This window comes from Haemorhous mexicanus, chromosome 2 (assembly GCF_027477595.1).
Source record: "Haemorhous mexicanus isolate bHaeMex1 chromosome 2, bHaeMex1.pri, whole genome shotgun sequence".
Classification (NCBI taxonomy): domain Eukaryota; kingdom Metazoa; phylum Chordata; class Aves; order Passeriformes; family Fringillidae; genus Haemorhous; species Haemorhous mexicanus.
The window spans coordinates 42,984,532-43,056,620 of NC_082342.1; the positions used below are offsets into that span (position 1 = coordinate 42,984,532).

At 38.9% G+C, this 72,089-nt stretch overlaps 1 long non-coding RNA gene across 1 annotated transcript; it reads left to right on the forward strand.

Moving 5' to 3' along the window:
* Positions 1 to 1,189: 1,189 nt before the first annotated feature.
* Positions 1,190 to 10,215, forward strand: LOC132324268 (uncharacterized). The gene is made up of 2 exons (XR_009485555.1): positions 1,190 to 1,311; positions 10,041 to 10,215. It is a non-coding gene; the product is annotated as an uncharacterized LOC132324268 (long non-coding RNA).
* The last annotated feature ends 61,874 nt before the right edge of the window (positions 10,216 to 72,089 follow it).

A 72,089-nucleotide genomic window follows, 5' to 3' on the forward strand; every position in this document is an offset into this window, starting at 1 on the left:
TTAAAATGGAGACATTAATTAAAATTAACCAATTCACCTTTGGTAATAATGAAAGTTTCCCAGATATGACTAATTATTATGAATGATTTTGGTTTACGATAAAAGCTTATTTTCTGTACAAGCTATTTCCTTCTCTTTCCTCTTCCTTGTAATAATGTTAGAAAATTATAATGTGATATCACTGCTATTTTCATAACAAAATATTATGGTAACATATATGGATTAATGGGAGTTTTGGCTGAATACAAAGTGTAAGAATTGGCCCTTGAGATTTCATTAAATGGAGACAGCAAAGGTAGAACTAATTAAGAAGGGGGAAGATTTCTATACTTTTAAACACATATGTTGGGAACTGTGTCTCTGTTTTAATGAAAAAATCAATAGCATAGCAACAAAATTATTAAAGAAAGCAAAATATAATCAGAGTACCTGTGCAAAAAGCTATTTCAAAAATAGTTTTCCTGCATTCAGTATGATGCAAAGTGTTTGGAATGCATTGTAAAATGTATTTAGAAATTCAAGGCCAAATTGCTTCCCCTCCAGAGGAAAAAAATGGATATGAATGTTATTTCTTGGGAAAACATCTCTGTTTTATTTAGAGGAATATAGGAACACTATGGTGATTTTCACTTAGTTGTCTCACTTGTTGACTAAGTGATGACTTCTGACAGAATCTGTTTCTCTATAGACTGAGAACTTTTCTGAAAAGCAGATCCCTTGGGGGAATATCCAATTTGGCACCTAAAAAATGGCTTTTGCTACTGGATCTCTTTTGTCATTGTAGATAACACCCATGTTTCGTTTCTAGACAGGAAAAATAGTTATTTCTTGCCACCTTAAGAATATTGTCAGGGTTTTATGGTGATTATTTTAATGGAATGACAGTGGGTCCATACATGTAATCCAAAGGTGGAAAGGTCATACAATTAATCTCAGATTGGGATTAGTGAAAATTGAAGTGTCCTTCTTTTGCATGCACAGAAACTAACCTAATCATTTCACCTTGAGTTACTGATGAGGGTATGTCATTTTAAAAGGACAAAACCCCAGGAAAAGAAAAAAATTTATTTTATTCCCCACTCTGACAAAGTACCATAAGGAGTTCACTAATGTCTGGGCATTTCTGGCATTGATTTTGTGTTCACTGTCGTGTTCTGTCAATTTGAAGTGATGTTTCTGTGCTACCTGCAGGGAGCAGTGATAAATACAAGATGTGCCCCAAGTGCCTTGACACTGCTGAACGGCCAAACTGCGGGACCTCACCAATTACACAGCTGCTTTTCCATGGCAGACCTGTGTGTTAATTCACAGGTAAGAAAACTGTCAGCACAGTTTGGCCAGCAGCACTGACAGCAGGTCTGCTAGTCAGAGAGAGAGCTACCCCCAAAGAGCAAACATCACACTTGTAAGTTTTTCTGAGCGTCACCTCATGACATGTCCAGTGAGCTCATGGGATAAAACCAGAGGATGGGACAGAGATATTGAAAAGGCAGAGCACTAACAGATGCCATTGTGGACGGAGTGAGGAAATGAGGAATAATGTTGAGCTGTGGATGTCTGACCTCCTTGGATGTCTGACTTCCTTGACATACCTCTTACTTTTGAGATGGACCTTGGCAGCAGAGCAAATTCCATAGTAATTGTAGTGCAGTAGAAACAAGTGGGAAATAGAGGAAAGGAAAAAAACTGGAGGAGCTTTAGGAAAGTGGAAGACAGAAGGGAATGAGCCAAATGCCTTGGCTAGAAGATGTTTAGTCTGGAAACTGTTGAGATGAAAGGATTAGGGGCAATTTCTGTTGTGTGCTTTATGGATGAACAGATCCTCAGTTTGAGAAGTGGAATCAAGGGAAATGGGAACATGCCGGCACTCTAAATAGAAAAAATTGCCATTGAAGCTGGAAAACTGAGAAAAACTTGGGAAAAAAAAAAAAAAGAAAAATATGTAGGTGAAAGATGGGAGGAAAGAAAACAAGTGAAGTTAGTTCTAGAAGTGATGGAGTGTTTTGAAAGTTGACTGCAACAGAAGACTGAAATGTAGGACTTTTCTGAAGTCCCTTTAGAGGGAGGCTATAATGATCCAAACTCTTAGGTTCTGGGAGGTATCGCAGACAAATCCATTATGAAAAACTCTTTCATAAAGGTTTCTAGGTTTCTGAAAAAAAAATCTGATACTTTCCAAGGTAGGAGAGCCACCATAAACCCCGATCCTGTTCTGTGACTTATCAAGGCATCACCATATCAGTCATTAAATATTTTTCTCTGCCTAATTTTTTTAAAGCCTTCTAACAATAGTGAATATATCAAGTATGCATTTACTTGCTGATTTATTTTTCATTATGATTTTAAAAGTTCTAGAATTGCTTCAGAAAGACGGACAAAGCTCCCACATGGATCCAGCCCACCAGTTGTCCTTGAAAGAGCCATGTGGAGGAACTCTGACATTTCCAGTGTCAGCTTGTGTGAACACTGATCCAGACTGGGCTCATTCAGACTTCTGGTGATCCATAGCAGTGCCATTTCCTAAATCAGCTAATTTTGTTGGATGTGCATGGATCACAATATCAGGAATTTTGCTCCCATTCCTCTTTTGCCTTCCACAGTGATTTGCACCTACACATGACTCCCCAAACAGCACATTGTTGCCCATGGTGGCTCTTTTGGAGCTGGAGACTTTGGTGAAAAAGTTCAGGCTGTTAATCCTTTTGTTTTTCATTGAGTCATTCTCTGATACACAGAATTCCTGCAATGCAGTGTTAGCACAGTGGGGAGGAGGTAGCAGTGTGGGTTGCACAGCCCTGCAGGTACATGCTGGAGCCAAGGCAGTAAAAACCTCACATGTATTGGAGACACAAAGCAGTTTGCTCATGAGTTCTTATATTTTTGAACTTCTTTCATCTGTTGCTTTTTACTCCTTGGATGGTCCACCAGGCTAGAGTTTTCTGGGTAGGGGTCATCTCAGGCTTTTAAAATTCTTGTCCTCTCCTCTTCATAATGACTTGTTCCCCAGCTTTTTTCATTAGAAGAAAAGAGAAAGCTTATTGGAGTGAAAGGTTGATAGGCAAAGAAGGAGCTAGGAAAAACTTAAAATGACACCCTGACTGTTCTCAAAAGCTGGGCTTTTTGCCCTTGCTCTCTTCCAGAGTTTCTGAAGGCAATTTCTGAAGGCAATAGTGATTTCCTCAAGAAAATCCAAGTCTAGCTGACTCCCAGAAAGATAATCTTGCCCTCCGCACATGACAGTGTGATACTCCGTACCTACTTCTTTGTGTCAGCCCCAGCTCTGATTTCACAGGGTTACTCTGTATAGGTATCTGACCCAAATGAAAATTAGCTGAGTCTCTCCTCTCCTCTCCTCTCCTCTCCTCTCCTCTCCTCTCCTCTCCTCTCCTCTCCTCTCCTCTCCTCTCCTCTCCTCTCCTCTCCTCTCCTCTCCTCTCCTCTCCTCTCCTCTCCTCTCCTCTCCTCTCCTCTCCTCTCCTCTCCTCTCCTCTCCTCTCCTCTCCTCTCCTCTCCTCTCCTCTCCTCTCCTCTCCTCTCCTCTCCTCTCCTCTCCTCTCCTCTCCTCTCCTCTCCTCTCCTCTCCTCTCCTCTCCTCTCCTCTCCTCTCCTCTCCTCTCCTCTCCTCTCCTCTCTCTAGGAATTACTCTTCACACAGACTATCAGCTCCTGAGCCATCAGTTGCAAGGTCTTACGGTCACCTGGCAGCTGATGTTGAATTTCAGGAATGCTGAATTTCAGGAATAAGAGGGAGCATGGTATGTTCATTGAGTATCATGAAAGCATGGTATGTTCATTGAGTATCATGAAAGTATGGACAGGTCTGACCCACACTTGTGGACAATGGCTTTGTCTCTGAGGGATGCCAGGTGTTTGGAACAAACCCTTCCAGGGCAGTTGCTCACAGGAATGCTCCAATCCATTGTCATCACATCTAACTTTAGGCCTTAATGAATCACTTCACTAGAAGTGTTCTCTGCAGAAAATAGAAAAATAGTCTTCTCCAGTGAGAGTTTTGTATTTGGTTTCCTCTTTCTCTCTCTTCATATTAACTGCCTGAGAAGCCAATCATTACTAATTCTCAGATACCTGATATAAGGTTATATAACAAATTAAAATTTTCCTCTCCTTTATGACTGTTGTAAACATTTTGAAAGCGACTTTCTGGAGAGGAAAATAAACTGGGTCTTGATCCAGAGGTGTTGAGAACAAACAGCTTCTTTAGGTTCATAATGGTGTTTTAGGATAGTTTATTCTGCAATAGACATTCTGGATAACTTCTTTGTGTTGAGAAGCCCTTTATTATACCTTTTTGACAAAGGTAAAAAAGTATTTGGAAATATGCTTTGAAAATGGAGAGTAGAAGTAGCTGTAAACTCCCATTTAGCAGTGTGAAAACATATCTATGCTTCTTGGAAAACTCTCTTTAGAGCGTTTGAACTCTGCTGCAGTATGCTCCTACCCTACAAAGGTGTGTGCAGTTCTATCCCCACTGATACACCTGCCCTTGCTCTTTATAATAAAGCATTCACCACTAGGCTCCAGCAGTGCTACCAAGATAAACTCCACCTTGTGCCTGGAAGTCAAGCTGGATTCTCCTTGGGTCTTGTTTCACGGTTGTCAGTAAAGATTCCAGAGGCCACACTCTGGGCTCAGCTGTACTCAACTTTCTTCCTTCATGGGAGTTACAAGGAATAACTGGAGGCAGAATCTGACTTCAAAATTGCAGCATAAATTCTGTTTATGTTGCACAAAATGGAGCAGGATTCCGAGTAATCTTTCTCAACTGGATTGGATCAGCAGGATAACAGGAAGAAAAAGCAGTAAAAAATTTTACTTACTGTAACAAGCAGATCATGCCAACTACACTCAGTAAGTAGAATTGTTCAGTAAAAAAATCGCCGCATTTGCCTGCCTGCTTTTTGAGGCAGAAACACCTAATTTTTTTCCAGGTTGAGTTTTTTCAATAGTGTTTAAACTGTGTGGCAGGTTCCACATTGTTGAGTTGCAAAAGAGAACACTGTGTTTGCTATCAGCAGTCCCTGATGGGAAAAGCAGTGAAACCATCAAATTGCTTCTTCAGAAGACTGAAAGATTGGGAAGTTTTTTTTAGTGTAGGTAACACTCACCTATGCTGCAGCTAATCTTTGGCTTTCCAGGGAGAAAAACGAAGCATATTTATTCTATGTTGTAAGTCAAACACAGCAGAGAACACACGTATTTGAGCAGCTACCCCTGGCAGTGAACTCTTTTACCCCCATGATTATGCTATTGCCTGAGCTGACATGAAATCTCCTGGCACATCAGCTGTCTCCAAAGGCACACAGCATTGCAAGGGTTGTTTAACTGCAGGCTAAATCATGAAAAGAACACGAGCTCTACAAGCTCCCAGTTATCCATATATTTGTATTGTGCTGTTGATGACTGTTCAGGCTGGCAAATGGTGACAGTGTGTCTCTGCTTGCTCTCATTCCCATCCTGGTTCTGCATCAGAATGTCTGGGGCCTTCAGCAGAGTTGCTGCTCATGTGCACTTGCTGGAGATCTCAGTAATTCCAAAGGACCTTAAAAGAGTGATTGCTTAAGTCTAAATGTCTGGCAATAGAGAGACCATCTCAACATTAATTCCTTTGCTCCAATTAAAGTTGGTAATAGCAGAAAATCCCTGCTCTTTGATGGATCTTCATAAGTTGCCTTTAAATGAGGTGACAGTTTCAGCTGTTTTCTGCCCTATTTGGGCTGAGGAGCAGAGCCTCCTTGGGGAATGGAGGTGTGTTGGGGGTTGTGTGTTGTGAAGGCAGTAAAGTTATTGGAGCAATACTAAGGTGAACTTGACCTAATTAGTACTGCAGCATCACTTGTGGGATTCCCTGGGTGCTAATCCTCCTAGCCTGGCATGCCATCAGACAGCAAACAATCCCAGACCATCCAGCAGTTTGTGGGGATGGTATGGTAATTTTGCCGTGACTCTTGACTCACAAAGTTTTGCTCCAAGCAAGAGTAGCTGGACTTTTGTGTAGGCAGGTGCTGGGCTGCCAGCAGGACAGGGAAGCAGCATGGACCAGTTGACTTCCAGAGGTGTCATCCAACCTCAACCATTCTGTGAATGAAAAGGATAATGAAGAAAATGTCCAGGCTATATTCCTATGCCCCAAATGCAACAACAATTGCCTTCAGGTCTGCCACATCTGCAAAGGCTGCAGTTCCAGGATCTCAGCAGAGAGCTGAGCACCTTCCATTCATTATTCAACAGGTAAAATCTGAAATCCTCACCTAAGCACTCAGATAAACGTGCTGATGCTAAATGTACCAATCTTTCAACTCCATAATGTATAATGCACTTACAGAAATAAGAATATATTCATCTTTCTCAGGAATAAGCAAGGGTTATAAATGGGTTTTTGATGGACTCTCTGGCTAAATGGCAAACAGTCAGGAATTTGAATACATATGTTTTTAAAAAACATTGTATTGTTTTTTTTTACATTACCAATGGTCTTCAACAGTATTACAGCTGATCTTGTGGTGAAGAGCAATCTCTGCAAACATTACAAATTAAAGTCCAGAAACAAATGCTAGGAAAAATGTTTCCAAGGTGTAAATGATGCAAGGATGTAGGCAAAATTCCAATTTTTTTGTTTTTGAATGCTTGCATATATGCATTTATACATGAATGGACATGAATAAAGGTAACATTTTGAATATATCTGAATCTGTGCATTTTCAGAAGTCTGTTAAAGGAAAATATGTTAGATTGTATGAAGGAAGATTACACAGACTTTCGGATGGTTAAGACTCCAAACAAGAACTATTAAGCAGGATTTTGCTGGGTTTGGGGTAACATATTTTTCTTCATTTCTGAGCTCAGTTATGTGAAATCAACCATCCTGCTGGCTTCAATATTTTATACCACTTCAGGGTATGTTTTTTAAGCATTTTTACAAACTTGTACAGGTTGGTAATAGAGTTTTGCCTTCTTCTGAATGTTAAACAAGAGGTTTTTACTGTCATGCTATGCATTCTTCCAACAGTAGACAAAACCCAAGAGCCTTTCTTTGTCTAGCTGAAAAAGCAAATGAAAGATTATTTTTAATGCAAAAAATTGTATTATTGAATTCTTTATCAAGAACAACCAAAAATTTTTTTTCAACTATGAGATATGGAGTATTTCTTATTCCTCTCCAAAATGGTTGATCTACTCAGTGTTTTATTCATTTGCCCTCAAAGGTTTATTTAGAGACCTCTATTTCAAGAATTCACCAGTAGAGCTTTTGATTTGCTTAGAAAACTGACTGAAAAAAGGAAAATATATTAATGAAAGAATACATGCCCTAAACTTAGAAAAACTATTTTAAATTATTATTTGATGAGCTAGAAGCAGATTTTCATTTAACTTCAAAGAAACAACATTTGGGTGTTTGTAAATTAGGAAAAGAATACTTTTTTCCCAAAGGTGTCTGTTGGAAAGTGCTATTAACATGAGAGCAGGACATTTCACAGATATTTATTTATTTACTTCAACTGTATGTTATGAATTATTTTTGAAAGAAACTTAAAAACCTATCTGAACCATTTTCTTGGTTCATTCTTCAAAATATTTTTGGTTGGCCCTCAAGAATTATCTGTTAAACTAGTAAATGCTCGTGAAGATGAGTCTTTATTCTTCTTCAGAGTCAAAGATCAAAATTTGATCAAAATTCCTTTTTTTTCAAGTTATATTTTGGTTATGTGATGGTTATAGAAATTAATAAGCTTGTGGGGAACTTTCCTCCATTTTATTTACTTGATTTGGAGAACAAGAAATGCTTTCCTAAGGCTGAAACCATCCTTAAAGTAGAAAAAGAAGTGGTAAGACATAATTTTTAATAAATTGTATAAAATCTTAGTAAAAATGGATTTATTTATGCCTGGAAAATGGGTATGTTGTCAAAATTTATACAAAAGATAAAGTCTAATAAAATATTCTGCTGTCATTTTCCTATAACATGATGGACATGAAGTATTCAACATACTGTTATATGTCAACAAAAATATTAAAATAACTTACAAATTCAGTATGGGGTCGGCTGTCTGTCTCTGCCCCCAGACACGCTCAGGATGGTTCTTGCACGCTGGGCTTCAAAGGATGAGACTGGACGCTAGGTTTTTTCGGTCTTCAGAATTGTTTATTATTTCTTATCTAAAAAGTCCTTTCTCTGCCCGAAGGATCTGACCAGCACGGCAGCCAAAGGCACTCTGCCCACCCACAAGGCGGCCGCATCTTTTATGACAAAAACTTCGTATATCATATTTACCTTTTGTCTCCAATACCTATCATCTTTGTCACTAAGTACACCCTCATCCCAGACCAATCCCCAAATGCCAACACCACTCCAGAAGATGGAAGACAGGAAGAAGAAGGAAGAGCCTGGTGGCACACCCTGATTCCTCCATCTTGTCTCTATAACCCCCCTGTACCGAAACCCCAAAATCTGTGATTTACCCTATAACGATATCTTCCCTTCACCATTTACACCCGAGTGATTCTCGCAGGTTCCATTTCCTCATACATCAGTGGCACATCTCTAGATGGATCAAAATCAAGCCACCAAGTGCTTTTGGCAACATTCCAGGACTCCCGAGCCCCCCAAGGGTTCTCTCGGTAGCTCTGGACATCAGGAGTGATGTGCTGAGCTCCCACAATTCAGTATTGCTTTTATGAGAGACAGAGAGAAAGGAAAAATCCACATCTTTAGCTTCTGGTGCTGTTGCAAAATCTTAGGAAGAAAGGTTCAGGCACACAACAGGAATAATCAGTCATGGCTGCTGCAAAAAATCCAGGCAGCTAATGAATTTTAAAATAAAGGTAATAGCTATGGAATTTCTTCAACTTCGGTAAATTTTTAGGTTGTTATTTTCAAAAAAAAGTAAAAATTTTCTGAGTAGATATTACTAAAGAAAAAAAAAGCTTTGAAGCAATTAGCATGTAGCAAAATATTATGTTAGGGAAAGTTTTTGTGGGATTCAGAATTTAACATCTACACTTTGTTCACCATGTCAGTGTTGAATATTTTTATCATTAAATGTAAAAATAAAAAAATCCATTTAAGCATAACCCCCATAAATTTTACAGGAACTACACAACCAATCCTATTCATGAATCTGCAGCAAAAGTTTTGCACATGCAAATGACAGATGCAGCTTTTTGGAAGGCTTTTTATAAAGTCTTATGGTTTATTTTTGAAATTGTTCTTGGCACTGTGAAATATTTCTGAAGATCATGAAAGGGTTTAAAATAGGAGAATCAGACAGATTTGCTGATATTTTTCCAGTCTAAATTGTGCATTAATCTTGTGATTGGAACCCTATCATCTTATGTACAAACAACAGGTGGTGAGACATAGCAAGTTCTTCAATTAGAAATAACATCTCTCTTCCCTGCCCTACTATTTCATAAATGTTCTCGAGCAGTCAGAAAAGCCTGTAAGCTACAGAAGCATAAGAATTATGCACCAGAACAGATAAATGGTCCAGCTACTCTGACATCTTGTCTCTCACAGTGGCTCACGCCAGATGTTTCACAGGAAAGTAAAATACCCACACAATGCACCTGATTGTGCACTATTTCACCATGAGATGCAATTTCTGTCTGTCCCCAGCTGGTGATCATCTCATGTCTGAAATAAAGACTGTTGGCCCTATAATTTTTAGCCTAGTTAGCATAATTATAAGGCGTGTTCTTATTAATATAAATGCCTTATCGTTTTTTAATCAGGCTAAACTGATTTTGCCTCTTAGATCCTTATGCCTTCTTTTAAGCTGTTCTGCCTTTTCAAGCATGTGGATTTGCTGGTGTATTCCCAGGGCCTGCAGCAGCCACTGACTTGGGCAGCTCATTTCCCAGAGAGCTGCTGTGCCATGTCATGAGCTGTCACCCTCCCCAGAGCCATTGCTGATACTGGTGCTGACACTGACACTCCTCGTGAGCATTATCCCATGCCTAGATACCTGCTGCATTACCAGTTCAGTGCATCCTTGTCCCACATTCTGCCCTCTCCCTTCCAGGTGTCCAAGACCTAACATGCATGAAGGCAATATAGCTGCAGTTGCTTCTGACCACTGGAGTGAAAGAGAAGAAGCAATTAACAGGTTTTCTCCACTCTCCTGGCTGTTGGCAGTCAAGCAGAACCTGGAATTTAGGCTAAAATAACCAAAGTAAAAAATTCTTAAAAACTGACAATCATTTTAGAAGATGTTATTCGATTTCAAAGTTCTATATTTTCCTGTGCTGGGCTCATCATAGAACATCTGTAAGCTTCCGATGTTAAGGATGCTTCTTAAAGATGGACTGAGCAAGAAAGTGAGTTTAATACAGTTGCTGTGGTTTATGTCTGTTTTGTTAACAAGCCTGAAGTCCCCAAAAGGTCACCACACCCTCCTCAGGTGCTCAGCAGGCACTGGTATGAAATTTTTTGAGACTTCTGAACTGCAATTAAAGGCGAAACTCCGAGTTGGCTGAACTTCATGTTCACTCTGAAGTCCCAGAAGTGCCATCAGGGGAGTCAGCTCAGTACAAAGACAACAATGGATAAATACTATAGAACCAAGGGATAATTCCTGTTAGAAGGGGCCTCAGGGAGTCCCTAGATAGACCGCCTTCCACAGCAGGGCCAGCTATTAGGTCAAGTAAGGTTACTCTGGGGGTTATAGAGTGAGGCCTTAGAAACATCTAGGGTTGGAGACTACATAACATCTCTTGGCAGCCTCTTCCACTTTTTCACTGTACTCATAGGCAAAAGGTCTTTCCTTCTGAATCCTTTTCAGCTTATGCTCCCAATACTCATCTCCACCGTACTGTAACCAGCACATCAAACAGGAAAGACTGTGCCCACTGCCCCCCAAAAAAATCATGCTGGACATTTAGGAAAGGTCCATAACATTGGAGAAATGTTGAAGCTCTAAGATGGCAGTTTAGATTCTTCTAAGGTGTGTCAAATGTAGCAGGAACAAGACATTCTCTGGAGAATTCTGTCATTCTCCATTGTTATCAGAGCCAAGGTTTCATTAACTTGGATAGAGATGATTTTTTTGGCTAGGTGGTGGTGAATCCCACCCTCACAGAGGGTAGTGGCTCAGAGCACTCAGAAACAAACCCCTTTAGCTGAACTGGTGCCGATGACTGCCCCATTCAGCCAATCTTGAGAAGAGGAAAGGTCTTTCTGTCGTTGAAGATTTACAGGATGAGAAGCTGTATTGATTCCTATCTCTAACAATGCTGATTTTTAATCCTGGTATGAAGGTATGTTGATTGGTTTTTAAATAGAATGTTCCAGTGCTAATGAACACATCAATATAAAAATATATTGACTCCTGTGGTAATCAGTTTGTTTTATTAAACAGACATTTGTCTTCCCTTAAATCCATTATATTTTCTGCATCTATCAGCGTGAATGAATACAGTAAATAGCAACCTGTACAATTTCATTGGAAGTCATATATTTTCATTGGAGTATCTATACATAATTTAATTATGTGCAAGTTAGCAGAGTAAACAAACAACTGTGAAATGCTGTTCTGATTTTTCAATTCTTTAAAACTTTCTTCAGGAAATCTGGTAAGTCATTGTCTGTTCTGAATCTGGTCTGCTTAGCAAGCATTGCAAACAGTCATGAAATTTAGTAGATTTAGTCTGATTTCAGTAGATTTGTATTACTTCATTTCTCTGATGTTGGTTACATATAAAAGCAAAAAACTCACTTGTAGTAAGTTTGAAACTTGCATGGCATCAAAGTCGATTTGAGTTAAGCATATGCAGGAATTGTAGATGAATAATTCAGAAGTGCCCCTAATTTGTCATTAGTAGATGAAAAATGTCTATCAAATCAAGCTTCCTCTACATGCTGCTATAAGGTATTACATTGTAGGTCGTGATGTGTCATGTCATGATGGTGATACCTCTGATTGCAACGAATACTCATGATTACCTGTGGTGAACTAGGACATGAAATGCCAGTCTCAGATATATCTTTTCCTAGATCTGATTTTCCCCATGGACAACTGCGCTGAAAACAGAGACTACTTGTCAGCAGAAAAGGAAGACTTTGCTTCTTGAAATGTCAGAACCAACTTTTTGCTTTTAAAACTGCTATAACTCAAAAATATATTTTTGTGTGAAATCCAATTCTTAAACTGGTGTTTTCAATCTCAAAGAGAAGCATATTATCTGAAGAAACAATTATATTATTGCATATACATTCATAATCTATTATACTAATTTATAACATTATGCAAATTATAAAAACCAAGTTTTTTAATACATAATTTTTCATTATAATATTCTTCCTTAGAAAAAATGTAATCAACCTATACACACCACCTATACATGAAACCTATACACCTCCTTTTACTAAAGATGTGATTTCATTTTCATAGTGCTCCATAATTTTACTTTCTGTAGTCAAGTGGTCCCCTCAAGCAGAGACATACCATCCATCTGAAATTTACTATTTGTCTTACATATTCTTATAAGATGTTATAAAGAGTTTTTACTTCTTATCTACAGTTTTTAGTTTTTTCAGTTTTTAGAATTAATTTTTAGTTAATTCTTACATAGCAAATTTTCCTCTTCCAATTTTAAGTATATTAGCAGAAGTAGTTACAGTGAAGTATTTATAAATCATATTAAATGAGTCTGAGGGATTTATGCTCGTGTGTGTGGGGGGCGCACGTCTGTGCATGAATATGTGCTCACGTGTGAATGAAAAGCCAACTGGCATACTTTGAAAGTCAGACACCAAATAAGTGTAAGCAAATTTTGAAAATATACATTTTTATCAATATGTAATTTTTATGTGTGCATTTCTTCCTTTTTATGTTTCCAAGCAGTTCTTTAAAATTTGAATTTTATGCACAGATTTCTGATGTGTGATGAAAAAGGAAGTCAAGTTTTGAACCAATTTGTTTGTGCTGTATCAGACAGGGATTGGTAAGGCTCTGATATTCATGGAAAATGAGGGAAACCACTTGAGGTTCAGCACCTTCTGCTACAGAGTATTTGCTGCACTGAGCACTGCTAAAAAAGGCTATTACAGCCCTTATATCCTCCCATGACAAATCTTCCAAATCAAAATAGCTGTGGAAAATCTCTTTAAATGAGTGCTTGATTCATTGCCAATTTAGTCTGTGGCAGAAATGGCAATCCTTGCTCCACCCATCAGTGGAGGCAGGGAACCTTTACTCTCGCTAGACAAAGGAATGTTTGCTTCTGGTTTTGGTGGAATAAGAGGTCCTTCACTTTCATTTGGTTTCATTCCTATTAATTTTTCTTTTTCATAATGGTAAGTCCTTGATCAGTGTGGACTTTACAGGAGGTCAGAGAAGGCATAACTCCACTGACATCAAAAGGTTAGGTTGATTTGCACCAGCTCAGAATATAGCCGAAAAGGGGAAAATCAATAGTGAATCAGACCCTTTATTATTTTTTAATCTGTGGTATCAATCATGTGTTACAAGACAATGTCCAGTTATTTCTTTTCTAAGATCAAACTTCAATATGGACATTCAGTTCAGCATCAAAAGTTGATATCAGAGGCCTTGAGGTCCTTCACCGCAACCTTTCAGAAGCACAAGTTTAATTGAAAGGTAGCAGTGCTGACCTTCTTTCATGTGCTTCATTTTACATTGCAGTGCCTTGTTCTCTCTTATTGAGATGTCAAATCAAGTATATCTGGGGATTTCCCCATGTGATACTTTCAAAGCCTATGATTCAAAATTCCTCATTTTTCACCTGAGATGAGACGGTTTCAATTCTTCTGTCTACTGTAACTAGAATTTCCTAAAACCTGTCAAACTTCATGTGATGGTCCAAGCTTCTAGAAACCATAAGCTTAAGTTCAAAAAGATGAATGCTGTGGTACCACTAACATTGAAGGATATCTTCATCAAGAAGATGGAGCCATTCTGGGCTTAAGGAAAACTTGGCTTGAAGACAAATCATTCTTAAAAAAAAATAAAAACAGAGAAGTAAATATACTTTGTACTGTTTTCCTTTCAGTCATTCTACTTATTTGTAATGTCTTTTTTCTCAATTGGATGCAGCTACAAGGGAAGGGAGCTCTTCTTTCAGAATTTAAGGGGTGCAGTAGAAGCAATGGTGCATATAAATCTAGAGGAAATATGTTTTGTGGAAAATTGCATTGAAATTAAGATTAAAACATCTTACTGAAAAGGGTGAATCACTGCAATGTCCCCTTCTGGTAGCGGCAGCAAAACTGATGATAATAATAAAATTCTTAGGAAGGTAACCTTAGATTTTTAGATAATTTAATGTAACTGAAAATAAAGCGAGAGTCATAGTGAAAATAAGGACTGACATCTCCCTCCAGATTTGGTCATGTCCCCCAGAAGTGCTGGAGTGGAGAGCACACGCTGTGATGTTTGACCTCCTTATATTATCCTTTGGAAAATTCTGCCTCAAAAACCTTCAACGGTAGATGCATCATTTCCACTGAAGAGTAATACTAGAGCCAGTGAGGACTTTAGGGCCATTCCTTTCCTTTGAATATCAGATGAGGCAGTTTCAATAGCAATATCAGTAGGGATCAAACAAGCAGGGGAGATAGGTCATGTAGATGGGTGTGGTTTCATTTAATTCATCCTAAAGGAAATTACAGTAAAATTATTGAAATATCAAAGGCTAATAGAAGCCTATTTCATCAATTCTGTGAAGTATTGATTTTGAAGAACAAGGAGCCTGTGCCTGAGAATATACAATGAAGGTATGTGTTTGCTAAAATGTAAATTAATATCTATGGTATCATATTTACATCAGCAACAAATACTCAGGCTTGATTACTAGAGGAAGGCAGAAAAAGGAAATTATCCTCTCATTTTTGTTTATTCAATTAGACATGAAACTGGATACTTCATTACCTGTTTACATGTAGCAAAATGGAAATAAGCAGAAAAGGGATGCATCACATAGGCTGCATCACCCGGATTTTGCAGGTTAAGTTTGTGTATGCTGGAAAGGAAGTTCCTAAAGAAGAAGATAGAGAAGACTGGAGGGTTGACTGCTCCTAATATTTATTGAAGGCAAGTGAGAAGATGCAAACATGGACTTGAAACAAGTGAAAAATTTATAATTTAGAAGCCATAATTTCTGTGCTAGAGATGAGAAGTTCTTGTGAGGATTAACAACTCATAGAGTCAAGAGTAGAGCAACATTTATCAGGTTCAGTAAAATCTGGGTACTTGGCAACATCAATGTAAAAATACAGATGGCAATATGCAACATGGTGAAATTTGAACTGTACCCTATTCTGAGGAAATAAATTGTGAATTGAAAAACTTCACCACTGATTGAAAGATCACAAAAGTGCTTTTAGAAAGCATCTTTTGCAAATCTGAAAATAAACAAAAGGAGTTGGAATTACTTTTCATGGAACTATTATGAACAAAATGGAAAGTCATGTGGGAAGCCCAGGGATTTAAAGATTTCAGAAGATCTCCCAGAGAGACCCAAAAGAATGTGTAGACTGTTTAGTATGAGAGCATCCTTCAAACTGTCTGGAGGAGTGTGGCAGTGTGACATTTTTACATAAGGGATCACTGCTGGCCAGGCAAGGATCACCCTCATGCTGGAATCCCTCTTGCCAAGATGTGACATGGAAAGGCACAAGAAAGATCCATTGTCAGGACCCAGGACATCCCTCTGGCTGTCCTCAGCAGCCAAGACCCCTGCCAGGGATCTCAGGGACCCTGGCACAGAGCCTAAAATGCCTGTGGTTTTATGACCTGTGGAGCAAGTTACCAACCTTAGATGATCTGCAAGCCCTGCCAAATTAAGTAGAATGACAGTGAATTTAGCATGGGGTGAAAAAGTAGATTTTGGGGTTTCTAGAATGGAGGTTCAGGGGGCAAGGTGGAGGGATCTGGGCGTGTCCTGCCTTTCTCCTTCTTCTTCTTGGCCTCCATCTTCTGCTGTGATGTTGGCACTTTTAGATTGGTTTAGAGTAGAAGGTGATAGGTATTGGAAAGTAATTGTAAACATTGCATACACAGTTTTTAGTATAAAGACATAACACCGCCCCGGGGACAGGCAGAGTGCCTCTGACTGTCTTGCTGAGCGGACCTTGGCCGGACAGGAGAAAGAATTTTATAGATAAGATGCAATAAACAACCTTGAGACCGAGAAATTAAGAGCTCTGACTCCTTCTTCAAGTGCCAGGCTGGGAAAAGAGACTTTCCAACTTTTTTCGGGGTCACTCTGACAAGCTAGAGACCCCAACACTCTGTTTGAAATTGGTGGCTTGGTGAACAGATAGAAAAATAGCTTGGAATGATATGAGCAGCCTTCAGTGAGAAACTGGCGGGACCTGATGGAGTTGGCTCAAGCTGACAGCTGCTTTCGCCATTCTGTCTTGGCAGAGAAGTTCTGTGTCTGGGCAATGAGTCCCAAGTGTCCTGGGATGACACTACTACAGCCCGGCAGTACGGCACCTGTACCCAGCAGGTCCATGGGCTTTTATTTTATACAGTGAGAAACACCATCTGGTTGTAGCACGTGGCCACTGAAGTGGCTAGCCCTGAGAGGTCAGCTCCCTTCACATCTCCACCTCATTTAACTCATTTGGAGGTCACAAGCAGCAGTGCAGCTAGTTCTAATTTTTTAACATTTACAAGTAAGTAAAATGTTGGTGTCTCTGACACTCTATTCCTTTTTACTGTAGTTTTTGCAATCACAACAGTTCTTTCACTGTATTTCTGGGCAATTTATTAATAGCCTCTCAGAAAATGATAAAAAAATCCTCCCTTATAACTTAATATATCACAGCAATTTTATTAGTTGTTTTTTGATAGAGTACTTTTCATATGGTTGATTTTAAAGTTCCCTGAAACTAATATTTTTGAATTCATTATTTTGTCCTTTATATTTTGAAAGATGAACAATTTGGTGGGGTTTTTTTCTTAATTTATTTCATTATATTTTTATGCTATTTATTTTAGCTATACCAATGTCTGTGAAACATCTAGAAAGAAGCTTTGGACCGAATTGAAATCTCAATTAAAAAATCAGACTAAATGTTTTTCTAGAAACTATCTGTCCTTCCACTGCTGATTTGCTTGAATTTTGATAAGATTCTGCAAATGCTTAGTACATTACTGAAATGTACCAGGAGAAAAAGATTCAAGTAATGTCACCCAGTCTACTGCAATTAGATTAGATGCTCTTATACTCTTGTTCTTTCATAAAAATCAGATCTACTTATAGCTAAAAGGCTCTAAAATACTCCTGCTTAGCTGGAAGATGGTGCTTAGTAGAGGCTAAGCTTCTATTTTTAGCTCTAGGCTGAAACTTCATGCTAATAAGTCATACACAGAGGAAATGCCATACTGAATGAAAGCACAGTATTCCTTTGTGATTGCTGCAGAATGGTGAGCCCAGCTGGATGAGACACTTGCCCCAAGAAAAAGGATCCAATGACAAAAACTGTGTTTGTGGGTAGCTTCTCCTCATACTGATTTATCCCAGTATAAAGAAAGAAGCTCCTTGGTTTTGTTTTTCTTCACTTGAGTAGGATTTATTACATCATCTCATGTTAGGAATGAGAACTGTACGAGGAATCCTAGAGGATTCTGCTCTTCATTGACTGGAAAGAGGTTTTCATTCTGTCATTGACGCTGACTTCCTCCCAGACCTTACACAATCTAAGTACAGAAATCCTTTGTGTCTTGTCTTTTAAATGACTTTTATCTGATTCCCATTGGACAGTGAATTATAATAATTGTTTTAAGGATTCGTGGGTTATACTGGTGGATTTTTGGTCTGGCTTCATAGCTGCTGTGCTAATTGCATGAGGGGTCTTAGAATATCTTATGGTCAAATGCAGCTTTGTCAAAATCACTGTAGGTTTGAGGCAACAAAGGAATAGATGGTGATGTAACAGGGAAAACCACAAATAAATCAAAAGGTGAGTAACACCTGATAGGAAAGAATGACTCTGCTAACTTTATGTTTGCACACATTTCTGGAGTCAATTGTATTCTCAACATTTTGGAAATCAAGTTTTTGCACACCTTTCCTAACTGAAAAGTTTGAAATCTGCTTTCCTGATTCTGTCTGTTTGTGAACGTCTCTGCCGAGGCTTTGGTATGAAACTAGCTAGCATGGAGCTTGGCCACTAGCATTTGGAAGAAACATCAACCCTGGATTACAATATTTTACTGGAGGATAGCAGCAAATAACAGCATAATACCCTCCTTCTTGGCAACAAATCAACATTGCTGTGCAAGTGAATTGCTGTGGTCACTGTCTGTCAAAATTTGCATCCACTATTTTTGCCTAAAGCTGCCCAAAGATGTGATAGATTGCTATACACTGTGTCCCCTACCCACTCAGCTGATGGTGTAAGGAATTGTCTTAATATCACAAATTTGCAAAGACATTAAGTTCACCTTTGCCTTACAGAGGAAAGGAAGGAGAAAGAAGTTGTGTCTCTGCTGTTTCTGTTTAACAAAGCCTCTGGATATAAATTTGAGATGGTAGGTGTGAACTGTGTTTGCTTCATCCATATACTGCTCACTATTAGTTTTTACCTATTTGCCATCATCTCTCAGAGGTAGTACCTTTTTTTTTAATTAGAATTTTATTTTCTTTCTTCTTTTGCTTTGCAATTGCAATTGCGATTAATAAATTCATAGTGTGACTTCCCAAAGATACATTTATTGTTACCATTTGCCATGCTGCTCTAAAAAGACATTTTTAGGGCTCCTTGGAGTCCCTTGTGCCATTCTGCTGGAGAATTTTGTATGCTGGAAAAGGTCAAGGTTCAGTTAAAAAAAAAATGTTTCTCTAGTCCCATTTTAAATTGGAAACATTACCCTAAATCAATTAACAATATACAGGAAAGATTAAGGAGTTGGATAAGGAATGAAAGCAGGAAATGAGTACTCTCTAGTCAGAAAATACATGACTATGACTTAGAAGCAAGTAATATTTGTTTCCTTCTCTGTGCCAAGGAACGGGAGTCCCAGGAGATGCTGCAGGGAATTGAGAGAGACAAGCTACGTATGTCACTGACTGCTAGATTGTATCAGGCATTTCTCATGGCAGACAGGTGACTTTAGTTGGTCTGTCCAGTCAGAATGAAAACACTCAGTGAGTTGTGGTGGGATTTGAAAGCTGCACTAAGAAGCTCAGAGTCCAATTATTTTGGCTTTTCAAAAAATTTCTTAAAAGCTTGCTTGTTTACAGTGGAAATTCCTGTTGGGTCCATTCTCACATCTGACGAGCACTGTTGGTCTGCCTTACCTCCCGTGTCTGCTCCATTTTGTCCATGTTCACGCTGGTAATGTGAGCTGTTTGTTCACAGAGTATTATTCTGTTCAGAAACGGGCAAAGATGAAGACTTCAAATCTTTTTCAATGAAATAACTCTTCACAGAAGTAGTCCTATTTTTTTCATGCTCCTGCCCTGTTTTACTGGTAAATTAACCAGGTTTTCTCAGAGTAATTTGGCTATCTTTGTAACAGTTGGCTTCAGAAGTGATCTAATTAAAAATGCACAAAGGCCCTTGTAAAACTTATATTTTCATGTCCTGTTATATTTAATTTTTATTATTTTTTATTTTTCTCAACTTATCAGTGGGACCTATTTCTTAAGCTGAGGCAAATCAGAAGTGTGAAGGAAGAACATTCCATCACTCTTGCCTCCAGTAAAAGCTGTTTGCTTTTTTTTGGAAAAATTAGAGGCTTTCCATTTGCAGTGCTGTCAATCTTGTATCTTTTATGGTCTTATATATAAATTAAAAGTTAAAGAAATCTTTGAGCAGATGTAATTATTGCACATCTAGTAGCCTGGTAAATAAGACAGCTGATTGGAGAAGTGATTATCTTTGTCTGTCAGATTCTCTCCCTGTTGCTGAAACTGCAGACTTCAGAAAATTATTGAAAATAATAAATCTAAGCATGGCTTTTCAGGTTAGTTTTCTTTTCCTTGGTATATTGTTGTCACATGTACAAGTTTCAGAAATCTCATCTACCACAGGTATAAAAGAGGTTATGAGAGAAAAAAGAATCCTATATTAGGTGTACTGCAAATGACACCAGTACTTCTGCATGGTGGTGGGTTGGCACTATGGATTAGCGTTAGTTGTGGAGGACAATGGGATAACCCTCCTCTGACATAATGGGATCCACTCTGTGGATAACTCAGCATCACCACTCAACACCTGCGGGGCCAAGGGTGGCTTCTTGCTTCTAGAGAATTCAGTTTTCACAAAAGGTTCAGCTGAGGTACAGTCTTACAGGATACTACAGGGAGGGTCCTTTTTTTGAGAACTCTCTGGCTTGAACTTATTATGCCAAGTTTCTGCCCAAGCATTCAATCCATGTGTTTTTCCGTGGTGCATGAACAGATCACGCACTGATCTAGGTGTGTGTGTTGACTGAGGATTCTGTGTGTGTGCCGTCTCTCTGTATATTCAAATGGGGGAACTGAACTGTGGAAAACACTGCAACTTGCTGCATCCATGCTATGGAAAAAGGAGAAATGAGGCAATTTACTGTGAATTCATTTAAGCAGGGCTTCAGGGTCATGGTCACCCCTTTTGCTTTTGTCTCCCTGGAGTCTCATACTTGTCTGTTTACAGCTAATATATTGCTTTGTTAAGAGCTTGCTTTTCTTCAGCAGTGCCTGCATGAAATAATCCTGACAATACAGGTCTGATACACACAGACTCTTGTAATAAGAGCAGGAGTGTAAGAGTTTGATGAGTTTGCTCCAAGCTGTACTGTGCCGAATACAGATGAAATGATCTCCACTAATATGTTGAAGAAGGATATTTTTTCCTAGATTTTGCCCATTCAGGTATTTGATTTGACTATGCAGAGTTAGTTTATATTATTAACTAATTCACTTATGTATTGTCTTGGTTTGGATAAGACAGGTGCCTGCTAAAGAAGGCAGGAGCTTCCCCTGAAATGGAGAATGCAAACCCTCCCCACCCCTCCAAATTGCTATGAATTTTAAATTAAGGGGCTCTCAGGCAACAAAAAAATACGGGAGCAGGAAATAACAGTTCTTTAATAGGGAAGGGGGGAAAAAACATAAAATGATAAAATAAAAACAATGCAGTACACTAAAATGACAGAGTCAGAACTCAACCTGACACCCTGTTGGTCAGGGTGCTGGCAGCAGTCCAGTTGGAAAAGTGGCTGCAGTCCTCCTGAGGTGTCAAGTGTGGTTCTGTTGGAGCAGGGGGTCCTGTAGAAAAAGGGTGATTCTTCCTCCGCAGATCCGTGGAAGTAGAAGCAGCTGCTGTTCCTCTGGTGAATCCAGTGGAGAAGCTGTGCTGGTGTGTCAGAATCTCCTGATTATATCTGGATAGCAATGCTCGGCTCCTCCCTCTGGGCGGAGCATCTCACAATGGGATGTTGCAGTTCTTATCAGCCATGCAGTGACATTCAATAGCCTCTTATCACGGGATGCCCCCTGCTGAGGGAGGAGTGATTGTGATCTCTCAGGGAGAGAGATAAGGGGAAATTGCCCACTTAACACCTAGACAACTGCCATGCAGATGGTAATAGAATACATCCTGCCTTGCAATCCAGAACATGTATCTTGTATAAAACAGTTGACATCCTTGGATCTAAGTGGAAAATAATATTTCAAGATTATTGCTTCTCATTGCTGAAAGACAAACAAGTAGTTTCTATCCTCTGAACCAACATTGTGAGCTTGCTCACTCCTTCACTTACCTTTTTCCGCTTTTTTTAAATTGACTTTCAGAAAATGTTTTCAAGATGAGTGAGAGAACCTTGCTTGGTAATCATGGTAGTCTCTTGTTTGAATAGAGAACACCTGTGTTTTTTACCTTACAGCATCTGTATCATGTAGTACAATATATTTTCAGATTAATGAACTGTAACATTGCACATGTGCTTTATTTAACATTATATATATAACACTAATTGTGACATAATATATGTCTATATTACACAATTAAGTTGTCTGTAGTATGAAATAGGACAGAGATCCAAGGACAATATTTTTGCAACCTTTCTATATTAAAGATTTTTTCAAAAAAAAAAAAAAAAAGAGAAAGAAAAAGAAAAAGAAGGGGAGAATTAATTTGGGTATGTATGCTTATGTTTGGCATCTTTTGACTTGATCTATACACCACCTGGGCCTAGATTTGAGGATTTACATGCATCTTCTGAAAACTCTGCGTATACAATACAGCAGAAGAAAGTAAAACAAAGATGATACAAGGAATGAAAGAATAAAGATCTACCAGGGTAAAATAAATAGCCGATGTATTAGAAATATGTAGGAAAAAATATCCCAAGACTGTACCCAGTGACACACACCTTTTCATAAGCTGTCATTCGAAAGATATAAAAAGCCATGTGAATGCTGATCAACAGCAGTAATGAAAAAAGCCAAGGACTATATCTTACAAAGAATAAGTTTTGAAGACTAGCAGGCTAAATTCTTCTTCAATCGATAGAATAAAAATATCCTACTCAATATACCTACTCAATAAAGTAGCACAGGGTTTTAGGTGCTGTCACAGGCAGGATGAAAGAATTTCCTTTTTCCCCATCTTTTCATGACAGCATTGATGTTGCTCTGCCCTGCCATGGCTGCAAAGCAAGAACATGTCTTAGAGTCCTGGTGTCTCCTTGTCTGGGTACATCTGGGAGCAGAGACTGTGCTGTGGAAGTGCTCCAGTCCACACAGCATTTTTGGGATGAAGTCGCTGCATAGAATTGTAACAAAATGTTGCCCCTTTCTTTTTCAGATGTGTTCACAGATGAAAAAAACAGATTTGAGAAGACCTCAGGGATGTCAGTAGACTATTTTCCAAGCTATTTGCAACTTTGATAAGACAGAGGAACCTCTTCTCTCACACTCTCTCTCCAAAGCTCTTTCTCCTTGAGGTAGCTGTTGTCCCTCTCATAGAGTGACACAAGAGGGCTGCAGGGATCTTCCATTCACACCCCAGGGACACAGTAAGTTTATACAAAGTATGAGCAAGGGGATTGAAAGTCATAGGAGGCACAGATCTGCTTAGAGCCTGTGGAGAAAGGTGACCCCCACCAAGCTGTTCTTTGTCCACTCATAGTCCATGTAGCCAAGAATGAACATTAGAGGGCAAGGACTGACTCTCTGCAGGTATTGTGGTGGCCCTGGGGACCAGTCATGACCAAGTCATGGTCTTCACGGGGAAAGCAACAAGGCTGCCTTGGTGGTTGGAGCTGCCATGGACGATGATGTTCCACTTCTCTTGGCAGTCGATGAATGGTATCAGCAGGCTTCTCTCATGCAAGTGGTTTCTTTCCCCATTTAAAAACAACTCAATTACACTCTTCCTGGGCATGGCATGAGGTAATTTTTCCTTCTCTCATATTAATGTCTGTCATCTGCCCTTTTGTCTCGCTAATGATTCTCAATCAGTCTGCCGTAGCTGCTCTGGATATGCTACCTGCTCCTGTCTTGGTAGGCAGTGCTGGAAGGTAACACATCAATAACAACCTTCATTAGGAAAACATCATGTAAGAATAGCTTTAATATGGTATTTAAAAACTAGACACGTTGGCCAGCCTTGTCACAAATAAAATACTGTTCTTATTTCTTTAAGGCTAGATTGCAGTTTGGATTAGGCGTTCTGCAATAGTGTAAATGGAAAAAAATTTGATTTTACTTTCTAAAATTGTAGGCATGAATAGGGAAAATGGGAAAGGAGGAGAAATTGCAGTTTTCTCCCTCCACAGAAAAATTACTGTTTTAAAAATAACCAAAGTTTAATGTGAGCATACAGGGTTGTTTTGCAAGAACTCTCTATGCCCAAAGCAGATCACTTGTTCAGAAGGAGGCATCTTATAGACATATAAATATATTTATTCCAATATATATAGTATATTTTAAAAGTTGCTGCTGTGGGGGAGACTCACCAGCAAGGGGGAAACATAACCCAAAGAGCACTGCTGACCAATCCCTCTTGCCAGGCTGGGAAGCTAAGGGAGATGGAGGGAAAGGTCAGTTAAGCGTGGCTGAGCTGAGTCAGAAGAAAACATCAGAAGATCCTACAAAGCAGAGGGAAGTGAGCTTTAATGCACCCAGTTCTCTCCATGGATTGATCTGAGACTAGTGTGACCATGAGTAAATTTGTCCCTCTGGAGCCTCATCTAACCTTTCTGACTGATGAACCACAAATGATGATAAATAAGACTTCTTACTGTCTTATATTTAAAACCAGTCCTTTCTTGCTTTAAATTTTGAAAACCAAAACTCACGCATAGCTTAATTTCCCTTACTTTTAAATTCATTTGCATATGACACTTTATGAAAAACCAAGATTATTCATCTTTTGGTTTTCAGCCTGCTTTTGCAGGCTTTTTTTTTTTTTTTTGGTGATCAGCTTGGCTTATTTGAATTAACTTGGAAATCCATGTGGCTTGTCAGCCTCTAGATCACACATTCTCTCTCTCTCTCTCCTCAGCAGGCAAGGACTGGTTGCCACAGCTGTCTGTATTAAAGCCATGGTTGTGGACAATGTAGCCTCTAAAGCATGAGTTTTTATTTTTTAGTGCCATAGAAGATTTTTAAATAGTATTCTGCCTGTGACTCAGTTCAAAGGGCATCTTTTTGATCAATATCTTCAGGGTGTACAGCTGTTGAGACTTCAGGTGTGACAGTGCATTCAGCTTCTATCAATCACCGATGGATCTGATCTTTTTTCAGTTGACCGAAGGAAGAATCCTTTTGTAAGCACTTTTGCACTTCTCACAGGGACAAGGCTTCTTCCTTCTGCAAGGTTCTTTGGCTTTTGGCTGGAACCAGAGGCCCTTGAAACCTTCCTTCAGCTAAGCTAATTCACCACAAACACCTAGGGAGGCAAAGGTGTTCAATTTGTTTTTCTTGTCTTAAAAAAAACCCACTTTAAATTATTTATTTATTTATTTATTGGAAGTCAGGTCTCTCATTGTTAAGGGATTTGCTCTTTTCCTTATAACTTGTTTTTCTTTTTCCCCATCCCAAATGCCAGCCAGAGGAGAAGTTGCTTCATTTGTGTTTTCTGACTTTTTCTGAAAGGAATCTTCCTCTTCTGTAGAATGGAGTAGCATCCATTGACTATCTTTTTAATTTATTAAAAGATAACTTATCATGTGGAACAAGAATCATGGAAAAATCTTTAATGTATTTTTTCAGCTGTGCAAAATGGTGAACAAAATATAATCAGCATTTAGATGTCAGGTGGAATGTGTAGAAAGTCTTTTAGAAGACACATTACCTGAAACTGCTGTTGCTAACCAAGGTAATAGAACTATATAAATACTCAGACTCCATAGAAAACCACATCCACAGGAAAGGATTCCAAAGCAGTTTTCAGGAGGCATCTTGCATGGAGCTATACACTGGTCTTTAAATCCTCCACAATGCTTCGAAAAATTCAGTGGTGTAAAACTACAAATGAAGCATTTACGTGACAAGAGAGAATCTAACTTGAAGGTTTTTTGCCAATCTGAAGGTCTTACATCCCTATTAATAACATCTCAGTCTTACAGACTCTGCTGTCAATGTCCTTTACACCCTGATATGAGGTAGGAGGAAATATAGAGTGTTGGCTTTTCAGTTCTCTACTCTTTCAGTTTTTTCTCTGGAACTTGCAAGTATGAAAGTCCTGTAAAATAATCATAAAAGAAAAAGAATCTGTCACGTCGTGCCCCATGCTCTTCCTCCATTCGTAGGGGGCTGTATTGGGTGCTTTGCCTTCTGATTTAAATATACATACATACATATTGATTTATTTATTTATTATATAATATAATAATATTATAAATTATATGTTATATTATACATTACATATTATTGTATAGGTATATTTACATTATTTTCTAAACACAGAAGTGTCCAAAGTAATATCTGATGTTATAATAGAAAGCTCAGGTCTTAATAGGATGGCAGAGTACATTTTGGCCCTTGGTTTCTTGAGTAAATAAATGTTTAAAAAATATATCTGACTATTATGTCAGGTTTTGTCAAACTGTTCTTTCTGATCACATCGTTCATCCCAAGAGATATTCTGAAATCTGAATTCAGTAAAAAGTTTGAAATTCAATAACTAGATTATTTAAAATAGCCTTTTGCTTTTTTAAAAAAATATTTTTCATCTTAAAAATGACAACAGAAATGCATCTTGAATTGAACAAAATGCTTCATCTGACTCAAAGACATTGATTTTAGAATTTGTCTTGGGGTGTCAGTGAACTGACAATATCAAGTATCCATGAAGCTTTCTCTGCGCTTATCCTCAGTGTCTTTGGACACTCCGTATTGCCATTGTTTTTATTTGTTTCAAATAGAAATGAGGAGGGGGGAAGTGGAGGTGGAAAGTTCAGACTGTTCTATTGGTTCCTCATTTCTTTTACTCTTATCACTTTCTTGTTGTGCAATCCCTTTGAAAATAATGAAAATGTGTTTCCTCACTTTGAAAATAATGAAAATGTGTTTCCTCACTTCCAACCAGGGCATTTTATCTAATTGAAAGCAACCAGCAGGTGGTTCTTGTAAAATCTCATTAGCCCATGATTGTTTTTGACACCTCTTTGAAGGAATGCTACATTATCTTACAACTGGAAATACACCCTGTGTATAGGTTAATTGTCATGGATTTGAATATAGGGAACACTAAGATTTTCAAGTTTTATTTTTTAAAAGAGAGGATATTTTAGCAACCAAAAATAATTTTACTGTCTTACTTGCAGAGTGTGTTGCAACCTTGGTACAAAAAACAGTTTCCATTGGTGACACAACCACTAAGCAAATTTCTAACTACTGTGTCTCTGTGAGAACATGAAGATGAAGACCATTCTGGTCTGTCTGATCACAAGCCAAAGGGCAAATTTGTAATTCCATGGAGAGTAGCCAAGAAGAAGAGAGAAAGAAAACGAGACATCTACTTGGGCAGTGATGTGGAGAGAATAAATGTACCAATATTCAGGTGCTCTTCAGTGTCTGCTCCTGGTTGTTTCTTGCTCTTTTTAAAGCTGTGGAAATCCTGACGTGCTGGCATCATTCCTTACTAGGGATCCACTGCTGAGAGATCAAAAAAATCTGTGTGGGTGTGGTATGACCCTGAAAATCCTCTGAGCACTTCCAGAAGATTGCTCAGTTCAAAACTGTGGCATTTAATTATTACATTGGTACTTGTAACACATACTCTGAAGGAAATACTCAAAGTGTCTTGTTTCAATTTAAATGTAGGGGGCTGCTTTTAGCCTGAAAGTATTGAGAAGGGTTATTTTTATGATTTTCTCAGAGCGATTACTATGAATGCATGATCTACAGGAGTAGTTATTTTCTAGGGTTCTTTTTCATATGTATTTATATTCTAACTTGTAGTTGTTGTATATCTCCTAAAGCTTTTGAGAGATACTATGTGCATTTACATAAACAAATGCATATTCATGGTATCAGAGAAAAATATATAAAAATTTTGACACAACTTACAACTGTCAGTGCAATGTTTATGTTCTGGCTTTTCCTCATGCATAAAAAATGAAACATGTGCAAGTAAGCCAGGGAAGACTTCTCACAGAACAAAGAACCAGAATAAGCAAGGCTGCACTTCTCAGCTCATGTCCAAATTGGCAGAAGGAAGAATATTCCAATAGGTAAGGCCTTCTGGGTTGGGAGGAAAACACTGTTTGCAGACAAAGTTATCAAAACTCAACATACAACACAAATAATTCTTTAATGTCAATGGGTTTCCTATTTGCTGATGGCGTTTTAGTTTTCCAAAACATTTAATTGTATCACCTGAGGTATTAGCTTGTTGTTATATTGTTAAGTTTTGCTTCTGCTTTTCTCTACCTTTGGTAAAACAGATTCTCAATTAAAGATAACAACTGGGTATATAATGTGATTTTCATAGTCTGTTATCAGTTAAGAATGACAAGGATTTCACTTCTCAGCATTCCCTCTAGGTCCATAAAATAGTATGACCCTAAAATAATTCTCATAAGGTTTCCCCCCTGAAAAATAACCACACTTCAATATACTCTCTTGTGTTAAGGAAATAGTGACTCCACTCTGCTTCAGTTTCTCCTTCCTTTTTAGACTATGGTGAAAGATATATCAGGAAAATCAGTCTAGGTCCATCTCCAGGGCTTTTGAAATCTGTTTCCCTATACAGGGAACTAAAGAATTAATCTTTGGACAATAAGGACAGCAGAGTAGTTAACCTCATCGAGTCTTTACAGCTCCATCACCAGATTTGGAAGTTATTTGCAAACTAATCACAGAAAAGGTGATTTCAAGGAGTGAGGCTTTATCATCAATGTTTCATTTGTTATTTCAAGTGTTTTGGCATAATGCAGTGCTTTTTTTACCACATGAGAATGATAAGCACTTCTCTGCTGTGTAAACAAGAAAATGCAAATATTTTTGTTAAAACCCCCCCCCCCCAAAAAAAAAAAAAAAAAAAAAACAGCCCCCAAAAAGGATGCAGTAACATAGCTAAAATTTTTGGGGATGCATAGTTAGTTTTTTTGTCTGTAATGCTGCATCTTTGTAAGTGTGCCTAGCACATCTCCATCAGTCTCAGAGCAGTCGGAGTGAAAAACCCCAAGAGGTGGTAAAATGGAAGTATAAAATATATCTTGAGTACTGAGCTGAACCAGGAAGGAAAATGAGGTGTTTTAAATGAGGCACATGGCTGATGAAAAAGAAGTCTTGTGCCAGCAGCCCAGAGTGTACTTAGATGAGGCAGAATACTTAAGATGACCTTGTATCAGAGAAATGTAGGCAATAGCTTCAAGATAATGGGATTCTGAGACTCAGAGCTAGTCTAGTCTTTAATTTTTATTTTTTTTTAATGACTATTTAAGGTGTCTCTGCAATCCAGAATTCTTACACCCAGTCTATTAAAACTCTTCTGCATCAAAGCTATAGCTTCAGTAAGATGGAGGCAAGCAGAAGCATTATGGCAAATGTGAGACAAATCCAGAGAGGTTAAAACCAATGAAGACAGAGGCCACACAAAGAAGCAAATGAAATAGCACGAGACAAAAATATCTTGAAGCTCAGTTTTGCTGCCTTTCCTTGTGGAAGACATTCAGCAAATGAGAAAGGTCCCACAGCATTTTGGGCTGATCCTGTTTTCAATCACTTAAAACTATATGGCAGATCTGGTTATTCTGATTGACTAGTAGTTGTGTCTGGAGCAGCAGCAGGTACACTGTATCATGACACCTCTGGTTTTATAAAAGGAATGATTAAATGACTCGCTGAGATTATTTAGTCACAAATGTTGCTGCCATCTAAACCGACAGTAAAAGACTACCTCGGTCTGCTTTTGTTATCACATGAACATCTTCACCATGGTCTAGAGATGGAGGTGTGGATAATGTGTCTGCACATGTACACTTGGACTACAGAACCTCTGGCAACTGGAGTCAACAGGTCAGATGCTGCTGAGAACCACATCCATCCCCATCTCCCAAAACCGCCATGCCTCAGCATCAGAGCCTCTTGACACAGTGTAGGATAGAAGGGTATCACTGGCCTGATCCTAATTGCTGCTGTTGCTGATTCTGGACTGTCATACATGTCATATGCAAGGAAAATAAACAAACACAACTTTCACTGGCCTAATCATACTGATAAGGAAAATTCTACCTCAGTTTCCCCAGGGAGTAGTGCAGTACTTGTCTTTCATTAGGAATTTGTTCAGATTGACTCGGAGCAGTAGCTGATAAAATGCTGGAAGAATTATAACAGTTATATATAGTAAATCCAAAGATATATATATATTGATTTTCATTCATGCAAAATTAGAAATCTCCCTCAGTTTGCTAAAACTATTATCGTGTTAGAACTGTCAAAGCATCCATAATCTGGAAAACATCATCCTTATAAAATGATCGCTATGCAGGGGTTAATAATGATTCTTAGAACCCTTAACTTTGTGCCTAGTGGAAATTACTTTGAATAATTCCTGGATAGTTTCCTGAGGATGCTATTGACTTGAGGAAAGTTTCAAAATGCCAGGAACTTAAACAATAAAAATAATGGAATCATTTAGTGCATGGAAGTATACTTGACACAAGATCTGAAATGATCAGTGTTGTTTTAAAGAGTTTGGTAGCAACTAATTGACTTCATGTTTTCTCTCTCAAAAAGCAGTTCAAATAGTTGCAAAATTGTGTTTCAACCAATGTTTGGGTTGAGTTTAAGAAGTACCAGTAATGTATGTTTTGATTTTGAAAGATAATGAAAAGTGGACAGGGGGCAGGGGGCATGGCAAGAGTGAGTCTTGTATGCAGAAAGAAAAACAAAACCCAGGTATTGTTTTGCTTTTCTGCTCATTACTGTATTGTCTTCTTGATGCTTACAGATTTTTTAATCTTTTCCTTGTTTTTGTAGGAATTTGAATTAAAATTAAGCTGTTGAGCTGTGACTATCACATTTTCTCTCTCTCTTCTCTTCTCTTCTCTTCTCTTCTCTTCTCTTCTCTTCTCTTCTCTTCTCTTCTCTTCTCTTCTCTTCTCTTCTCTTCTCTTCTCTTCTCTTCTCTTCTCTTCTCTTCTCTTCTCCTCCTCTCCTCTCCTCTCCTCTCCTCTCCTCTCCTCTCCTCTCCTCTCCTCTCCTCTCCTCTCCTCTCCTCTCCTCTCCTCTCCTCTCCTCTCCTCTCCTCTCCTCTCCTCTCCTCTCCTCTCCTCTCCTCTCCTCTCCTCTCCTCTCCTCTCCTCTCCTCTCCTCTCCTCTCCTCTCCTCTCCTCTCCTCTCCTCTCCTCTCCTCTCCTCTCCTCTCCTCTCCTCTCCTCTCCTCCTCTCCTCTCCTCTCCTCTCCTCTCCTCTCCTCTCCTCTCCTCTCCTCTCCTCTCCTCTCCTCTCCTCTCCTCTCCTCTCCTCTCCTCTCCTCTCCTCTCCTCTCCTCTCCTCTCCTCTCCTCTCCTCTCCTCTCCTCTCCTCTCCTCTCCTCTCCTCCTCCCTCCCCTCCCCTCCCCTCCCCTCCCCTCCCCTCCTCCGCCCGCCCGACGCCCGACCCAGGCCCTGCCCTCGCCCTCGCCCGCCGCCACGCCCTCCGCCCTCCCCTTCCCCTCCCCTCCCCTCCCCCTCCCCTCCCCTCCCCTCCCCTCCCCTCCCCTCCCTCGCCCTCCCTCCCCTCCCCTCCCTTCCCGTCCCTTCCCTCCCTTCCCTTCCCTTCCCTTCCCTTCCCTTCCCTTCCCTTCCCTTCCCTTCCCTTCCCTTCCCTTCCCTTCCCTTCCCTTCCCTTCCCTTCCCTTCCCTTCCCTTCCCTTCCCTTCCCTTCCCTTCCCTTCCCTTCCCTTCCCTTCCCTTCCCTTCCCTTCCCTTCCCTTCCCTTCCCTTCCCTTCCCTTCCCTTCCCTTCCCTTCCCTTCCCTTCCCTTCCCTTCCCTTCCCTTCCCTTCCCTTCCCTTCCCTTCCCTTCCCTTCCCTTCCCTTCCCTTCCCTTCCCTTCCCTTCCCTTCCCTTCCCTTCCCTTCCCTTCCTTCCCTTCCCTTCCCTTCCTTCCCTTCCCTTCCCTTCCCTTCCCTTCCCTTCCCTTCCCTTCCCTTCCCTTCCCTTCCCTTCCCTTCCCTTCCCTTCCCTTCCCTTCCCTTCCCTTCCCTTCCCTTCCCTTCCCTTCCCTTCCCTTCCCTTCCCTTCCCTTCCCTTCCCTTCCCTTCCCTTCCCTTCCCTTCCCTTCCCTTCCCTTCCCTTCCCTTCCCTTCCCTTCCCTTCCCTTCCCTTCCCTTCCCTTCCCTTCCCTTCCCTTCCTTCCCTTCCCTTCCCTTCCCTTCCCTTCCCTTCCCTTCCCTTCCCTTCCCTTCCCTTCCCTTCCCTTCCCTTCCCTTCCCTTCCCTTCCCTTCCCTTCCCTTCCCTTCCCTTCCCTTCCCTTCCCTTCCCTTCCCTTCCCTTCCCTTCCCTTCCCTTCCCTTCCCTTCTCCTCTCCTCTCCTCTCCTCTTCTCTTCTCTTCTCTTCTCCTCTCTTCTCAGTGAGTTCTGAGTGAAAATATTTTATGCAGATATTGAGCTTTATGAAATTTGGGGCTCAGCCTGTACTCATTCTTAAATATACACATACATAGATTTATCATCATATATGTCTATCTCTCTATATATACCTATAGTTAGAGCTCTGTTTACATAAATATATAAGCATATAAAAGATAAAGAGATGTTCCAAAGAAGAGCATTGCACAAGAGTTGAGTTACATCTATATTTTCCCAGCAGTGGGCACACTCCCCTAATTATTGTAGGTGTAATTTTGGGAGATGTGCCTTTTAGTATATTGTGCTATTGCTCTATATGGGTGTCTGGAATGTCATGGGGATGGAGGATAAATCTCAGCTCTTTTTTCCACTTCCCACCTGTTCTAATCCGTTTAATGCACGAAGGAATTAGTAACAGAAATCTGCTAATTCAGTGACATATGCTTCTAAATGTTTCATTTCTAATGCTGTGGCAAGAAAAATCATTAGCTTAGTATCTTTTATATCCAAGATACTAAAACTGTATTACTCAGATAAAAAGAATATCAGCTAAGAGGTGGCAATAATTTAAGGGTAAACTAATAATGAATGGCAGTCTTCTATCTCATGGGCCCATGCAAAAAGGAATTTTTCTTAGGGAAAATAGTAAATTAGAAGCTCTTTCACAAGCCAGCCTATTGCAGAATTGCCCAAAGAGCTGGACCATATTCGGCTATGTTATGAGTCAGGAAGTTACCCAGGATGATTTTCAGATAAAGGTAGAACCTCAAAATAAAAGATGGGATGGAAGAGTAGATACAGAAGAGCCTCAAATCAATGAAGATGAATAAGAAGGGTTTTGGCAGGACTAATATCTCTCGACATATGAGTCACCCCTCACTGCCATTAGTGAGTTTTTTGACCCTGACAGGCCTGAAGGCAGAACAAGTCCTGAAACAGAGCACAATTTTTTTTGAGGAATACCTAGCCCAGAAATCACTGCTATCTGGCCAAACCAGATAATTTATGCCTTGTTTAATGTGAGATTTAATCCTGACACAAAGAGAATACAAAGAAACTCTGTGCTACTTATAGAAACTAAGAGAATATGTACCATGAGAAAGTTAATACATGAAGGGACCATTGTCATCTTCTGTCTGCTGTTTCTTGCACTTCATGGGAGCCTTCACTGGGTGACTAAGTACATGCAGATATTTTATCTGCATGTGCTGTATCCCTGAAGTTATAAGGGGTTTTGTCCATGAAGCTGACAATAATAAGACAGTTGGGAAAAGCCTTGCTAGATTTTCATGCATAAAATGTATTTACTCATTATCAGAAACAATAAATCTTGGGAGGAACAGCTTCAGACATTTTCTCCCAGCTGTCATATAATCTTTTTCCTCAAATCAATAGCACCTTATGCAGCAATGCATCAGACAGTGGGCAGTTATATTGAGTAGTTATTAAATTAGACTCTCATCCATCCATATCTATTTGTATTTCATTCTCTATCCTATTCCTTATACAAGGGTAATGGATAATGAAGCCAGGGGAGTTTTTGTTGGGATTCCCAAAGGCAGCTGGAAGCATTGCTTGTGACCACAGACACAAGCATGTCTTTTTGTGGGAGATGAGTAACTGGGTTTTCAGAACCATTTGAAAATTGCACTGGCAGAGTTTTGATTTGTTTCTCAGAAGTAGCTAACAGAAGTTTCCTCTAATCTTCATGTTAAATGACAGCACTGGCATCTATTACAAAGTTGTTGTACTCCAGAAATGAATCTCTAATTATCAAAAGTCAGCTCAATTGGTGATTAATTTTTTTCTGAACCATCTCAGTTTTCAGATGCTGGAAATTTGGGAGGAGCATATCAAACAAATTTTCTTTATGCTTACACTTTAAGTTCAGGCTTAGGATATATAAGTAAGATCATGCTTATAAAATCCACAAATAATGAAAGAAACAAGAGAAAAAAAAAATCCAAAACCTAAACCCTCTGTCTTACTTAGGTATATTTTTTTAGATGTGGTTTAGAGATTTTTTTCCTTGGAGAAATATTAAAGATTGCTTTTTTTCTGAGATGTAGAAGTGTACTGGTTTTGGCCAGAATAGAGTTAATTTTCTTCCCTAATTCCAGGCACAGCACTGTGTTTTGGGCTTGGTATGAGAACAATGTTGGCAACAAACAAATGTGCTCGTTGTTGCTGAGCAGTGCTTACCCTAAGTCAAGAACTTTTCAGTATCAAATAGCAGGTGCACAAGAAGTGGAGAGAGGGAGAATGGCTGGGACAGCTGACTTGAACTGGCCAGAGGGATATTCCATATCACACAGCAACAAGCTCCAAGTATGAACTGGAGGGAATTGTCTGGGAAGAGCTGAGCACTGCTTAGGGGATGGGGTGGACATAGGTTAGAGAGTGGTGAATATTTGCATTGTGCTTTCTTTGGGTTTTATTCCTCCTTCTCTTTTTCCTGCAGTTGTTATTATTAGTCCTATTATTAAATTATTGAACTGTTCTTATCTCAGTACATGGGCTTTATATTTCTCTGATTCTTTCCCCCATCCCACTGTGATGGTGAAGTGAGCAAGCAGCTGTGGTACTTAGCTGCTGTCTAGGGTTAAACCATTGCACAAAGAGAAAAAAGTAGGATTTTTTTTGCAAAGAAATTGTTGAATTTTGTAATAGCAGAATTTGGGTGAATATTAAATTTCTTAGGACATATACTGTATGGGTTTTTTTTTTTTTTTTTGATAAAGGGAAGTAAATGCAGAAAAAAGTAAAATAAATACCCAGTAGGAATAAACAATGAAGTGCATATCTTCAGGATACTGAGTATCCTCCACATTTCAACATGAAATTATATATACAGTTAGATTTATATACTCACACCTTCCTTTAGGTTCCCAGCATCTTTCTAGACCAGAGGTATTCTTTGAGCAGTGAAAGGCAGGGAATTCACACCAAGAAATCATAAAAAGATTACAGGCATAGAAAATATCAACCTTTTTTTCTCAAAATATTTGTGACTCTTAGAAATTAATAGAACACTGACTGTAATCCATCTTGAATAGCTTAGATGGTAAAACCAAATAGCCATCGAAATCAAATAAAGAAACAATAGATATGAGGGAAAATTACAGATTGCTCTCAGGGTCAAATCCCTGACTAAAATGCAATAGATCCAGTGAGTTAAGAGAGTGACCATGATTTACAGTGACCAATGATTTGCCCTCTATGCCTTGCACTCTGACCTTCACTAATGCCTGGAACCATTGATTCTCTTTTTTCTCTGAGACACTGATTTCAGAGGGGAATTCTACTCATGAAAGCAGGGCAGAAAAGCGGCCTTCCAATCTAAGTTGCCTTTTCCCAGATGTGGGAGTGCAGTGTATTAATCACAACAATCAATACCCCCCTGACCCTCAATGCATCCCACTCAACAAAACGACATCACCTCTACTTTTGATTAATCAGTGCCAAGGATCCATTTCTGAAATAAATCCCTCTGAGAAATAGTTATACCAAGCAGATTTAGGGCCTGATTTGCACTCTGTCTGGGACAGGTTTTAGGTGAGGATGCTCTTTTTAAGTACTTGAGAGTCTTGAAGCCCAAGAGAATGTTTCCATTGTATACAATGAGATTTATGGGGCTGTCCCTTCAAGGATTTTCTCTCAACCCATTTGTCACTCAGTCTGCACTGATAGGGTGATTGTGTTGACTCAGGCATGGGACCTTGCATCTGGTGTAATAATCAGTACCAGTAAAGACTGGGTGATGAGCACACTGAGAACAGCTCTGGGAAGAAGGGTTTGGGGTTACTGATGGATGACAAACTGGACGTGAGCCAGCAATGTGCACTCACAGGTCCGGAAAACCAACCTGCACTGCATTAAAAGAAGCATGGCCATTAGGTTTGGAATTCAAAGTTTTGAATGATAGATGTGTTCAGCTTGCACAGCAGTCAGCATTTGCCAGCTTTTGCCTTGTTACCTACACAATGAATCAACTTAATGAGAGAAGTAAAGTTCAGCATTGCAACAAATGCTTTCATACGCCACTTCTGAAACCTGCCCTATTACTCATTTAAGGTGGCAAACTCGTTTTCTCCCAAAGACTCACAGAGAAAGAATTTAATTTTTTCCTTCTTCAATGTTCCTCTTTACTTCTAAGACTATAGGTAACTTTAATGTCAGTGGATATTTTAGACTTCTTCCTGATCTTAATGAATCTGCCAACCAAGGAGGATGTGAGTAATAAAAAAACAACAATTTTAGCTCCTGGTATGGCTGGGGTTTTAAGATTTAATATCAATTTTGGTTTTGGTTTTGTTTTTTTGTTACAAGCACTTCTGCACTTTAGGAAACAACAGTATGTTAATACAGATGTCATTACCAGTACCAGACTGACTAATTTTGGTACAAAATTAAACAAAATTTGGGTAAAATGGCTATACAATCTCCCGCCCCTTTGATTTTTTTTGTTACTTTTTCTTATCTTGTCTAAAATTTTTGCATGAGAGCAAAGCCTGGTCAGTTAAGTAATCCCAAAATGTCATGTGACCGAATAAATGAGACTTTTTATTGTGTGTGTGCATCCAGCTAATGATTGCTGGAGTGAAGAATAGGAAGCAGAATCACAGCATGCTGTTGCAAAAATTAGTTTTTCTGTGAATTTCGCTGGTTCAAGTGAAGAATGTGTGCTTCATTCCTTGTGCAGAACAGTTTCTGTATTCATTTTAACTAGCTCTGCAAGAAAATGCCAGTATATTGAGGTGCCCCAATTAAATTTTGTTGATGCAGTGAACTTCTTTATGGCTGAGCAGTGCCACTGCTGGCAATTAGACTAACAGCATAGCATACATCACTCAGAAATAATCAGTCGACTTTTGCATGGCAGTATGGGGGAATTTCAGATGTTAAGCACTAAGATGTTATTCCAAACAACCCTTTCTCAATTATTCCACAAGTTTTCAAGGAACATGCCCATCCTCATTTATTTTAATAAAGGAAGTGGAGGACCTCTATTAGAATATTTTATTATATGCAAAAAAAAATATGTAGAAATCATATAAGCAGATGTTATAAAAATAATGGGTATGCTTATCTAGAGAGTACAAGAAAAGCTGTAAGAAAAACAACTTCCCTTCTCCTCACCCCTGAAAAAAAAAAAAGGGGAAATAACATTTTGAAAAATATATTGCTTACCAGGTCAGTTCCATGCATTCAGTGACCCTAATTCCACCTAGATACTGTGCTGGCTGAGATAAAACTTAATGGCTTTAGGATGATATGCTCAAGGTGATAGGAAGATCAAGAGAGGATAGGAAAATGAGAGGGAAAAAGGAGAAGCTTTCTTATGTTTTGATAAAGATAGATCAAAAGAATAAGTCCTATTTGTGCTTGTCAGACTATCCTGTGCCTGGCAAGCAAGGTTTGCCCGGTCTCTGATCCAAATGAGTAAAAACTATTTTGAAGAGTAACAGCAGTGTTTGTGTATGGTATTACAATCCTCACTAACATTACTATTTCTTTTTTAACTCAGAGTGGAATTGGACCAACTCCTGACTTGTTTTAATACTTCTCCTATGCTTCTCTTTATACATGAAAACTGCAACCTTTCTCTCACTCCCATCTCAGGGCTGTCCCGGGAAACACGACATTATGATGGGCTTTGGGAAAAGCTTTCTAGGGAAACTAGATCCCTCTTGGCACACAAAACCACAGTGCCCAGTACATCATTAGGTTAGTTGTGGGTGTTCAAACAATTAATTTAACCAGTAAATAGTGTACCTTTAGGTGGTACTCAAGATGCTGCATTTTGCGGGACAAGCGTTTTGCTGTCCTGCCACAGAAATGGTTCTTCTGAAACTGGGGGCTGTCCATGGGAGACCCCCTGTGGACAGGAACATTTTAGGCAAGGAACAATGTTTCAGAGCATGGCACTTGGTGATCCTCAGCTTCAGTGACCAGAAAACCTCAAAGGTCAATTACTGTTCACATGCTTTAGGTATTTGGTGAGATAGAGTAAGATTGATGCTGCTTAATTTTAGTCACTAATGATGCAGTTATTCCAAAAGAAATTGCTGTTGTTTGGCCACCTGCTTTTAATATCTGTTTCAGTGAGGAGATCGTGACTTAAAGGAGCTCATTTCTCTTTTCTGACTATAAAGGAAATCAAGATGACTGGGCTAGATCTAAATGCATTACTGACTTATACATTTGGTTAGATGGATTGTGCCCTAAATTTTTCAGAAAGTCTTCTTTTGAATGCACAGATATCCCACAAAATCTATTAATCAGCTCATCAATGTCTCTTTCTTCTTTTTAGAATCATCAGACTGTGTTTGAATTACATCTGAAATAGCAGTAGAGTTTGAATTGCAACTTTCAGCTGACTCATGACATTCAGAGATGTGATTCTGCTGATGAAACCTTTGTATTTAAGTGAATGTATCATTAGAAGTAGAAACTATCACAGCCTCAAACTCCCTCATTCAAAGCAGACTTAAAGCTGGAAGACGTGCTGAACTGAGCTTGAGCAGCATCAGTGCACTAACAGATTTTCTGAGCTTTGAGGGTTTTTTACACTTTTCCTTGCTCTCCAGTCCTCATTCAATTTTTCCTAAGTTGAGCTAACTGAAGGTCTGCCAAGCCTAGAAGATCTCTGCTTTTTTGGGCTGTTCTTGTGTTATTCCTGATTCATGTGAAGAGACCATCACTGCCTTACTCTAGTCGCAAGGAGGGCAAGAGCTGTCACTGAAGGGCACATCTGCACTGTATGCTGCACCTATGGACAGCTCTGATTCAGGCACAGGAGTCAGTTTTGCCTAAGGACTCTTGTGCTTTGTGGGGTCCAGTTTTTCCCACTTTTTTATCTGCTGAGGAATCTTCAATCTGCTTCTTTAGGATAGCAGATGTTAACAAGGAGGGAACCTCCCACTATCTAGAAAGTATGAATCTGCTTTCTATGCTTCATAAATGTCTACACACAAGCACACCTCTGGAGAAAGGTGGACAGACAACATTCCATGTGGCAAAGCATCTATCTCACAAATTACATATCCAAGAAGGAAATGGTGTTTTCTTCTTTTCTCTGAGTCTATCACGCTGTGTCTGCAACCAGCCTCTCCTCTTCACTTTGACTTTTGTCCTGTGACTCAGTCTCTATCCAGATATACCTCTTCCCAAAGCACTGATTTCAGGAAACATAAACCCCCTCAAACCTGCAACTGAGAACAAGCTTTTTTTCTGTGCTGGGTTTTTAATGACATAAAGTTTTCCAGAACATTGTCTTCTTTAGTAATGGCATATATTTTCCTATTAGTAAATAGGTCACTTGTGAAACTGAAGTGTGAAGGCAGACCAAACTCTGCTCATTCCTTTCTATCTTGTACTGGTATATCTGACGGTCCTTGAAACAGTTTCTGACACTGTATTAGGTTTGAGTGGCAATATTGTGGTAGCAACAGAACTACAGGGGCGACTTTTGTGAGACGCCGCCAGAAACTTCCCCTCCGTCCAGCAGAGCTGATGCTCTGGGACATGGACCTGCTGCTGGCTCAGTCCGAGCCCGTCAGCAACAGTGGTAGTGCCTCAGGGATAACAGATTTTAAATGAGAAAAAGAAAAACAACTGTGAAAATGCAGTCAAAGAGAGGAGTGAGAATATGTGAGAGGAGCAGCCCTGCTGACCCCAAGGTCAGTGCAGAAGGAGGGGCAGGAGCTGCTCTGGGCACAGGAGCTGAGATTCCCCTGCAGCCCATGGGCAGATCATGGTGAAGCAGCTATGTCCCTGCACCCCAAAGAGGTCCTCATGGAGCAGAGATCCACCTGCAACCTCTGGAGGATCTAATGCCAGAACAGGGATGTCCAAAGAAGGCAGTGACACTGTGGGAAGTATGAAAGATAAGAAACCGCAAAATATTGGGTTGAAGATAAAAACAGACTCTGACGCTATTTCAAATGGCATAGAAAAAGATTCAATCATGATTTACTAGGGACCATCTCAATCAAAATCTATGCACTCATGCCTGTAATGGAACTGTACAGAGAGAAGACTCCCATAGCCTTATCCCTCCCCATTACTACTCATTATAATAATAACGTACAGGGAATTTCTCTGCCCATTAAAAGAATGCTGTTGTACTGTACATGCTTAAGCATCGATACTGAAATAATGGAATAATGATACAATTACCTTGTTCTGCTCTTTGTTCTACAGAATTACCCTCCCTTCCCCAATTCCTTTTTCTTTTTTTTTTCCCCCTTGCCTGGCTTAGAGAAAATTAGAAAATTTACAATGTCAAGTGTCAGTTAACCCCGTTTCATATTAATGGTCCAAATATAACAAGTAACTTTAAAAATTTGCTTATTTTATTTTAACAAATGTCAGAGAAAATTTGGGTTGGAAACATAGTACATGGGAAATTTTATCGTCCCAAATTCCTTCTCCTCCTTCCCATTTGCCTTCCCTTTACTATGCACTCTAAACCAAGTTGGTGCTTATTCAAGATGCAGTGCCTGAATGTTCTTCAATCACTTCCCATCACACCCTTGTTATTGTTCCAGGGTTCAAGAAGTTCACTTGCATTAGTCATAATCAGTTCAATGAGATTTTTTTTTCAGCTAGAGGAAGAAAATCACATGGACCAAGGGATGTCCTTCTACTTTCAGTGAGACAGCTGTGTTTTCAGGAGGGCACTTTGCATAAAGATGTAATTTTTTAAAAGTTCTCTGGTGACAGACAAGGTGTGCAAAAATCCTTACTCGATGTGGTCACCTTTTTTTTACCATTTACCTCCTACCTAGTCAAGTGCTGTAGTGGGAACCCGGAATCCCAAATTCTCCTCTCAAAGCCCAGAATATGCTCATGAGCTTTATGCAAAGTGGGATTAGATGGTGTTAATTTTCCCCATGCAACCAGTTATCATGACTCAGCACATTAAGCTTGGAAAACTAATTAGAAATTACAAAATAAAAGGAGTACTAACATCATTTTGATATTACAAACGTTGCCATTAACCCCCATATTTAAAGACTGTTTGGCCTATGTATACACAACAAATTCAGGCCCCCCAAGCCCCACCATCTTCCCTTCCTTTTGCCAGATTAGTTTCTTCACCACTGCATGCATACCCCTCACCCTTGCATTCCTGCCCTGCACTGCCCAGTAGAAACATTCAAATGGGCCAAATTTTGCCTGATTGTACAAAGATGAAATTATGCCAGGGATTAATTTTCCCCCGGCTAATTTCAAATGTCAGATTATAAACTACTCAAGAGAATGATTCATGGCAAATCCTCAGAGGTTCTCTGAGGAGAAAATCTTGTGCTTTTGTCTAAGACCGGCAGCTCCTGGTTCACAAAAATGCTCTTTGAATAATAAGATGTCCTTTATTCTCATGTGAATTCTCTAAAGGTCAGCTTAAGCAGGCTGACACAGCTATAACTAGGGAAATTTCTCAAACTGATGGCTCATTTTATTTTAAGAAGAGTGTTTAGTCAACAGATAAGGCAGTACTAAGAGGTGGCACAGCAGCGTGTAATTGATGGTTGCAAAGCACTGTCAGAATTGAAGCTTTGACACGCTGCCCCATCTTCCCTGGAGAACTGTGACTTTATGGTGCTTTCCCATTTCTTTCTTATGTGTTGTAATTCCACCTTCTTTTTAATTCTAGTTCTTTATTTATGTTTATGTAACTGTAAGCTGCTCATTTAGTATTTCTAAGGCTGATTCATGATAACTGCTTGGATGCCTTTTCTCAGCTGGCTTTGGCTGAGTGAGGGACTTTAAACCACTTCTGCAGTGGTCAGCAGAAATTAGAATGTAAATAGGCAGTTTAGGTGAACCTTTTTGCTTTCAGGATGAGCTGAAATGCCAAACAGTGGCCACTTCCTACAGCATAAATCAGTAATTTCTTAGCACTTTTTAATGTAATTGTTGTGGTTTACTTTATTTTCATCATAGTACCTGAAAAGGATGAATGAAATCTAGATACAGTTGTATTAAATATTCTTCCAACCATAGCAACATTGTTTAGTATCTGGAATTTTTCAGTTGTTGCTTCTTTCTTTTTTTTTGTGTGTGTGTTTTTTTGTTTGTTTGTTTTGTTTGTTTTTAATAAGGAAAGGTCATTTTGATTTGCCTGTGGTTTTTGAGTTTACTTCTTTTTTAATTTTCCCAGGTATATTGGTATATTTGAACTAGCAAAAAAGCATGGTCTTTTTCAGGTTTAGAGAGTGGTTTAAACTATACCAGAAAGCACAATTTCACTAGTAGTTCCTAGACATGGAAATTCCTCAGTTTTATGGCTGGCAAATTTCTAGGTTACACCAGACATACAGAAAACATAGCTTTGCTTCAAGTAAGTTATTTTATAACCCCACTGAATTGTATTCATTATCTTAATGCCAAAGTACATTCAGAAAAATCACATTTTTATAATTCCTTATCTAGTCTTTCCTTATCTAGTCTTTCTCAGAGGGAAACTCCAACTTATTTTCTTTCACCTTCATGCTCTGTTCTTTGCATATTTTGACATTATCCTTTATAAAAAGCTCCTCAGCTGAGCTATACATCATGGAAGTGGAGCTGTGTATTGCTATTAGAAAAAGATTTGATCTTCTAGAGCATTCTTAGATTTTACTTACTGAAAACAATTCATTTAGACCCTGTTAAGAAAGAAGTTCTTTGTGTTTATTTCTGTAGGAATAACTAGTGAAGAGGAAACTTTCAGATTCTTCTATCCTGCATGGACTTTTTACTATTTTGATTCTCTCTGCTTTTATATATACATATACATATATACATACATATATATATATATATATATATATATAGCCTACATCCCAAAGTGTCTGAAGCTTGCAAATGAAGGTTAAAATCCATGACTACCTATTCAAAGAATAAGCAATTACTTTAACAGCAGAAAATAAATGAAAAGAAATTTTTTTTGTTTTTGTTTTCAGGTAACATAACAAGTATGTTGAGTTTATTTTTTTTCAGTGGGGAATTTTTACTTTTTTAAACCCACAGAGGATTGTAATTTGTAAATTTCATGCCCCACATTTTAATGATTTTGATTTTAAAAAAGAGGGTTTTGAACTGTTTGACAACAGAAAATAAAAGGAAAGTATATCTAAGTATGATATGTTATCAAATATGTTATTGAAATTTTAACTCTATGTTAAACCCCTTCATGTCTGCACATTTGAATGTGCTTAAATGGCTTAATATTCTGATCTGTTTCAGTTTTCAGTTCTTGTGCTACTGATTTCTACTTGATTTTTGCAGATGATGGACAATTGTTTATGCTTGATTTACCACCCCTACCTCTAGGACCACATCCTGCAGGGCTGTCAGCCTCCTGCAGCCCATGGAAATCATTAGCAATAAATCCTCTCCTGAGCTGGACCTTATGGTTTTCTGGTCCAGCCACTCTGGGTGATCAGTTTTGGATATGGTTTTTTGTAACTTCTGATGATTCTCAGCATGGCAAGATCGATCTCTCATGTAAGAGAACATCAGTTACTGTCCCCATGTCTCTTATTTAATTAGTGTCAACTCAGTAACCTCCCACAGGGCTCAGATGAGCAGGAGAACAAGAAGTGGCCAGAGGTCCATCTGCCTCCGACGGTGACCAGGGGAGAGGCCATTCAGGGACAGCATGAAAGCCCCACTTCTTTCCCATGTCTCTTTGTCTTTCCCAGCAGCTACAAGTATTGCAGCTGGAATAGCAGCAGTATGTACATCCCTGCCCAGCACTTTTAGCATCTTCTGTTCATGAATTTATCTGATCTCTTTGTGATCCTGCTGATGCTGCCTCCTCAGATTCCTATGGCAGCAAAGTTTACAAATTCACTACCTGCTGTGTGTAGAAGTACTTTCCTTTGACTGTTTTACACTGATTTTTTTTTAAACTAGTTTCAGCAAATACCTTCTACATTTCAGGATTTAATAAACAACTGTTCAGCATTCAGCTTACCCACGGTCTTGGAGAGTTTGTAAAATTCAGCCATGGTCCTCCTACTTAAGCTGACAAGCCCTAGCCATAAGCAAGCTCATGTGCTGAGGCACATGATTCCTCCCCTCTTTTTGGAACTTCTGAGATCACAGCTGTCCCCAGTTTTAGTCTCCAGTGCAGGAAAGATATTGATAAGCTGGAATGAGCTGAGGGGAAGTCCCCAAGACTGTGGAACTGAAGTGTTTACCCTGTAAGGAGAGTTTGGGGGATGTGGGCTTGGTCAGCCTGGAGTAGGGTTGGCTTTGAGGGAACCTAACAGCTTCGTGCAAATATTTACTTAAAGGTGTTGGATGATGAGAGGAAACAAACATAGCTACAACACAGGAAACATGAATATTCACCAGGGAAGCATTTAATAGTGAGGGAAGTCAGGAAATGGGATGGTGTCCAAAAAGGCTGCAAAGCCTCCATCCTCAGAGGTGGTTAAGACCCAGGTGGACACATGCCTGAAAAGCCCAGAGTAACACTAAAACTGGATGTGCTTTGAGGATGGGTGGCTCAGATGATTCCTGGGCATCACTTCCAGGCGCTCTGATCTGTCTTCTTTTTTTCTTAGACGTTTGAGAAACACAAAGAGTTTTTACAGCATTGTGAATGATGGCTTAGAGGAGTGAATAAAGTGGGTCTGCTGTAAGGACAGACACCTAATCCAAACACCACCAGGTTCAACATAAGGTGTTTGCCTTAGTTGTTTCCTTCTTTTGACATTTTGAGAGCTACATAGAAGAACCCAAAGTAGTCTGAAGGACCAAAGTCCTGTGTGGATCTGCCTGTAGATATGATTGTCTCTTGTTTCCATCTTCAGAAGAAAGCAAAAGATCATAAGCCTGTCCTAGTTGAAGCTTGGAGTAATTTTATCATTAGGTTGGGATTTATTTCATCATGATATTTTTCCTTGATTAGGATAAGCAAGGACTGTATCAGAAGGGTGTTCAAGTTCTGATCATTTTACCACTGGTAAGTAAGGGCTGCTGTTTTTCTGAAGACCATTTAGGCCCTTCAGTATATTTTTTTTACAGTAATATCTAAAAAGTCACCAAGACAGAAACTGCCCAGTAACGATGATTTTCTCTCCTTCCTTTCCCTGTTTTACTGGTGTCTTCCCTCCACACAGTCTCTACATACTTAGCAATGACCCTGTTGCAGTTCACCTAGGCTTTCTGTAGCCCCAGAGTCTATGCTAATGCTTTCTGATTTGTATTCAGACCAGGTCTGGCATGACCCCAAAGAATGTGTTTTCCCTGCGCTAAATAGCTAAGTCATCCTTTTCCCAGTCCTCTTCTGCTAAGCTTTGGTTTTCTTCTTTATAAAACCTCATGCAGTGTTTCTAAAAGTCTAAGGCTTTAGAGAAAAATTTCCCCATTACTGTTGAGCCTGTGGCATCACCAGGAGGCCCCAGCACTATGCTGGGGCTGTGTATGTGACTGATGGCTGCATGGAGCTCCCCAGAGCAGCATCACTCTCACATGTGCTGCATGAGCGCGCGTGTGTCTGGGCTAGAAGTTGCAGTGGAAATTGGTGAGCTGGGGGGCAGGTTTTAACCAAGTAGAAGCAATGGTCTTGTCATATTAGCTACTATTCCTACACAGCATGTGTGCTGTTCCGTGTGGGTGCCCCCAGACCACCCTCGGTGAGCTTGAGGCTCTCTGCACTGCGCTCTGCTGGGTGATGTGGATGTGCTTGCTGGCCCTGCCTGATGGGCAGAGGCTGCAGGGGAACCTATTTCTGTATTAAATCCATGCTTATTTTTAACAAGTGGAGGAAAAAAAAAAAAAAAAGACATATTTGGCAGGGCTTCTGTTTGTTGCTTTGTTTTGAGTAATGAGAAACAAAGCATCCAGGAAAACTGAAGGTCAGATCCTTCAGCCATTTACAGCACTGCCAGATCAACACTCTTGGCTTCAGATGTGAGGAACTTGAAGAAATTTTGGTCATGACTGAATCCCCATTGTCAGGGGACACTCAGAGCAGTATTTACTCATACAGTACCCTTTCCTTCTGATCATCAAGGAGTTTAGGAGAAAACTGACATCAAGCCTTAAGGTATTTGTCTAGTTAAATAAATATGCGGAGTGAATGTGCCCAGTTCTAAAGATACCTTTGTAAGCAATGGCTTATGCTGAGAACAAACACAAAGAAAATCACAGTTGTGCAATCTGTGCTACTCAAAGGGCTAAACAACTAAACCTTTCACAGTAAAACCTTTTCTCAAGCTTGCTGGTGTGCAGCCATGTAGAAGATTCTCAAATACCCATCACAGTCCAATTAGCCTAAGGCTTGTGATGAGAAGGCTTTTTGTGATTTCAAGGTGAAGAGATGAAACAACACAATAAAAACAAAACCCTTCCCCCACAATTTCACATTTCTCTAGCTCTCCAGTGAGAGCTTCTGGCAGAGTAGTTTTTCCTCAAGGAAACAGAATAAATCACTGAAGTAGATTAAGGATAGAAAGAACAACACAGTGTGTAGGATGATTTTAAATCCAGAGAAAGTGAAAAAAATTTCTTGCACAGCATCTATTTGCTTGCCTGAAATTATTTCACTGAGAATTTCCTGCTGAACATGTTTACTGTGTTTACTTTACCTAATTAATAACTAACCAACAAAGCACCTCTTCCATGCTGATGTCTGAAGTGTCACATTAGTTTGTTGTGTTTCCTTGACCTTAATTTTAATCAAATGTAATTGTTTCAGCTCTGCTTAAATATAGCTGTTATGTTCCAATAAATCACTTTTAGATATTTCATTAGTGGTGAGTACTGAAAATCAAATTGAGCTCAGGAAGAAAATGTTACTTTGGCTCTTTTAGCTCGTGATTATTTAGCCAGAAGGCGTTACAGGGTAGGAAAATATTTTTAATAGATAATTTTATTTTTGAGTGGCTGAATCCCAATCCATAGAAACCATGAGAAAAAGGTGTGGGAGTATTACTGTAGATGGAAATATATTCCAGTGAGAGTACCTACGAATGTACAGACTTTTGGCTATGGCTAAGCATTCTTCAAACTGGGACTCTAGTGGGACATTCAGCTGTCAATCTCCTCAAGTGCTGGAGTCCGGGGTCCTTCCAGGAATAGGTCTTGAATGAAATATTTAAAGGGAAGAGCCTTTACTAGTAAAAAAAGGAGAGGTGGAAAAACAGTGCCTCTTGGCTAGTTGATGACTGTAAGGGTAAAGAATGGCTCCTCTCAAAGTTTTGGTCCAAAGCCTACTGAGCCTGCTGGGTGGGCAGGTGACACAGAACTGTTTTTTTCTTGGTGCTCCTCAGCTTGTGTTGGGGCACTAATTAAAAGTGTTACCATTTGAAGCCTTTGTACATTCAATGTCAGGTGGTAGATCATGCCATGACTTCGTGTCAGGGGAAAGCAGAGAGCTGCATCAGCTTTAGCACTCTCATCAAGGTGGATGGACCTACAAGGACAGGCCTTCAGGGGGACCTGGTCTTAGTTTTGTGGCCTTCTCATGCTTTCTCTGCACTCATCCATGCTTTAAACTGCTCATTCCTTCAAAAGTTCAAGTAGAGAAGACCATGGGAGGGAAGGGTTCTCTGATTTGCTTGCAGATCCACACTTCCTCAACTCTATATTTTGCTTCAAAGCCTGTGATTAAATCTTTCTACTGGTTTTCCCATGTTCATTGTCCCCCCCATCTCCAGACCCACTTCCCTGCTTCTGAATCCTTCTATTTTCAGCCATCCTTTTCAATCACCTCAACACACTCCACTCCATTACCTGCTCCTCAGCTTCCCATCCCTTAGTCTTTATGAATTATTTTCTAACTGCAGTAAACATCTTCCTTTATTCCTTTGGGCTGTAGGTATAAAAGCATTTGCTACTGAAAAAGACGCTATAAAATATCAATCTCTTTGTATGTGATTGAAAAGAAAAGGGACTGGGACTAGCACAGTTCCGAAACCATCTAGAAATAAAGAATTCAGTTTTTGCTTAAAATCAGACTCTGCTTTTAGTTCTGTCAGTGAGATCTGAAAAACAGGTTTGTAAACTTTTTCTTGTTTAAACTTGGAACCAAATATACTTTGTCCCCTTGACAAAGGGGACAAATGAGTGTTTTCAGCTGATTTCAAGGGATTTGTCCAGTGGGCAGGATCTGCCCTCTCTAACACTGGTGTCCAAAAAAGGATGAAGTAGTAATGTTGTGATAGAGATAATAACCTTCTCTGTGGTCACTTTTCTTTAAGACCCAAAGCAATTTGAGGAAATGGATAATTTTCTACAAATTTCTGTACTGTACGGAATACATACATTAACATTTTGGTTAATATCTCTTACTAAAAAAAAATCATAAAAAATTTCATCATAGATAATTGTAGCCATATATATATATATAAATTACTATTTATGGAACAAGTTACTACTCAGCATAAAGTACGATGGCAGAATCAGGTTATGTTCTAGTCACTGGCTAAAGTGATTGTGTTGTGTGCTGTGAACTGAGTTTAATTTAATGTCCAGAAGAGACATACTTCCTCTCCTAGTGAAAGTGTTTTGGAAAACTAGGCTAATAAGGCAAAAGCTAAAAACATGTCAGGAGTAAGCTCCATCACTCCAGTAACCAAGGTGATGTTAATAGCATAAGTTAAAGGAGCTTTACACAAGGCAGTTTTGTAAAACCCACTACACTCCTTTCTTTATTCAAAACAAAGATTTAATTGGTTACAATGTAGCTGAATTGAGCAAATAAAAGGTATAATTGATCATGACTCTTATATAGCACTAATAGCAGTTATTTTTTATTGTATTGGCAGCCAAAATTGCATTTCCTCTTTGTCCCAGGTCACTTCCCACCCAAATGAACATTTGTTAATGGAACCAGATCATTAATAGCTGCTTTTCTGATTTCCATGTCACTGCTTGAATGCCCATTTAAATGTACATGAAAAGTTAGGGCTTGGCTTCTTCTGCCGCCTGAATATGAAATTCTCATTTTGACAAACTGCTCATTTTGAAGCTTGCAGAAGAACTGAAAAGAAAGTGCTGACCACTAACTAGGTTAGTTTAATTACCCTGACAGAAAACCTTGGATCATTGTCACGGAAAGGAAGCTGAGGAAACAGAGGGCAACTCAAGAAAATATGACCAGGATCTTAAGTTTTTGGGAAAGGACTCTGTTTGATGAAAACCAATATATTTTCTTTTTTTTTCCCCCTGCATAGAGCATTGTTGTGAGGAGAAAATTACTTCTTTCTGAGCAGATTTCACATTTCATCTGTGCCCAAATATACATATATATATGCAACGCAGCTGTGTAAAACTGAACTTTTATTTTGTGATTGGAGTGAGGTAGATGAGTAGCGGCTCAAGATGCGCTTGTAAATCCACTGTGTGAGGCATTCTGCTCACTACAGACAGATGCATCCCATGGGCTTGGCATCACTTGCCAACAGGGAACACAGAACAGATGGGTGAATGGATGTGGATGAAATTTAGGGCATCTGAATGTGGAAGAGAGATGGTTTCCATCCTCACAGAAGCACATTTAAACAGATTTCTACTTTGTACATGAATGACTAAGATAGAGAGGAATTACCTGGCTTGCCAGAACCAAAAAGACAGAAGAAATACCTGGCATTTCAACATGTGCCTTTTGGACAGCAGTCCAGCACCAGAGTCCCAACACCTGTTTTCTTTTCTGTGCCTTCATTGAGGCAACAAGTTGAGATCCAGCACTGAGATTGTTTTGTGGCAATTCAATATATGGTAATAGAACACCCAACATTTCCCTCAAGGTTAAACCATCATACCTAGATCTCTGGTGCAGTAAGAAAGCTGTATAAGAAATACAAAATTTTGGGAGCAAACACATTGATTTTGATTACCACAAGAGTTGCAAAGATTTTGTGAAGGAGTGAGGATGGAGGATAAGGTCATCACATAGCAACGTCCAGGATCAGTGTCTTGCTTTTATGAAAACTTCCTTCTTCAGCTTGAGCAAGTAATTCAGTGTGTTTTTCACATCTCCTACACTGGGCCATCTGTTAGTTAGCTATCTCAGCCAAGATGGTAAGTGATACCTCAAGTCGCTTTTGTTCCAATGACTTTTTACAATGAAAATAAACAACTCAACTTCTTTTCTCCAAATGCTGAAATATTTAGCATCCTAATAGCTCTGTATAATGACTTAGACAGTTGGAGAGATGGCACATGCTTCCCACTAATACCCAATCTATTTAAGTCTGTCTAGAGGAAAAATAAAACCCTCTCTTTTTAAAATGCAATTCCACAAATCCCAGTAGCATTTTTAGTAACTGTAGCTTATCTGCTAATCTCTTAACCTAAAATCTCCCACTATTCTCCAGTACTACCAAGACCTGAGCTGGCTTTATTGGAGCAAACAAGCTGGAATTGTTTTAGTCCAGAATAAATCCAAAGAACTTAGACTGGGAGATAAGAGAAAATTGGATTCTTAAGCAACTCACAAAGGGTTCTTCCTTACTTCCTCTCCTGTACTAATATATAATAATATATGTAGCATTTTTAGTATCTTCCATGACACAGTTGTAAGTACATTATAAGGGAAAAAGGTAATAGATCATGGAACATAAAGAGTAGATCATAGATAATAGATAGGGGTTTGCTTCTCCTTTGGAAAAGGATACTTTTTTTACTATCATGTGCTGATAACCTCTCTCTACTGGAGAATTAAAATGTGTTCAAAATAGAGCAGGATTTTTGATTCTTTATAGCTTGACTGTGTGAAATTCCAGACAGGTCTAGCTTCCAGGGCCTTTGAATTTTTCATGCAATTTTCATTTCTATTTATGATTTTCTACAAGGAAAGTGGTTTGAAATTTGGATCTCCCCCTGATACTATTTTATCTGTTCACCTTTCTTTATTGATTAATTTCTCTTAAAAATGTGAAGCCATCACACAAAAATTGACAGACTGGAATATCCCAAGTATACTCAGGATGCAATAATGTGCATAATGCATTTAAATTATTTTTTAATGGATATCAGGTGCTTTTTCAAAGACATTAATAAGCAAAAGAGTATAGAAAATGTGACTGGGGTTTTTCTTTTTGTATGTCCATTTATCATTTTGCAAATATATGAGCAGTATACATAAATGCCTATGACAAAGGAGGCTTTTTCTGTGAATTAATTTAGGTTCTCCCAAAATTGTACCATTTGCACCCTTCCTTGGCTGCAGACAGCCAAAAGTTTTGCATAGATTTATGTGGAGCAGTTTGTGGCCTGTTGAAAGATATACTTGTAGTCATGGTTAGGTGGTGACCTGTGGGTGAAAGAGCATAAATCAGGTATTGTTAAGTGATTTAACTTTCTGCTTCATTGCTCATGTTGGCCACGCTTATATGAACTCTATGTGCTTTAGAACAATGTTGTTGTATTTTAATTTTTTTTGTCTATCACATTGCGTATTGTGGTCTGTTTAATACCGTGTTCAGAAGAGTGAAATCATATTGCTCGTCACTGGGTTATTCACCTACAACAAAGGAAAGGTCTCTATTTTGTTGAATAATGATCTTGTCTGCAACTCCCTATTTTGTTGCATAAAAATGGAATACAATTTAATTCCTCTGTGATACACAGGTTACAGGATGTCTTGTGTTAACTATACAGAGAGATTCAAAGACCCAACTTATAGTTTTCTAATGAATCTATATATAGTGCTCTTATTCTCCTTCTGCTTCAGTCTTTCCTGTTTTTAATTTTTTTATTTCAAGATAGCGAAGCACAATAATTCATGGCTTTCCATATGCAAAATTTTTTTCTGGTGTCATGTTTTCTGTTTTAAAAAAAAAGGATTTCCCATTTATGATCATATTGAGAACTACTAAGGAGAGCAAAAGTTACAAGCTGTTTTACCAAGCGTGGAAATTTATTCAAGTGTTTAGAAATTAGATTGTTATTGTTATTGTTAGATTCTTATCTACTTAATAAGGGGCTTGTATAGTCTGATGTTCCAGTACTTCAGAGGGCACGTCTTTCTGTGGAAACACCTAGTGTCAGACAATCTAGAAAGAAAATAGAGGGCTAGTGGGTTTTGAGTTTCATGTTCTTCCCTCTTTCAGCTGATAGCAAAAGGCTACATATATGTGTGAATTCGTTTTAATTGCGGATATATATATATATATATATGGCTGTATGTGCATTTGCATATATACATATTTGAGTGGGGATGGGTGAATATATGTGAGAAGTCATCTTTCATATTCACAAAAAATGCAGCTAATTGGAGACAAACAACTCTTTAAGGAAAGTCTGAGGCATGGTAGCCATTTAAGCAACACATTTGGGTTGACACTTGGGTAACAAGAAGAAAGGAGTTTAATATCTCTTTGACCACTGACAGAGCTGGACACTGGTATCAGTGACCCAGGCTCAGCCCAGAGACTTTATTAGACTCAGTGCTGGCTCCTGTGGCTCCTTCACCTGCTTTCACAACTTCTGCCCAATTTCTTTCCATCATGTGTGCACCAGAATATTTCTGGATAGACCTGAATTTTCATGAGGAGCAGAAGGAATGACTCCTTTTCTTGTGCTGCTGAAGGAAGCTGGTTCTTCCCCCTGCCCTCATCCTTTGGCCACTGGTAGTGGTTCATTGCTGCTTCACACTGGAGTCCAGCAATGGTGTTTAACTGTTTTATTGTTTTCTGCAATAAAACAAAAAGACATCAAACAAACCCCGTAGTTATTGCAGGCAGCTAGGGAGAAGGGAAAATGAGGCCCATAATTATCCTGATGGATCAACTATGCTCCCCAGAAACATTATAAATGTGTGTAAAATAGCTTTAGCGTTCCTTTAACCAGGCATGTTAAAATGACAGCTATCTATAAATTTGTCAATAACATGGAGTGCCTAGGAACATGTGAGTGGTTTTCAGACAGTAAATGAAACCTATTTCACAGTGGTCACCTCTGTTTTCTGCATAAATATTTTAAGATTCTGAAATCCATCTGCATTATGATTAAATAGGTGAACCAAGTACCAGCATTTGGCTAAAAATATCTGTAGATGGTATATTTTGTCTACAGAAGTCCTACCAAAAAAAAAAAAATTATTGATTTTTAAGCTAACTGCTCCCAGAATACTATACACCATTAAGAGAGATGGGTAACTTAGTGCTGGATTTAGGTCAAAGTAGAATGTTTGAGTGACATGTTAAGGGAATAAATAAAATCTTTTGAAGTGCACTTTATTGTGTACAATACACAATTTTCCCTTAGATGTGATGTCTGCAGCAAACTCTCTTTGACAGAACTGGAGCTGGCCTGTGGAATTAAGTTTTTCAACATCTGAGATGACTGCTTTAGCCAGTGGGCTTTGAGGGCAGCCTCTTTCCCTATCCATAAGTCACCGTATTTCTGACTCTCTCAGAGAATGAATATTTAATTATATAGAGAGAGTCTGGAGCAGCTCTAACACAGGGAAAGAGTATTCTCCCAGAGTTAAGAAACTTCTCCTCATGAAATTTAAGCAGAGCTTCAGGTATTACTAGGTGAAATGCTACTTTTGAAGGATCAGAATTGTCTTTGCATGTTTTGATGTGACTTGATGAACTATAGGTATGGTATAAAACATCCTCCTTCTGTCCTGAGAGTTGAAAATGGATTTTCAAAAAATATCAAAATGTGTTAACAATTTCAGCCCAATGAAAACAAAATGAGGAGGGATTCTCCTACCATATCAATCTGAGAGTAGGAATTGTGAAATTTCACCACGAAGGTTTAAAGAGTCCTATCTGGTACTTTTTCCACCCCAAGGAGCACAATGGTGAGTATGAATATGTCCCCCAACCCTGGGGAACATGGGTGAGATAGTTTAGAATATGTAAGAGACTAACCAGGGTGCAATATAATTTTTTTACATTAACATAGAGCTGAGCTTGCAGGACTGTGATAGACAAGCCTTTGAAATGCAATAGTTTGCATGCAATTGCTGCATTTGACAGGCTATGAATCAGCAAAGAATTTAGGTCCCAGCACTGAGACATGAAAGAAAGTATGTATTTAGAAATGGTATATGGAAGGCTAAATATTTGTATATGTAAAGCTAAAAAAATAAAAGAAAAAAAGAGTGTTTTTTTTTACTAGTTTCTTTCAGGGATTAAAATACTCCTCAGGAGTATTTTAATAAAAAGGACCCAGGTGTTTGCATCCACTAACTCATTTCCTTTGCTGAACTGTAAGAACTTTCAACATAAGAAATATTCTAGGAAAATACAAGGCCCACTCAGCATAATAACAGTTTCAATTATTTTGAAATACATTTAACTTTTTCTTGAGATGCTTTTTGTGGTATATCAGTATGTAGCTGTCATTAATGTCCCAGCTTCTTTTTCTAACAGATTTCTAACAGTTTGGCAGCTTAAGAATACATAATACTTGACTGAAATAAATGCTCCTCCTGGGGTGGCCTTTATTGCTAATGTCAGTAGATACTGAAATTTGTTGTTCATGGGATGTTCTGGCTAAGAAATAATACTGAAACTCGTGGTTGAAGTAATTTATCCTTTGTTCACAGTAATAGTTGACATTTCCTTTTGTTTCCCTTTTTTCAGTGAAGGAATCGACATTCTTAAACATAAAAGAAAACAAATGATGAAAAATCTAAATAATCATAAATGCCTTGTATTCCTTGACATGCCTGCTTTCTCTTCTCGCCAAAGTGGTTGTTTAGTTATGATATCTACACAGAGCAGCATACAAATGAAGTGTTGTTATATGACAGAAAAAAATAAAATGTTAGACTGAATCAGTGCCTTTAAAGTTAAAAGTCTGACACTACTGAATTATCAGCTAAAGAGTTGCTTTCTGAATGGATTAAAACCTCAGAGGACGGCATACAAAGTTATATTCTGCTTCTCTGGCAGCTGGGATATTAATGGTGATGTTCTTGAATCATCACGCCATGCCAAACTGGACCAGCTGATACTGCTAGCAAACCTCCCTTAGAAAGTGGAACTAAAGAAAGCCTACAGATTTAATCTGGGAAGGAATAAAAAGTGCTTTACTCCTGCTGTTGACTATTCTGAACCAGCACAAGAAAAAAACCACTTCTCTAAATACATATTCATTGGAGAGGAAGGAAGCTTGATTTAGTCTAATATCGCCAGCTACACAGAGCAAGCTCAAGGGCCAGAGCACAAAGTGTGCATTAACATTACAAAAGGGAAAGAGGTTATGCCTCAAGCCTCTGAACAGTTGAAGGAGTGCCAGATCAAGCAGTGGCAGGGAAATTTCAGCCTGCCATGGTAATACTTTCTGGGTCACCTGAAAGATGTAAAGGACAATGGTGTATAAGGAAAAGTCTGACTCAGAGCTGCTGTCTGGCCAAGCATGCTGGAAGAGAGAAAGCAAATATTTCCAGCAATGTAAGGAACAAAAATTGCTCAAAAATTACCGCCCAAGTCTTTCTTTGCTCCTGTGTGCTCCCTGTCTTTCCCTAGCACCGTGTGGGTCTGACCACTTGTCCAGCTGGCAGCAATCTCTGTACATGCCAGGGGGTTGCACTGACTGACAGCACCTGGGGGTCAGCCTTGCCCTTGGTGTGAGGAAGAGCTCATGGCTTGTGTGATGGGAACTGCTGAGAGGACAGGGGTTGCTGTGCTCTAGAGTACCATGGGGCAGACTGTCAAGTCTTCTGCAAAACCTTGGCTTTCACAGTGTCCTTTCTGCAATGAGAGGTGTCTGAGACTTCAGGAAAAAATAATATTCCCTCGGGTGAAATTGATGAAATCACAAATTAAATAATCTTCCCAGCAGCCTTTTTCTTCCTGTCTTTGATGCAATCATTCACGAGAGTTTTTGACAGGTATTAGGAGCAGCAGTGGTGCTGGTGGTGAGCACAGTCCTGGCAGTGGTGCCCTGCACTAGACAGGGCCACAGGCCATCCTGAGCACTTATTTCATAGAATCCTAGGGGAAATCCTGGGTTGCTAAAGGTGGCTTTCAGGAGAGGTGGCAGCATAACATCTCCTAAGGCCAGATCTGTTCACTTGCTGAAAACAGGTACTTGTACTGCTTAGCCCAGGTACCTTGGTCACTGAGTGAAGGGAGTACCTTTTGGGAAAAGTCTATAGAGTTTTTTATCTTCATACTGGCTCATGTTGCTGCCCAAAGCAGGGATTAATTTCCCCTAACTTTAGCTGTCCAAAAGTGAAGAATAGCCTGAGGCAATGGCTGAGCCCCTGTTAGAGCCCATGGAGATGCTAAAGGGGAGGGACAGAACAAGAGACAGACAGGAGTACCTTGGTGTGAGATTTGGGTAGCATTTTGGCAGGTTGTGTGAATCATCATCTGACATGGAAATCATTGATGAATGACTGTCCAGCTGCCAAGCTGAGATGGACTCCCACTTTTAGGTGGAAAAACTTTCACAAGGCAAGTCCCTCACTGCATGTGTGCATATTGTAAATGCAGGCAACCCCGACAAGGGGAGAGATGATGAGGAGGGCTCCATCTTACCAGAAGGCTAATTTATTACTTTATTATGCTATATTATATAAAGAATATTTTACTATCATATACTAAAGAATACAGAAATGATACTTGTCCATGCTAAAAAGATAATAATGAAAACTTGTAGCTCTTTCCAGAGTCTCAACACAGCTTGGCCCCAGCTGGCCAATGAGTCAAAACAACTCACACTGGAGTCCAATCAGGCAATCACCTTTGGGTAAACAATCTCCAAACACATTCCATACGAGCACAACACAGGAGAAGCAAATGAGATAAGAATTGTTTTCTTTTCTCTGAGGCCTCTCTCTGCCTTTCAGCTTCCCAGGAGAAAAACCCTGGGCGAAGGTATTATGTTCAGAGAATGTGAATCCTACATGTGTACGTGCTCTAATGCATGGGTATGGGAAGGTTTGCTTCTCTGTGGCACCTTGCTCACAAATTTTAAATTATTAGCACTTTTGTGTCAGCCACAATGCAACAAATTACTTTTATACACAGAATGCTTTGGAAATCACCTGAGCAGTGACCGATAGATCAGTGGGTTGCTCTGCTAATACTTCCCTGCTCGGTTTTAAATCAAGAGAAATATAAATAGCTTCACTCTGTATTTTTTATTTTCCTTTATTTTAAAGTCTTAGAAGGTTTCATGGCCTTTTGATGGGCTTAGGAAACAGTTATTAGTCGTCTCCTTCCTCTCATACTAGGCAGCAGACTGTTTAATGTTAAATCCTCCTGTGAGCTCCAGAGGGCTGCAAATTAGCACTCTGTAGAAAGCAATGAGGGAAGTGATGGGCATTGGTATATATCCCATATAAGTAGCAGTTCAGCATATATGTTTTCACAGTAATCTCATTAAAATACTGTAAATCAATAAACAAAAACTGTAAAACCATAAATGCTCAAACACTGTGTGATTAAATTGAGTGAATCAAAATCCCAGATGCTATTTTGGTCCTGTGCCATGCTGAGATTTTGTTATTGTTACTGGCACCACAACATCTGCAAGGATAATTTTTACGTTCATTATATTTACTGTGTTGCTGAGAGAATTAGAAGCCCCTGAAGTACATCTTAAAAGCCTTTACAGCACTATAAAAGACTCTGTCACTGTAAACTCCATTAGCCGAGCTCTTCAGGTTCATAATGAGATTCTTAGGAAGAGGACAAGGCAAAAGAATGACAGGGTCTTATCCCAGCTCCTCTTAGGGAGTATGACATCCACTGACCCAGGAGGAAACAATGGATGCAAAAGGCTCAGTGAATTCACGGCCTTGGAATGGCAGCATGGGCTTGGCAGGCCTTCTGTTTGTCACTTTGTTCAGAGTCGTGCCATACGTCTGCCTCCAGTTCTGGGCTGACAGGCAAGATATATGGATCTGCAGGAGAACCTGGGCATATCTGATGAATTTCACTCTGCTTTTACTATTGCTGGTTTTCATATCTACTAGTTTATTTCATAGATATATATGCAATGGAGATCTTAGCAGCATCTGGAGGACTTCCCAGTGGCTCAGATAGTTCTGGTGCAGGCAGTACAGCCACCAAAAAGCCTCTCACATTTTGCTATTTTTTTCTTCAATTTTCTTCTACCTTTTAGTTCATATTGGTTTTCCAAAAGGGAAGAAAAAGAGTATATTGGACCAAAAAGCAAAAAGATCAATAAAAACATCTGTCTTTGGTATAGTTTTCAATAGTTTTCTGCATCACAGACATGAAATGGTCCATTCATTAATTATAAGAGTCATGTTGACATGGCTGAACCCATTCCTTGCTTTGACTGTTGCAGAGGAGTCGCAGCTCTGCAGGGTGATGTGGCCTTTCATAAGGCAGCTCTTTAAGATGTTGAGATTCACCCCTCAGGTATATTTTGCTATTGGTTACAGTGATCACAGAGACCCCCTAAGATATCTCTAGCTAATGATTTTGCACTTTGATATCACTGAAAAACCAACTCCATTCTTGCTCTATCAATTGCTATCTTTTGCACCTGAATTTATACCATAGGCTTCAAAAGCAGCACTGTAGGTTCCTTTTTCAGAGACAAAATAAATAATAGAGAGTCAGTCATTTGAGAAGATTGCTTATTTACAGAAACACTGTAAACTGGCTTATAGATCTATTTTTTTTTTCATTGAAAGATCAAAAATTGCAAGACCCTGTTTAGTACCAACACAGAAAGGTCCCATATGCCCCTTTCTACCAAAAAAGGAACAAAAAATTGTCCAAAGAATCCCAACCCCAAAGCCTGTACTTCCTTCTGTATCAGGGATAAAATCTAGTCCCAACCTTCACCAAGTCCTGCTAAGGCAAATATTTTCTACAGCTTGTGGAACTAACACTGACAGGTAATTCAAACTTACAGAATCACTGGCAAGTTATTATATTTCTCTGTACTAATAAAAACTGAGAACAACATATAGCATTACAGAGCATATGTCTTTCTTATATACTGTGAGCACTTGCTTCTTTATTAAAAAAAAGTCTGAAATCTTTATTACAGAGAAAAAATATCAAAATAAACCAATAAATAAGACAAAATGTCTGAAGTTTTGTGTTTGGTCTAAAAGGGTAAACACACATTAATGTGCATATACAGGTATTCGAGCCACTCATTTATGAGCCCCAGAACAGCATGTGACATACACATCTCTGTATAAAAACCAGCTGTAAAGCTTTATAGATCAAATGTGAGGTCAAGCTCTATATCCTGCAGGTCGCTAAAGATGATAAATGCATCTTTTCCCCATCCCTGGAAGCGTTCAAGACCTGGCTGCATAGGGCTTTGAGTAACCTTGTCTAGTGGAAGGTATCCCTGCCAAGAGTAGAGGGGTTGAAAGTAGAGATCTTGAAGATCCCTTCCAACCTAAACCATTCAATGATCTTTCAGATTCTAGTCCCTAATCTTATTATTAGCAAACCTAGATTTTATTATTTTTTTTGTGACAAGTAATTTCTGCTTTGCTGATTAAAAATTTCTCATTGCTTATCAGATGCACAACAACTCGACCATCAGATGGTACAGACTTAGATCCTTCTACCCTAATACACAAGAGGAATCTGGTGGCAGTGTAAACATATCTTTCTCAGATTATTCGTTTCCTTACACAGCTAAGAATAGCAGGATTGGGACTAAATTAACATCCTGAATGTGACAAACTGTGGCTTATCTATAGAAATCCTCACCATCTGTGTTTGGATCCATAGTACAATTATTTTACTGAGTTGATAATTTTGGATCCAGTTTTTGGATCAACCTAGAGTTTTGATTTGACTGGCTTTCTCATGCCATTTGCTGATCAGTTCTTAGGTAACTAAATTACTCTCTTGCCAGACAGTTGATGAAGCCAGAAACCCCAACAAAATTTTCAGACACTATCTGAAGATATCTCAGACTGCTCCATTACAGACATCAGCTCAAGGCCACAGAACTTTGGAATGATTTGTGCCCCTAGGTGCTCACTTTTGGGCAGTGTTTGAGCCTTATGTTTCTGCCATAAGCATACACAGGGAAAGGAGACAAGAGGTACGTTTTGGGATGGCAGAAGGAAACTGAAAAAGTGGATGTTTTCACTTCATTAAGGTATTTTTGTAACAGGCACTACAGGACCTAAAACAGTTCTCAAAAGCCCAGAACTTTGCCAGAAAAAAGGATATAGAAACTAGGAGAAGGACTTTGACAAGCAGCTTAGGTCTTCTCCATGAATGGAAACTTTGACATTAATTTTACTGGGGATAGTGAAGATTTTAGAAATAGAAATGGGAAGTGCACAGGATGGGGATTTGGGTAAGAACATACTTGACTAGTGTAATTTGAATGTCTGTCTTGTTGAATCACTTGCAGACTTCACAGAAAAAAATCTCAATTTAAAACCAGATTCTCTTATGCTTTCATCCTGACAGCAGTTCATACTTGCAACAGGGAGAGAAGGATTTTTTTGATAATAGTTATTTTAAGTTTCCACAGCACTCAGTGGGCTGGAGTCTTCTTTGTGCCTCTCCAGTTTTACGGCGGTGTAACTCCATCGACTCTCTGGGAGCTGCGGGAGTTGTCAAGCTGAAGTGTTATGGCAGTGAACTGAGAGAAGCAAAATATGACTGCCACCCCAGTGCAAACAGAAAAATTGCTGACCATAAATTGTTGTTCTGTTCTTATTTAATTTAGCTGTGTGATTATAAAGTTTCTTTTTGCTGTTGACTGATGATGAAAGACCATAAATAGTCCACACCTGAAGTGTGTTTGTTTCATTTCAGCAGAGACAGAGCTGGCCAATATTTTACCTTGCCCGTGGGACTAGTGAAAGGTCAATAAACTCTTCAAAAAAAGTGCTTCAGGACTTTGCATGAGAACAGCATTCAGCATCCAGTTTTTGCAGCATCATCCACAGAAAGTGGCTGGCCATCTCTGCTCCTGATCTCTTTTTTTGCTTCTTTCACTGTCCATGATTTTGATATTGCCTCTCCCACTCTTTCAAGCACAATGTAAAACTTGGGCAGCTCTTTATAACAAGTACATAATTTCTTTGATTGGCCCCCCCCCATTTCCTGTGAGTAACTCTAGAAAATATCGTTTGGAATGGCCTTTATTATAGTTCAAAGAATATTTTGAAATTCACACTTCATTATATCTATTTGCTTTCTTAATTATTCATTTAACTGGATTCTGCTAGTTATTTCAAACTTCATTTTTTTTCCAACTTCAACATAAGATGTTTTTCAACAACCTTCTTTTTACTTTGTAAAAAGCCACACTTTACACCTCTAAACCCAAAAATGCATAATACCCTTTTATCTGTTTTGATATGAGCGAGATTGAATTGAATGACACTCACTTTGTTCCTTAAGTATAGGATTTTCTGTGGTTTCTAAACATATTCTAAATCACCTTTTATAAAACCTCAAAATAGCAATTACTTCTACCATTTCTGTTTCTTTTCTTGTCTGATTTCAATGTATTAATAAATTCTCAGATTGTATCTATGTTCTAGGAAAGTGTAAGAAATGCTTACAGAAATCATGCTATTGCGATACATCTCACGGTTTCATAAAAGGCTTTGGTTTTGTTGTACAAAATATTGTAAAAATAAAACCTTACCTGTAATAGTCAATCTTAATTCTAAAATTCTGATTTTCTGCTAAAACCTGATAAATATTTTCCATGTAAAACCATGGTGTGGGAAGTGACATGAAGGAATGATCCGTGGGAGTAGACATGAACTGTTTTCTGTTTGTTGAGTAGCAGAGTTGCACTTTATGTACATCAAGAACATAATTATCTTTAAAATATATGGATTTGAGAAATATTTTTAAGATGCATAATTCCTAAATTTTGTGTTCTATGGTAAAGGCTGAACCTGTTAATTATTTCAATACTTTCATGTTTGAAAAAAATATAAGATTCTGATTTAGCAGCAGAACCAATAAACAATGGAGCCAAGTCAGGTGACTCTGTTGGTGACTTCATATCTACTTCCATGTAGGAATCATTCCTGCATTTGTATGACAGAGAACTTGAAAAGAAAACCCAAGAACCAGCAAGTCAAGGATTTTCAGTAGTGTGTTAATGCTCTTAATGATTTTCTTTTCATATTCTTACTTCAAAAATATCCCAGTTCTTTGTCTTTTTCCTTGCTAGAACGAACAAGAATTGGCATTTACCTTTTAATTACATGGGAGTTCTATGCCAAGCTGCCTGTATGAAGTTGCCCTGCATGTGCTGCACTACGAGACACTGGGACACTCTCCAGCTCCCAGGTGCAGCTACAGCAGCACATATTCCCACCCACCATATTCAGCCCCTGTGCCAAGGTGGGACTAGAGCAAAAGTCACAGCTCCCTGCAGAGCTTTTTTCATTGAGAAGGAAAATCGGGTCTGTGGGAGAAAGGAGTTGGAACATATTTCTGCCACATTCTGATCTGGATAGGGAAGAGCTTGGTTGTGCTAATCCCAGAAGTCTGCATATGATCTGGACTCTGGGGGCTGACCAGCATGCAAGTAGAGTAGGAAGTATCTATACCTTAGTGTGAATTGGGAATTTACATCTCACTGCCAGGGCCAGGTTCAGGGGGTCATGATGATACATCCACTTTCATTGAAATTATTCTCTGGCAAACAATCAGTGTGCTTTTGGTGTAGAGGTGTCTAAATTTTGAAAAATGTTCTTTAATTCTGAAAATCCACTGTTTCCTGGTAAATGTTTTCACACGAGCTGCTGGAGCAGACACCTTCTCATAGACATTTGTTTGAGCAGAGAGTAGAGGGTGGAAACAGAGATCTTCCTCTGCTGCATAATGCAGTATTGTCCAAAATCCTGAGTTATCACAGCACAGCTCTGTGACATCCTGAGATACCCATTTGGATCAAGAAGCTCTGTGAATGCATTTGATTGGTGCTGAGCCAAGCTGAAATACTCAGCCTTCCAACATAAGCTCTATCACTTAGTGTTTGCATGTGTGTGGCTATCTGCACCCCACTGTCAAGACTCAACAATCTTTCCTTTGGCTACATGTAACCCCATATGTGTTTAGTATGGTCTTACTATTTTACCTTCTCCCACCTCCATCTGACCATAAAACCTTCAAAAAACTTTCCACCTAGTAGGAAAACCACCTAAAACAAGACTCATTTGAATGTATGAAAACATGTACAAGACAGGTATTAACTGCTGAGCGATTCACCTGGAGTGATGTAGACACATTTAGGGTGCAGTTAAGCTTATCACAAGCGAGATGTTGAAAATCAGACCTGAAAGTGTCTTGGAGGAGCAGTTCAAAAGGAGACATCACCTTTATAGGCATCTAGCATTTAATAAAGTTAATTCCACTTGGCAGTACCTGTGTAGAAATGCTCAGAATCTACTTCTTGCTGAGCTTGGAAATGCAACATGAAGGAATGGTGGCACTGTAGCAATGGTGTTGGAGAGAGGGAATGGAATTGTTTATAGATACTCTGGTGGGTTTGCAGTGATTCTGTTTACTCTGAAAGGATCAGCTAGAAAATGTGTTTAATACACATATTTTATATGTTTTATATATGTGTGTGAGCACATCTTACATGGCTTTATTAATTTCCTCTGATTCAGATAAAATTAACTTTTTAACCATGCCAGCCATAAAGGATGCTTAATTTCCCAAGGCTCTGCTCATACCACAACTCTCTAATTCCCTCATGTCTGTTATAAGCAACTCCTGTCTGACTGATCATGAGCAATACCGTCTAATATGTCTACATTATTTGCAGTGTAATTTTATTCCTCAACTGTCTAAGCTCACCTTTCATGATCTCCTGATATAAACTTCCTCTGTGATTCTGTAGGAAATGAACTGTATTTCTAAGCTATCACATGTGAACCTACCCTTAGAACCAAGAGGTCTTGACCAGCTTGCTACAGTGTTTTTATGGCTAAATTTTGGAAATATCCAAGGATGAAGGCTAAACACTCCCCTGGATAATCTATGACACCACCTGACTATTTCTGTGATGAAAATGTTTCTCCTTATGTCCAGTCTCAAATTCTTCTATTTCTACTTAAGTCTACTGTCACCTGGTTTAGCATCATCTTCAAATTTTACAGGAGTACACTGTCACCTGCTCCCGGTCATTGATGAAGATTGCTATTCATGTTGCAGGACTGACTCATGAGATTGATCATGTAACTGCAGTGTTATACCTCTGTTTGATCCACCCATCCAAGCCATGACATCTCAACCTGGAAGCAAGATACAAGAACCTGGATATTTCAGGAAACACATTGAAAGTCTTTCTGCTGAAAATGAGATTAATTACTGCTCTTCCTTCATTTAGAAATCGAGTAATTTTATTTTAGAAAGCAGTTAAATTGATCAGCATTGATTTAGCCTTTGTAAACACATGCTGACTATTCACATCCATATGATTCTACTTCATGTGTGCAGAAGCATGCTCCAAGAGCACTTACTCCATGGTTTTCCCAGGGACTGAGGTGACACTCTCTAATACTTAATTCTCTAGATAACTATCTTGGCCTTTTATTGAAAGTGGATGCAATATTTTCCTTTCCTCAATTTTCAGGCACAACCCCTCACCTCCCTAACATTTCAAAGATGGCAGATTACCAAGCAGGTATTGTCTTCTGGAAGCAGGGACAGAAAACAGGTTTGTTGTGATTTGTTATGGTGTCTTGAACAGTACAGTCCACTTGCACACACTTTACGTAGCCTTCGTCCCAATATTCCAACTGTATTTGACAGCCACAGAGAGCTGGCACCCATGCATTATTTTCTCACTCTTTATTAGCTGAATGCATTATTTATAGGGTACAAGGTCATCTACTGTTTGTCTTATTAGTATTCAGGCTTAATGATTGGCATTTTGGGACATTTTAGACTTAAGAGTTAACTTTGTCTCTTTTCCTTAGTCACAATGTGCTATCAAGAGTAGGAGGAAAACCAACAAAAAATGGATTGGGAAAATAAAAGAATCTTCTCTGTTATACATGTTAACATAGAAAAAGAATTATTTGTTTGCAGAACAACTACTGCTTTTGTGAACATCTTGTGTATAAATCAATCATTGGAGTCTTACTGATAGCCCATTAGATAATTACCACCGCGCAAAAAATCAGCTTCTCTGATTCAGAATCATATGTATCAATCAGGTGTTAAAACAGATATCCATGAGGTCTGCCAACTCACATCCTTCTTTCAGCAATCCCCTTGGTTGGATATATTTGGTAATGCTATTGTCATCAAGTACTGATGTGCTAAATTCAGGTGATGGAAAATCCATTGTGACAGTCATTAAGTTGTTTCACAGGGTACTACTGTCATTTGAAGATTGACACTTTATTTCTTACCCCCAATTTGTCTTGTTTCAAATTTCAGAAAACAGATTATTATATACCTTTATCTACTATCAGTATTCCTCCGCTCTTTTAAGTATTTGCCTGTGTATTATGTGAAGGCTGTGATCAAGTGATGGTCTAGTCTGTATTTTTAGAAATTAAATAATTTTAGTACCTTTACTTTTTTATACTTTTGTGGCTTTTTAAAATTTCGTGCAGCTTAGTTCCATCTTTTTTTCCTTAATCTTTCAAGTTTTTCTGCCTCTCTTTACAAAGTATAAGGCTTAGTAAAGGTTTCCAGAAAAGGTCTCATTAATTCTATGTGTCATAATAATAATAATCTCTCTTCATACTACCCCTGCTGCTTTTATGCCAAAGATTGCACCTGCTATCATAGCTGCTGTATCAGTCAGAAAGACAAGGATGGCTATTCTTGCCCTGCAGAATAAAATTCATATAAAGAGCCAGGGGCTGAAATCTTCACATAATTTAGGCGACATAACAGTGACAGCTGTTAAGTATGTGTTATGGAAACATAGCAAAGCCATATTTTGTCTCGATCTTATGCAGAGTGTGTGGAAGGGTGCTCACAGCCTGCTGAAGGTTTCAGGAGCATTGTGGGGCTGTGGCTTCTTGTACAGTCTGTGGGGAAATGTTTCTGAAGAATTTTCTCAGCTCTACAACTGCTGCTCAGCACATCATGGTAGAACCTACCTTTATTCTTGTGCAGTGATCCAAGTCACTTAGTTCCCAGAATTGGTTAACCACCCAGCTGCTGAATTCCTTGCATTGGAAATTGTCTAATCATCCCCCACCAAAGTCCATGTTCTGGTCCCTGATTCCATGGCTGCTTTTAATTTTTCAGAATCACAGAGAGAGTTGGGAAGGCACCTCCAGGAATCATCTAGGCCAATCCCTTGCCCAAAGCAGGGTCACCGAAAGCAGGTTGCTCGGGGCCATATTGAGTCAGGTTTTGAATATCTCCAAGAATGGAGACAGTACAGCCCCTCTAGGGAATTTATTTCAGGGGCTGGCCACCTTCACCATGAAAAAGTATTTTTCGTATGTTTAAATGGAAATTTTTTGTATTGCATTTTATGTACATTTGTTATTCTTGTCACTGGGCATGACTGAGAAGAAACATAAAATTTTTCAAGCTGGAAAGGACCTTTATGATCATTGAATCCATCTGTTGATCTAACACTACCAAGTCCACCACTAAACCAGACCATAAGCATCACATCTGCATGTCTTTTAAATACCTTCAGGGATGTTGTTACAATCTGTTTAGAAAGAGGTGCCTCTGCCCAGATTAAGGTACAAACATGGCCATATGCCCATACCAACACTATGGATTTTATTTATTAATGCATGTGAGGTAGATAGATAGAAATAGAAAAAAGCGTGGAAGAGAGAAAGAGATCAAGCAGGAAATATCACTCATGGATCTGCCCTGTCCTCTTTACTCACCCATTCAGGTATTTATACACATTGATTAAATCCCCCAGGCCTTCTCTTCTCCAGGCTAAACAGTCCTAGTTCTCTCAGCCTGTACTTGTACGATGGATGTTCCAGCCCCTAATTACCTTTGGGGCCCTTTGCTGGACTCACTCCAGAATGTTCATGTCTTTCATGTTGGGTTACCCAGCACTAAACACAGCACTCCAGAAACATCTCCCGATGGTTCAGCAGATGGAAAGGATCACCTCCCTCAAACTGTTTGAGATGCTCCGCCTAATGCAGTCCTGGATGCTGCTAACAGACAATGATATCCAGTTCTCATGTGAACTACAGGTGCATCTCAGGGCCAAGAGCCCAGTTTTATTTCTTTCTCCTAGCTGTCACGTGAGATGTTTATAATATTTCTTTATCTTGTTGTTTGTTTGTTTGTTTTTGTTTTGGTTTTGTTTGATCTCTTTTTTTTTTTCCCCAAACCTATCTTGGTTGCATGACAGATTAGTTCATCAAATGAGGCAGGAATTCCTCATTGCACATGGTTTGCACTCACTGAAGAGAGGTGCTCAAAATCTCCTAGACTAGACCCTGATTTTTCTCTTTCTGTGTACTCTGATTATTAGGTTTCTTTTTATCTTGCAAAACCAGAGTTTAGGCTACCATCCTTTTTGCAAATGGGTGGTCCTGTACTGCTAATAGCTTATTTTGAAAAAGGGTGAAACACCTGAATACTGAAAAGATATTTGACACCTTGAAACTCTTTTTACCTCAAAGTCAGTGAAGTGAGTTTGATATTTAACTTGGATGGATTGGACTTTCTTCTGCAGATCTTCATGAGTACTCACTTCCTCTCACTGTCTCTGTGTGTCACTTAGGATGTCCATATGTGTTTCATACAGGCTAAAGTGTTTGAAGTTGTGGCAAAGCCAAATTTAGATTTCCAGATGCTCTGAAAAGTTGCAGCAGCCAGTTGCAAGCATGGACAGGCTATTTATTGCTTAGATGGCAGCTTTGGCCAAGGCTTCTGAGTTGTTAGTGTCTGTTGAGTGAGTCTGTTCACATTGGGTTCCTCAATCAGAATCAGTGTTTAGAAATAGTGAAACTGCAACCAATGGCACTTGGTCCTTCTAGCACCATAGCTTTGCTAAAGTCAATCCACTCTGCATTTTAAGGAAAGATATTTCTCAGTGCTTTGGAAGGAAATATTGGTATTCCTGTCTTCTGAAAAGATTAGAGAAGGAAAAAAAGAACAAAAAGCCAATCAATTTAGTTTTGATTTGTTATTGCAAAACTGAAATTGAACCATCTGTCCAGCTCCCCTCAGAGATGCAGGATGTGATCTCTCCTCAGCCTCCCTTGTCCTCTGCTGCCTTAGAGTCTCTCATTTTCTATGTGTGCTGCTCATCAGAGGTCGCAGATCTACCTTTCAGGAAAGTGAAGGTGGTTTGCTGGCTGCTTCCCATGCTCCAGTCAGGTTGTGAGATGCAGTTTTATATTAATCCCAACAGAGACCTCTTAGTAAATTTTGTCACTTTTGGCTTAAAATCTTGACTCTGGGTCAAATTGTTACTGTGAGGGAAAACTCTTGCAAACTACATAGGTGTTATCAAAATCAGAACATAGGCATCTCTGCAGGAGGGTGAATAAATGTGAGAAGAAAGATGATTTTAAAAGAAAAAAGCAGAAAACAGCCTTTTCACTTCTATACTTCTGCAAATTAATATCATGCTGTAACTTACTTTTCTTGTCAGTTTGGCAGGGTGTACTTTTTCACCAATTTTATTCCTATGCTGAATCATTTCCCTAGTATTTGTAAATGACAACTCTCTATGTTGGTTTTTCTCCAGATACTGTATATAATATTTGCCTGGCCATTAATAGTACTACCTGTCTCCCTTTCATTCTTAATAGCATTCATTTTCCAGAATAGACTGAATGAGAAAGTTCCACAAAAGGGAAAAAGGAATAGCAGATGTGAAACAGCAGGTTGGTCTCTTTTCCAGGATCATTTCCCAGCCAGCAAAGCCTATAATAGCAGAGATAGTAGCGTGATCATTCTGTCAAGGCCCTCAGAATAAACTGATCCTGGTTTACCAGGCTTAAGCATCATCTGAGAGGCTTTACTCTGTATTTGCTTACTGTTGTGGTTGTGGGGCAGTTCTGGAGACAGATGGGAGGGTATAGATCTGGTACTGAATGAAAACCAGCCCTGAATATCACAGTGGTGCATTGCAACACTTAAAACAAAATGGAGAACAGTACCTTGACCTTGTTAGAGGAAATCCTGACTTAGATTCCTGATTAATTTTGAATCTTTAGCTATTGAAATTGAAACCTTGGTTTCAGACTTGATCTCCATTCAGAAGTGAATTCTGAGCAAACAACTCAACTGTCTGTAAAGACTGACTGTTTAAAAGCAAGGAAAGAAAAAGTCCCAGATATGTTCACTGTGATAATTTGCAATCCTACAGGTTTGTAGGAGAAATACACAAAAGTCAGTTCCTGCCTTCATTCAAAGTCACAGGGACCTCTGCTTCTAAAGACACTCCCAGAAATCTAGCAATGTCCAAGGTGACCACTGCAAAGCAGCTGCTCTCACACTGGGGGGGAGTCTGTGTTAGACATGTTGAGGTTAATTGAATCGGGCAACCCTTAAAATAAAAGATAGGTGCTATCCTTTGATAAATTTTCCACTTTTTCTCATTAGATAATAAAACTTCAGACTCCTGTTTAGGTGTGGGATTTTTTTTTTTTTTTTTTTTTTTTTTTTTGTTTTGTTTTGTTTGAGAAGAAATACAGCTGTCCACTTTCCAGGTTAACTGAATCTTTTCTTTACATGCTGCTTGTTCTGGGCTGATGTACAACGGCTTATCATTTTCAATCTCTTATTTTCATCAGTGCTTGATTTCCACTTAAAATTATGTTTAATTTTTTCCATGCTCCAATATAAAATTTAAATTAAAATACTACTGTTTGAACCTGAATCATAATCAAGGCCTTGTTGCACATTCAAATAAAATACTTTGTCCCTAAATAATAAATTGTGAAGTATTTCATTCCATGAGCATCAATAGTATTTTATTCAGGATTAAGAACATTTTTGCAGTTGTGCGCAGTTGTGAATATTTAATGCATGAAAAGGGAATTTTTTTTTGTGAAATCTGAAGATAAGGTGGCAAATCTTTCTGTTCATTCTATGCTGCATTCATGGGAATGACGTTGTAATAGAAGGGTCTGGTGGGCAAGGTAACAGTTTTATGGATTTACTTGAGCAATAAAATGCTCCAATTACATATCTAGAGGGAATAAATTGGAATAAATTGAAGAACAGAAGAAAAATTTGCTTATGGTTAGGGATTTGGTATTGTCCTCAAGAAGTCAAGATTCAATTGTTGCCATGTTGAAAATGTGGTCTGGTAATTTAGTCTCTACTTGTCTCAGATATTTTTAAGGATAATACACATTTATGTTGTTTGAAAGTCTATTACCTATTTTCTCAATTAAAAAACCTACTTGGTATAACATTTTGGTTTAGATTTAATAAATTTCCTTTTTAGTTGTGGAATGGGAAGAGACCATTGGCCTTTTTCTGCTAGAAGTTACGTTTGCGAAAACAGCGCTGCTGAAGGATCGTGTTCTGTGACCAGTACTAAAGCAGGGCACACCAGGTTTATTCCCTTCTCCCTGAAAGCTTATCATGGGTCTGATCTGGCTAGCACTTGCATAATTCATGTTGGGTACACAGATCTGAATCATTTCCTGCACTGTGCAAATATTGCAGTGAATCTAAGGTATTAATTTCATCGTTAATGTAATTCAGCTTGATTTTCAGTTGTTCTGAACGTCACAGAAAATGTCTTTGACATTGGTAGCAAACAAGTGTCCTGTCCTGGAGAGGAACCTGGCTTGTTACTGGTGCACTGCACATGAGGAGGATAAACAGTCACCTCCACAAATGGGGTCCTGTTCATTTGGTCCCTAATATACTGAATTAGAGTTTGACTCCAACACATTCATGCAGGCAGGAAGGAACAGACTACAGCAAAGTATTTGTTGACACCCGCATTTTTTACTGTTGTACTACAGGAAAGCAGATTCAGAGTTTCAGTAACACCTAAAAATGTTAATATCTTGATGGACAATTTATTGGCTCATATTTCTGTTTACATTTAAAAGACGTTGTATTTTTCGAAAAAAGTTGGTCTTTCATTGTGACATCTTGTATCTTCCTTTCAGCTTAGCTCTCCTAAGTTTTCTAATGTATTGGTCACAGTAAGCAGTGACGTTAGTTGAGAAAACTAACCTGCATGAGAACCACTCTGTCTCCAAGCACATCCCTCATTCACTTGCTTGCAAAATTTTTACTACATTTTACTTTTGAGTTTGAGGTTTAATTTTTGAAATCTTTTTTAGCTCTGGCTAATATTCTGGAGCAATTTATGGGGATATATTATTTTAAATAAATCATAGTGTTATACAAAATATTCTGCCAGTATAACAAGTCTCTAAAATATTTTATAAATAGATGGATTAAAAATCCTACCATTCCAGTATCACTGAGTGGCTTTTGCATGTTCCAAATACATATTTTGTTCAATACTGCTTAAACCATTGCCTCTGTCTTGCTGTAAAATAAAAAATTCTGCCATGGAGAAAAAAATATTGTTACAGGCAAGAACAGAAGAAATTCTTGTAATGCCTAAGCCTCCGAAGAAGAAAGAACATTTTCAACAAAATAAAAGTCCTCTGTAGGAAAGTATGGGACAGATTTACTGCAAATGGAAAGCATAAAGGATCACTAGAATCAATACATCCTCCTCAGCTTTCTGTTATTTTTAATGGTTTACCTAATACTATTGAGAATTGAATTTTCAGGTGTGGATATGATACTAATGCAGGAAATACAGCAAATAAGGAAGAACAATGAAGCTCGACACAGAGGACTTAAATCATTTAAATGCCTTTTTCTAAGAGACGATGTAAAATAGCAAAGAATCCAATGAGGTAACAAACAGAATGTCACTGCAGCATGTTACTAGGAGTTTGTAATAAATCTGGGGAGTTATTATGGAGAAACTCCCCATGGCCTTCAACCCACTGTGCTTGTGTATTGGAGAAGGCAACCTGAATTGCCAGGAGAACAATATAAATCAGAAAAGATAGTATTATTGTAGATAAAGTAGTTTGACTGCGCATAGAGCACTATAAACAATGCTGAACATCACACCTAAGAAAAGACCTAAGTGCCCATGGTGGTGCAATAGGGACCAGACAGATTTGGTCTCAAAGGCATTTGCCTGAGGAACTGGCATGTTTTTAGTGACTGAGATAAGTTTTTGTGCTGATATAGCAGAGATTCTCCAAACTGTGAAAGCGATTAATG